The sequence below is a fragment of the Carya illinoinensis genome, chromosome 4 (assembly GCF_018687715.1).
Source record: "Carya illinoinensis cultivar Pawnee chromosome 4, C.illinoinensisPawnee_v1, whole genome shotgun sequence".
Classification (NCBI taxonomy): Eukaryota; Viridiplantae; Streptophyta; class Magnoliopsida; order Fagales; family Juglandaceae; genus Carya; species Carya illinoinensis.
Window position 1 is genome coordinate 5217199 of NC_056755.1, and position 70467 is coordinate 5287665.

At 35.8% G+C, this 70467-nt stretch overlaps 7 protein-coding genes across 16 annotated transcripts; 2 read left to right on the top strand and 5 right to left on the bottom strand.

The window, feature by feature from the left end:
• Positions 1-2728: 2728 nt before the first annotated feature.
• Positions 2729-11386, top strand: LOC122308087 (ABC transporter B family member 25-like). The gene is made up of 17 exons (XM_043121257.1): positions 2729-2985; positions 3617-3691; positions 3788-3823; positions 3910-3984; positions 5207-5331; positions 6235-6334; positions 6793-6964; positions 7041-7159; positions 7709-7819; positions 7980-8124; positions 8645-8777; positions 8869-8944; positions 9304-9369; positions 9491-9598; positions 9779-9886; positions 9981-10178; positions 10977-11386. Exons 1-17 carry the CDS (start codon positions 2923-2925, stop codon positions 11178-11180), a joined length of 1914 nt encoding a protein of 637 aa, XP_042977191.1. The 5' UTR covers positions 2729-2922; the 3' UTR covers positions 11181-11386.
• A 696-nt stretch (positions 11387-12082) lies between these two features.
• On the bottom strand, positions 12083-17393 carry LOC122307649 (eukaryotic translation initiation factor 3 subunit M-like). The gene is made up of 10 exons (XM_043120668.1): positions 17168-17393; positions 16560-16689; positions 15340-15478; positions 15048-15260; positions 14726-14864; positions 13503-13653; positions 13295-13404; positions 13123-13220; positions 12896-12965; positions 12083-12535 (listed from the first exon to the last, which is right to left on the bottom strand). Exons 1-10 carry the CDS (start codon positions 17258-17260, stop codon positions 12446-12448), a joined length of 1233 nt encoding a protein of 410 aa, XP_042976602.1. The 5' UTR covers positions 17261-17393; the 3' UTR covers positions 12083-12445.
• Positions 17394-18485: 1092 nt separating this feature from the next.
• Positions 18486-20680, bottom strand: LOC122307650 (protein SPIRAL1-like 3). The gene is made up of 3 exons (XM_043120669.1): positions 20533-20680; positions 19449-19703; positions 18486-18785 (listed from the first exon to the last, which is right to left on the bottom strand). The coding sequence occupies exons 2-3, from the start codon at positions 19695-19697 to the stop codon at positions 18699-18701; spliced, it is 336 nt and encodes a 111-aa protein (XP_042976603.1). The 5' UTR covers positions 19698-19703; positions 20533-20680; the 3' UTR covers positions 18486-18698.
• Positions 20681-22471: 1791 nt separating this feature from the next.
• On the bottom strand, positions 22472-26974 carry LOC122308474 (putative methylesterase 11, chloroplastic). Of its 2 annotated transcripts, none has more exons than XM_043121822.1 (5): positions 26431-26974; positions 24747-24935; positions 23992-24135; positions 23224-23355; positions 22472-23046 (listed from the first exon to the last, which is right to left on the bottom strand). In XM_043121822.1, exons 1-5 carry the CDS (start codon positions 26773-26775, stop codon positions 22768-22770), a joined length of 1089 nt encoding a protein of 362 aa, XP_042977756.1. In that variant the 5' UTR covers positions 26776-26974; the 3' UTR covers positions 22472-22767. The 2 variants fall into 2 exon arrangements, with proteins under 2 accessions (XP_042977756.1, XP_042977755.1); XM_043121821.1 differs by having other exon boundaries at positions 24699-24935; positions 26431-26973.
• Positions 26975-38893: 11919 nt separating this feature from the next.
• Positions 38894-44382, top strand: LOC122306824 (protein LONGIFOLIA 2-like). Of its 2 annotated transcripts, XM_043119345.1 has the most exons (7): positions 38894-39407; positions 39546-39979; positions 40524-40573; positions 40654-42618; positions 42695-42842; positions 43490-43839; positions 43970-44105. In XM_043119345.1, the coding sequence occupies exons 2-7, from the start codon at positions 39823-39825 to the stop codon at positions 44066-44068; spliced, it is 2769 nt and encodes a 922-aa protein (XP_042975279.1). In that variant the 5' UTR covers positions 38894-39407; positions 39546-39822; the 3' UTR covers positions 44069-44105. The 2 variants fall into 2 exon arrangements, with proteins under 2 accessions (XP_042975279.1, XP_042975278.1); XM_043119344.1 differs by having other exon boundaries at positions 43490-44382.
• Positions 40452-48035, bottom strand: LOC122306825 (transcription initiation factor TFIID subunit 8-like). Of its 4 annotated transcripts, none has more exons than XR_006241532.1 (4): positions 47751-48035; positions 45960-47382; positions 43340-43576; positions 40452-42812 (listed from the first exon to the last, which is right to left on the bottom strand). XR_006241532.1 is itself a non-coding variant. In XM_043119346.1 (2 exons), exon 2 carries the CDS (start codon positions 47265-47267, stop codon positions 46125-46127), a length of 1143 nt encoding a protein of 380 aa, XP_042975280.1. In that variant the 5' UTR covers positions 47268-47382; positions 47751-48035; the 3' UTR covers positions 45888-46124. The 4 variants fall into 4 exon arrangements, 1 of the variants encoding a protein (XP_042975280.1); XR_006241531.1 differs by having other exon boundaries at positions 43340-44577; XR_006241533.1 differs by lacking the exon at positions 43340-43576.
• A 6352-nt stretch (positions 48036-54387) lies between these two features.
• LOC122308141 (transcription factor TCP13-like) lies at positions 54388-57194 on the bottom strand. 5 transcript variants are annotated; one of them, XM_043121328.1, is made up of 3 exons: positions 56360-57194; positions 56072-56093; positions 54388-55958 (listed from the first exon to the last, which is right to left on the bottom strand). In XM_043121328.1, the coding sequence occupies exon 3, from the start codon at positions 55836-55838 to the stop codon at positions 54705-54707; it is 1134 nt and encodes a 377-aa protein (XP_042977262.1). In that variant the 5' UTR covers positions 55839-55958; positions 56072-56093; positions 56360-57194; the 3' UTR covers positions 54388-54704. The 5 variants fall into 5 exon arrangements, with proteins under 5 accessions (XP_042977262.1, XP_042977261.1, XP_042977263.1 ...); XM_043121327.1 differs by having other exon boundaries at positions 56267-57194; XM_043121329.1 differs by lacking the exon at positions 56072-56093 and having other exon boundaries at positions 54388-55955.
• Between the last annotated feature and the right edge of the window lie 13273 nt (positions 57195-70467).

Here is a 70467-nt window from a genome sequence, read left to right on the forward strand (position 1 = left end):
GTAGTTATAGAGTGTACAAGTATTGCACATTATTTTTTTAAAAAAATGAGTAAATAAAATATCTACATTAAAAAAATAAATAAATTTTTACTAATGGACCATATTTTTTTTCAAAAATATTATACGACATTTACACATTCCACAATTATATCTAATATTATTCATAAAATAAGTCTCAATAATTAAAGTAGTAAATTAGTACACATTAATATTTTTATTTAAAGGTAAAGATAAGTTTAATTGTTGGATGCTTAAATTCTATTACGTTTTTAAAAAAAAAATTAAAGATGGATTTGAAAGATTTTGTAAAAGTTGTTACACCCAAACATGCAGCCAGCCTCCCCAATTGAGATCATGATATAGGCCGGGGAATGGTAAGTTTTTCTGCTAATTTTGCGCTTACCTTTTTGGCCAGACCCCTTCCTCTTTAGGGCAAATATCACCCATATTTTTAAATTTTCTTGAGAATTTAGTTATGATATTACTCAAGAAAGCAAAATAAAATAAAAATGAACATAACAACAGCTTATTCCCGTCCAAGAGCAGTCTTTGGACCTCAAAACTACAACCCTTCGAATTCATTGCTATATCCAAATTAAGGGTTTAACCTAGCACAGGATGGACCTTAGTGTTTCGAGGAAATTGGACGAAAAGCCACCAGTTTAATTATTCATGTACTTTTTGGGTATTTACAAGACCTAATATCATTTTGACCCATAAATTCTGCATTTAAAAGCCTTGGCGAATTCACTCTCGCTCTCTCCTAATTATTTTGAGTAATGACACATTCCATCATGAATAATATATATCGTCATTCTTTTTGTCGTAATATTAAATAATTAAAAATTATTTATTATATTTCATATATTTGTCTATCATTTAGTATTATATCAAAAAATGTTGAAATAATGATAATAAAAAAATAATAAATAATTTTTTTGTTAAATTATTCGTGAATATTTATAGAATTTTTTCAAATACAGATGTCATATGTAAAATTTAAGGCCTTGTTTGGTTATCAAATACCAAACTATCTCTTCTTATCTTATCTAATTTAATTCTCACAATTTTTTCAAATTTTAATACAAAATATAACAAACAATTAATTTTTTTAAATTTTAAAAAAGAATTAATATTAAAAAATTATATTATAATAATATTTTATTTAATTTTAAAAAAAAATCTCATCTTATATAATCTAAACTGTATAACTAAACGAACCTGAGAGATTCCATATATTTATTTTTGAAGGTGATCTTTGACGAACGTACGACATTGTCTCGTTTTGTCTTATATTCAATATGGCGGCCGGATTACGTATAAATTATATTTGGCTTGTTTACTAGTTTGTATTGAGTTGAAGGATATGATCGATGATGTCTCATGTCTATCAAGTCTTACATTAACTAGAATTAACTATTTGGATTCGAATTTTATTACAAGCGATTATTATAAATGTGCCGATCCTTTTCGATTATATAATATAGTACAAATTAATGGAAGTGGTGTTTCCAATTCCTTCCATCAGTAAACTCGTCATCATTCATAATTTAAGACAAAATATTCACTTAATTTATAGCATGGAGTGCAATCATGATGCAATATTATTGGCCGGCTATGCATATCATTCCATCAATTGATTAATTCAAGATCGATAACTCTTTACACCATTCTTAAAATTCATTACGAAATTATGATTTAAAGATATGCAGACCTAGCCATTCAATTAAATGGATCGAGTTAAAGATTGATTTAGTACAATCCGAACTCACTACTCAGCTCATACGATTCAAATTCAACAAACGATCGGCGTGATTTAGAAGTGAAAATTTTTATTATAACTTACCAACCCAACGTACATAAACCTAAAGCTTAGGAATAAGATATTTGATCAGTTTAATTAAACTGTTGGATTAGGTATGATTTATATGCTTAGTTTTGCTGCTCATCATTTTATACACCACGCATCGTATTTATTTTATTTTTATTTTTATTTTATTCCTATTAAATTAATTAAATTTTTCTATTTATCATTCCTACACCACATATTTATTGAGGAAAAAAAATGTTATATAAAAATGATAAGTAGAATTTTTCATGCTTTATTTATCAAACTCTTACCATCCTATAGAGCAGTCTCATTAGATTATCTATATCCAAAAGCAGGTGTACTTTTTAATTATGGGATAGGAAATTCACTTGCAACCGATTAGCCATTAGCAAATTTTGTAACTTTTAGCTATAATATTTGTAAAAAAAAATATCAAATTTAATATTAACTGTACAAAGAGCAAATTGTTATTTTATTATTTATCTGCAACTCTACCTCTCTTCTCTTTCAATGCAACCGTCACTATTTCTTTCCCTCAAATTCTTTTTCTTATTTTTTTCATGATAAAATAAAATAAATTAATTTTTTAATTATTAATTACTCATTATTATATAATGAATATATAGATAATCCAATATATATATTTGATGTAAATAGTTAAAATCAAATTTATTTCATATTATTTTATTATTATATAATAAAAAAATAGCTATTCCAATATAAAAACTTATATAAATAGAATAATCAAAATCTAAATTCATCAAAAATATTCTTTACATGTACATAATCTATTACCAATGTTCTAACACCCCTTCATTTTGTCGAACTTAAACTACACGAAAAGATAGAAAAATGCATGAATATATATATGCGTGCATTATAAAGTCAACTTTGAGAGTTTGGTGGCAGTTGATGTCATCGTGGACGGTGCGATTCTCCAAAAACATTGGTTAATACTTCCCCGGTTCTGAGCTGAGAGGTTAAATAAGACAGCTTATGGTGATGTCTGTCCGAGGCTCCGAGTTTTGACGCATTCGTTGCCAACGACTATCTGACCCACCTCCATTTCCCGCATTACAGAGTTTCCTCTAATGGGCAGGAAGCAGCAATTGGATTCCTCCGGAAGTGAGAGAGCCTCTCTTTTGAATAAGGAGGTTTGTTTTCTTCCTTCTGGCTTTAAACTTTCTTTCTTTCTGTCATTTCTATTTTCTAATTCTCTTAGGAGTCATATGTTTGAGGATCATTTTGTTGAATTTGTTCTACCATGCCCATATCAAGAACTTGTTTACATTCGATTGCCGAATTTAGTGACGACATTCCTTGTTTTCCCCTTCATCATATGTTAAATCCCTTGAGTTTTGACTAGTGTATATATATACGCGTTTTTTTTTTTTTCCTTTTCTTGTGGGTATTTATCTTCCCCGTCATTTTTTGGCCAATGGACTGAAAATATACGTAATGTTAAATTTGGTGTCTCCCGCTTTTTGGGTTGGATGTGATTGATAGCTACTATGCTCAATATCGTTTTGTTAGGTTTAGTTACGTAGGGTTTCCGGTTTTCTCAGTTACCGTTTCATGAAAAATGCGGCACCTTTTCAGTTTTCAATTCCATATTTTTGTGTGCTTGTTTACCTTACCTTTTCTTGGAAGGCCTGGATAGCATATGCACTTTATTTTGAGAAGGACGATGATAGATCTTTAATTGGAAGACGACTATTAAGTTCCTTTTCAATAGTCCAGAAGAAAGGGAAAATTATTTTTTTCTTAAAAAAAAAAATCATGTAGGAAAAGAAGAAGGCATATGAAGACCAATCCACAGATGGACTTTTGACAGACCTTGAGCATGGCGATGCAGTAGAGGTGATGGCTACTCATATTTTTCAGCCCTACAATTCTATTTATATCTGATTTAGAGCCTTTTTTCACAAGAAAGTTATTGTGTTTTGTAAAATGCAGGCAGCGAATGTTGGATTTTGTAGAGTATTGTCACTGGTAAATGGGAAATTTGCAATGTCTTCTGTTAACGTAATGGTGATGCAGAAGTATTTTAAATTTTGTAGATCCTTCTGTTTTGACAGGCAAAACCTGATGCAGGGAAGCTAGTTGTTGGCACCATTGCACTATTGTTGGCATCCACATCAAATATTCTGCTTGTATGTTGATTTACCCATGGGTGGCCATGCTCTCTCTCGTTTTTATGTTATTGCCTTAATTAGAATTTAACACTGATATAGTGAACAGATTGTTAATTTAACTGCCAAATACCTCTGGATTATTCCTGCCTCGCAGTCATTGACCAATGCATAAAATTGGAACTTCATCTCTATATCCCGCATAAGTTGGAGGTTTAAGTAAAATGTAGTTTTTTATGAGGAAAAATACTATGGATTATATACAAGTTTTAATTGAAATTTTTTTTACTATTGATCAGACTGTATAAAATAACATTTGGTGTATCATTGTCGCCAGTATATCTAACATTATACTACTCCATCCAGAAGAAGCTTTCTAGCCAAAATCGTTTTCTTTCTGTTTTCACATAGGATTGTATGTCATCTTTGAAGATATTCCTCCAATGTTCTTTTTCATCCATCTTTCTTACACTCTTCTGACATATTGAAGATTACAATGAAAACTACAACTCCAAGGTCATTTGATGTCTGTGAGCTCAACTTCTGCTTTCTACACAAGCCAAAGTTCCCTAAAATCCGCCTTTCTCTTGGATTTTCTCCAATTAGTATGTGAAAACTTAGTTAGCAATCCTACGATATAATTTTAGTTAAAATAATATGACAGATACGAATACAGAAGCAAAGTTGGTGAAGTTAACAAGCATGGAGATTCTCTCCATAAACTAAGGCGGATGTGCTCTAATTAGATATTGAAGCCTCCTTTGATCTTCACTGGTGTTTGAAAGATGAGCACCAAGAAGCCTAGACAACAATGTGTTTCTATGGACATAGTTAACTTTGGCAAACAGTAGTCTTGTGCATGGACCTCTCTGTCTGAATGTTTTTCGTTGATGCGGTTTGAGGGATCTTGCTTCTTTCCTGGGACTGCTCTAGTTCTTCACTACTGACATATTGTTTTCAACAACATTACTTCCTATGTGAGCTTAGCTTGTTTTAAACATGCTTCAGTTACCAAATGATGAATATCTTGCTGTTCCCATTGTTATTCCTTTTGCAAGCGGGTAGTTGCATGTCCTAGCGAAAGATTTTCTCTGACTCAGGTTTTCTGATATGCTGAAAGATATGAGTCCACATAGGGTCACAATACAGATCAAAAGTTTGAAAGTAAATGTTAGCATGTAACTTGGTTGGTTCTTTGAGTTCTTTGCCTTTCTAAAGATGTATCATGATTATTGTTGTGCAGCCAAAGTATGGTGGTATGATAATAGACATTGTATCAAAGGAAATCAGAACTCCTGAACAGCAGTCGGAAGCACTGGATGCGATAAAGGACACCATATTGTATATTGTGCTCATAGTTGTCATTGGGTATGATATACTCTTATCAAATTTACCAATAGAATGAATATTGTTTCTAGTGGCAGTAATTTGAAGGAATGCTGGCTGCAGTCAATCATCTCTAGACTTTGAAGAAAACAGGGTGTGTGTGCTTGACTAGTTAGGGGAAAAAACCAATTGAATCGATTGACATCACAAAAACTACCAAAAAAAGATCCAATTAGGGTGCAATTGACAAGGAAACCTAAATGATTAAATAAACCACTGTGAAAGTATAGAAATAAAAAACATAAAAATCCAATAGGACCAACAATGTCTTTTTATTCACTTTTCATCAAAATTTCCAGTACTGGTTTACGTATGGAGGACAGATTTGCGGAAGTACTTATTATGTACAATGTCCAATAAACTGAAGCATGCTTTGGGCAACACAGTAGAAATAAGATCTCTATAGTTTCTATCTTTTTCTCCTTGGCTAGGTAAAACCATAAGTTTCACGATGTGATAATGCCTTCACTTATTGGCTAGAAATTCAAATTTCTTCCAACTAGAAATGGGAAAAGCAAGAATTCTTACTTCTATCAAACTGGTGGTATACTTTAAAACCTCACAGCTTGCTTCACTACAAGTAAAAGTTTAACACAATATAATACAACGAACCATTTATTCTACAAGATGTCTATCAAATCTATTTCCTAAAAATAACATGCCTTATGCAAAAAAGTGGATATTATTAAACATTGCTTTATTGGTTATGTGACCTCATGAGAAGGATGATATAGTGCACTTGTTCAGTTAGAACCATCTAAGTTTAAACGTGAAGCTGAACCTGTGTTTGTGTATGTGTTGGTAGATTTTTATCCTTTTTATCATATTTCGAAGCATATATTAGCTTTGTGCTGTTTGTTGTTAATTGATGATGCTTCTTTTTAGTTCTCTGTGCACAGCACTTCGAGCATGGTTGTTTTCTTCTGCCAGTGAAAGGGTAGTAGCTCGTTTGAGAAAAGACTTATTCAGTCACCTTGTCCATCAGGTTAGAACCATTAGTTCTCAAATTTATAAAAACCTGGAACAGCTATTTGTGATATACAAAACTAATCAGAAACACACATATTGAACACCGATTTCTAAACTACTCTACTGATTGTTATATTGGGGTTTATCAGGGTATAAGTTTTTCATCTAGCATACGTGTTCAAACTGTGAATAACTTCTTTAGCATGAGTTCCAAATGTGCCGGGTTGACCTATATTACAAACAATGAAATTCAATTTTAGAAAATATTTATGAACCCTGTTGTCACTTCTTTTTTTTTTTTCCTTAATAAATGAAAACCTGTTGTTATCTTACTAGTATTGATGGGCCAGGGGCCCAGGAGGGTTATCCTAATGCCTTCTTTCTTCTCATCGGATTTATTTCACAAAGACTTGCCATGGTAAGGAAGAATGGCTGAATACCCTTTGACATGGTTGATCCTACATTGTGCTACAGGAAATAGCATTCTTTGATGTCACTCGAACGGGAGAACTCCTAAGCAGGCTATCTGAAGACACGCAGATCATAAAGAATGCTGCAACTACCAATCTTTCTGAGGCACTCCGAAATTTGACAACTGCATTAATTGGCATTGCCTTCATGTTCTCATCTTCATGGAAGTTAACATGTAATTGTTTTGTTTACTTGCACCAATGCTTGCTAGTCTAGTATCTATGCTTCTTATTGGATGTTTTTCTGCTTAGTGTTGGCTTTGGCCGTGGTGCCAGTCATTTCGGTTGCTGTTCGGAAATTTGGGCGCTATCTTCGCGAACTTTCACATGCAACTCAAGCTGCAGCTGCAGTGGCTGCCTCAATTGCAGAGGTGTGTAAGCTAAGCAAAATATTACATTTTATATGCTATTTAATTATTTTTTAATTGCTCATTGCATACTACTGGAGACCATGTGGTATGATTTTTTGCGTATTTAATATTTTCAAAGTCAAAGTGGAATAAAAAGGAATTCTAGAAGGTAATTTGAGAGTTTCAAGTTATGGCGACCTGTATAGTAAGGGTGGTACAAAAGATGGGGAAAGGATATTTAAAAACTGGCTTAGATATGGGAAGGAAAAATTTAAAGATTTGATTAAGTCAAAAGCATCAAAGCTGAGCTTCAAAGAGTTCTATTAAGGGAAGGCCATAGCAAGGAAAAATGGAAGAGCTACTTTTAGAGAAATAAAATCCATCCGTGCAATTGGGAAGAATTAGTATCCCCATTAGAATAACTGAGGTAATGGATTTGTCAAAGAAGATTTGCTTGGATTCCTATGCTTCTGTTATCGTATGTCCACCCACTTAGTCATTATTAGGAAGTTTTTGGCCAATTTTTTTAATTTAAAAGTGATCTTTTTCATGAGCAATATTGACTCTTAGGAATCTTTTGGGGCCATTCGAACGGTCAGATCATTTGCTCAAGAAGCTTACACGATTTCAAAGTACTCAGAAAAGGTTGATGATACATTGAAGCTTGGTCTCAGACAAGCTGTGAGTTTCTTGACTAATCTATGCCTCAGCTCTCTCTCTCTCTCTCTCTCTCTCTCTCTCTCTCTCACACACACACACACACACACATGTTTGGAAGCTGTGACTGCACATATGTTGGGCAAATTTTCTGGGTGTTTAAAGTTTGCTTTTTCTGCTACAGAGAGTAGTTGGTCTATTTTCTGGAGGACTAAATGCGGCGTCCACATTATCTGTCATTGTAGTGGTGGTTTATGGAGCTTACTTGACAATAACAGGCTTTATGACTGCAGGCTCTCTTACATCCTTCATTCTTTACAGCCTTACAGGTACTTCCCTTCATTGTCCTTAACCTGCAAAATTGTATCTCAAGGGGCAAATCCTGTTCAACTTCAGTTTTTATCTTAGTTGAGATCATAAAAAACTTTCAAAATTTCTAGGAGCTGTGGCCAAAATTCTAGATCTTATACTGTAAAAGAATATTGTGGGCATTCAAAATGCCTAGGTGGTAGGTTCCCTGTTCAGGATTATTGAAGGTGGGGAACATTTTTAAAATGCAAGCCTCTTAATAGGCTATTTAATTTGATAAGTGTTGTCAGTTACGTGATTTCTGTTATTGTTCTGCTTGGAATTGGTTTGAATCACCTTATCTGATTGTTTGAGTTCATGTTAAATCAGTCTTCTAAAGCCAAAGGTAGCATGTTGTTAATATTATTGCTTGGTTGCTTTTAACTGCCTTTTCTCTTTTCTTTTTTCTTTTTTTTTTTTCTTTTTTTTTTTTCAATCAATTCTCTACAAAAGCTATATAGCTGCTATAAATTTATAACATTGCTAAATTTGTTCCCGCAGTTGGGTCCTCAGTATCCGCTTTATCGGGATTATATACCACAACGATGAAAGCTGCAGGAGCAAGCAGGAGAGTTTTTCAGCTCCTGGATCGTATCTCAGCCATGCCCAAACCAGGAGATCAGTGCCCTGTGGGGTCAGTTAAATCACAACACCTCTTGTGTTCATCTTCTAATTGAGATTTTTAAGTTTTATTCTTCTCAATAATTTTGTGGCATTGATTGCAGAAATCCAGATGGAGATGTGGAATTAGATGATGTCTGGTTTGCTTACCCTTCTCGCCCAAGTCATATGATACTGAAGGTAATATTTTTCTTTGATCAGATTACATTGTGAACTTTGAATATGACTTGCATCAATGCTATGATTGCCGTCAATTTACATGTATACTTTGACATTGGAATTGGCTCTATTGGTCTAACCCTTTTAGGATTTAGGGTTAAGACGCTTTGTTGTCCTGAAGTCCTATCTTATTTTGAATTATTTAATGAATCCAAATTTAATTTATCTTCTTATTTCTCTGCCACCTTACCCAATGTAAGAACATGCTTAAGCATGTGGTTTTATGATTTTATTTGTGTTGACATTGGAATACTAAGCATGCAGGACTTCTAACAATGCTGACCTTGTGATTCTTTCTGCACCAACTGATTTGAGTGCAGGGTATAACTTTAAGACTGAGGCCTAGTTCAAAAGTTGCTCTTGTTGGTCCAAGTGGTGGTGGGAAGGTAATATTATTATGTTTTACTTTTCATTTTCATTTTTATCTCTTGCATCATTTTTGCCTTCATGTCAAATGAGGAAGCAAATTATACATTTTCTGAACATTAGAATTATTCTCTATTGCAGACCACAATAGCAAACTTAATTGAGAGGTTCTACGACCCTCTCAAGGGAAAGATTTTGCTTAATGGGGTTCCACTAGTGGAAATATCACACGAATATCTTCATAGAAAGGTGATTTTAGTTCTATTTTCCGTCCATGCATGCAATTAGTAGAATTTAATAGCATATCTGCTCCTCTATTATCCGACAAAGATTTTGTGTTGTATCTTCCATTAATTATGCTCTCTTCACTTATTGTGTCTTACAATGTTTCTTTGACACACTCATTTTCTGCATTTTGTCAATTTACAGATCAGCATCGTGAGTCAGGAGCCTGTTCTTTTTAATTGTTCTATTGAAGAAAACATTGCCTACGGGGTCAATGGAAGCACAAGCTGTACTGATATAGAAACTGTAGCTGTGAGTTAATCTTTTCTCCTTTCTTTTGGACAATTGGATGTACTTAAATTTTATTTTCTCCCTTTTATATCTGATAAAATGATAAATATTACAGAAAATGGCTAACGCCCATGAATTCATAGAAAAGTTTCCGGAAAAGTATCAAACTGTCGTTGGAGAACGTGGAGTAAGGCTGTCAGGTGGTCAGAAACAAAGAGTTGCAATTGCGAGAGCACTATTAATGAACCCAAGAGTTCTGCTGCTGGATGAAGCCACTAGTGCTCTGGATGCTGAGAGTGAATACCTTGTTCAGGTGAGAATGGCAGATTTTGTTTTTCTTTTTGGGTGGGGGGGAGGATAAGCTTTGGGTAACCTAGAGAAGACCAAAATGGGGCAGCAGGGAGTGAAAAGCATTCACAGAAGAATGTTGAGCAGCTCCAGTGTGTTCAATCACCACACTAAATTAGATGGTTTTATTATCTATTAGCATGAATAAGAACAGCAACAATGATAAATAGTTGGGCAGGGAGAAACTGGAGGATCTCTAGGTGGGATGAAAAGAAATAGGACCCTTTTAAAATTGAAAGGAATGCGACAGTTGAGGTAGAAACTTTGGTTTACATCACAGTTTAGATGCACAACAAAGCTTGTACTTTCCAAATCCATGAATTACTAATATTATGTGTCCTCATGCGACCAACTTATCCAACGCTGTCTCGACAAGTGGCTTATAATTGTTGCATTTCATAAGCAACTTATTGATACTGTTAGATTCCATAAAATACGCTGACAGACAGAACTGCCTCTGGCAATGACATGCAGCAAGAATGATTAGATTGAGAATTTTATTCATTCCAAATAATTCCAGAAGTTGCATATTCAACGTTGATCCTTTCCACAGACCTTTCATTTCTCTATATATAGAGCTGCTTGAAGAGAGCAATTATAGATAGCTAACCACTTTTTATTTCTCGCAAGAGAAAATTAGTAGAAAACAAAACACAGAGATACAAGTTGTTCCTGGTTTCATCTTTACCTATAATTAGAAGAAATCTTATCTCATTCATTTATCAGACGCAAGAATTTACCCCACTTCTCATGCTATGTGTAGGATGCAATGGATTCTCTGATGAAGGGCAGGACCGTTCTGGTAATAGCACACAGGCTTTCAACTGTCCAAAGTGCAGACAGTGTTGCAGTTATATCAGATGGCCAGATTGCAGAAAGCGGTACCCACGAAGAGCTCCTCAGCCAGGATGGGATTTACACAGCTTTAGTGAGGAGACAATTACAAGCCCCAAGGACTGCACTGTAGTCCAAAATACTTGATAAAACTCCAGTCAGTTAAAATACTTGTTAATAAGTGAGGTTAGTTAATTGAAATACGCATCTAACTTCTTCTACATTTGTTAATGTTTAGATCGAGTTCGATTATCATGAAGACCTTTCCCTACTTAAATCTTTATAAGATGTATAGGAACATTATGATAGGAGTAAATAAATTGTCAGGTTACCCAAGAAGCATGCTTGGTACAAAATCTTATTTTCTTGGATGAATTTCTTTTACATTGTCACTCTCTCTTCCGAATCACTCTCTCTTCCGAAACTTTTAACTCGGTACGCATGCCAACGGCGGGTGTGATATATTTGATTGAACTTATCTGTAGAGCTCTATAGATATGGATTGATTGTTGTCTTGTTATGAAAGAAAAATGCATTAGTCTACTTTGAAATGTAGTATCATTATTGGATACACCGCCACAAATTAAAAATTAAGAAACTTCTCGTGTTAGCATAATCATACCACTAGGGGTGAAATTTCGATCTATCATTTTTTCCGAACTGAACCAGACCAAGCATCTCTAAGGACTGAACCAGACCAATAGCCATCAATCCGGTCTAATTCATTCGGTCCAACCTTTTTTTTAACTGATTAATAAAAATAAAAATTTAAAATACTTAATTAAAATTAAGTGACTTATTAAATAAAAATTACATACTAAATTGTATAATTATTAATATATACTAATACTATATATTATAGTTATACATTAAAGAATATAATGCTTATATAATAGTGTGATATATTAATAATTACTTATATATAATTATTTATATAAATAATAAAATATATATTTTTATTTTCATTCGGTCAGACCCCGACCGGCCAAATCTCACCCCTTGCATCAAGGCTTGAGAAAATACTGAAAGAACTCATTTGATCGAGACAAATCAACCCATCCACTTGTAGCCATTGCAGCACTAATAATACACTGTTGAGGATTTCTAATTTTCTAAATGTACCACAAAGTCTAAAATGCGTGTCTCACTTTTCGGAGACAAATCCCGATTTAAATATTTCATGCTGATTTGTAAAGAAAGAAAGCAAACGCAGCAGGTAAGTTTTGTTAATAGACCTTGAATCAACAATGAACGAAACTGACATCTCTTAAGAAAAATCTAGTTAAATTTTGGGCTAGGTTCCAAAATTGGGGGAAAAAATTGGAACCACGAGCTCATGATTCACCACCACATCAGCCTATCTGAATGATCTTTTAAACAGTTGATCGAAAAAGATTTTTATCTAATCATCAAGCCCTGCACTGCCTGTGTATTATCTTCAACGACCCTGTTAGCTTGAATGGTGCTGATAACATTTGCAATATTAGCCTGGAAATGGAAACAAGTAATGATATTAATTTTCATATGCATTTAAAAGAGAAAATTATTGAACCTATCATTTTCCCACAAACAAAGGACAGAATGACCAGCTAGTCAACATGAAAACCAAGTGTCTCACACGATTCACTCCAGCAGAGCAAACACAATACCTTCAAAATTGTTCCCACTTAATGACAAATTACAAAATTTCTCCAAGATAGATATGATTTTTCTTTATTAAACAGACATCAAATTGACATGTACTAGAGAACAGCTAAACAGCAGCCGCAAACTTCTTTCCCTTATACAGTAATTAAATATCAGGGCGCATATATCTATTTGAAAGAAAGCAGGGGGAGATATTTTTACCCGCCATGTTCCAAGCTTTGTTTGAATTGTTTCCCACTGATGCTGCCCAAACACACGCTCAGTATAACGGCTGCACATCAGACTCACTCGGTAAGAAACAAGAAATTGACAAGCGTTATTGGCTGACCGTCAACAATAAATCACAGCCAACTAGCCAGAGTACAGAAATCAGATCTTGCTACAATCAAAGCCAAATCAATCACACACAGACACAGCTGAGAACACACCTCACAAGCACAACTTGATTCATCTGGTCCATTTTACAGTCAATTAACTTAACAGTGATTGCCTTAACCACCCACAATTCCACCTCATCATCATTAATCTGCAATGCACACAAACATGGTTAACCAGGATGCAAAAGCAAAACCAGAAAGAGTAAAAGTCAGAGAAATTTACTCTGAGTGTATCTCTGATAACAGAATAACGAATCTGGCCAGATTCATCAGAGGCGAGATCCACAAGTGACATTAACCGCATCTTCGTGATACAATCTTCATGAACAAGACCTAAACCATTGCAAGGAGCATTTTCCAGGCTAGATTTTAAGTTCTGTAAAGTTTAATAAAGCTAAGATCATCAAATTTACAGAGTACTGATAATTTACCACAGCTTTTGAGCAAAGTAGAATTTGCAGCATGAAAATCCAAGTAGGCATCCAGCCTCCGAGTCAGAAAGATTTTGAGAAGCTGATATACCAATGCATTTTTAGCATCCTTCTCCAACAGCCCTACAGCAGGCATATCTAGCAAGTCACACTGCAATGTTGAAAATAGAGTCAATTCCTGAGCTATCAAAAATCTTTGATAGAAAATATGAAAGAAATGTATATGCTGATGCATTTAGAGGGGAAAAAACTACTGTGATGACCAAGAAACATACAAACAGTGAATGTACCAAGACCAAATTTTGGTTAGATTCACCCACAAAAAAGGCATATCACAAAAACCTTGTTTCTCCATGGAGAAGTTATAAAAAATAAATAAATGATACAGACCAACTCCATTCCAGAACTTGAAAAATCAGAATCCAAGATCTAGGAAAAACCTAGGCACCACAAGGCCAAATATTTCTTCATTTGGTTCCATTTTCAAAAAGTGTCAGTAACACTTAAAAAACATCCAAGCCCAAACAAGTAGGGAGTTTGTGTTAAGCTGGACAAGTTAAAATGTTTAAAGTACTTGAGGCTAGTTTGGCCTTTTGTAACATGACTAAATCACGTACGTAATGTTTTCATATTGGCACATCAAGGTAGCTACTTATAAAAAAAAACATTAAGCGAGCTATTTTTTGGGCATGACTGCATTCTCACCAGGCTTTTAATAAACAATTACTTCCTTAAAAAAAGAGAAGGGGGGAAGGTTTTATACCCAACTTGCTAGTACAGCTATGTACCACCCACTCCAGTATAAGCCATCAACCCAAGCATTAAGTGAAGAAAATGAACACATTTACCACAAACTGCAAAAGTGTTACAAACATTATTTGTTTGAGAGGTCACGGCACAAAAACACTAAAATATTTTTTTTCAATTATACAAAATAAATGTTTCACATTGGTCAAATTGACAACAAAACCAAACAAAATTTTCCTTTTTCCTTGAAATCTGACAGAAATAGAGAGGGCCAAGCAGCATGGTAAAGTTGAAAGAACTATATTAAATTACCTGTCTACCAGGAAGAAAGTCTTTTCATACCGGTAAGTAAACTTATCAACCATGCAATTCTATGTTGATGAAGCATATAAACGTACAATACAAAGAGTACATGAAAACAGTAACCAGCACATTTAATCTCATAATAAAGCGAGTTCATTAAGAGTGTAAGATACCTGAAACATGTCAGGTGCCCTCACAAACTCCACAATTGCACGCACGGCTTCCTCCTTGGCCTCACTCATTGTATTTGCATCTTCGCCAGAAAAAGTTGCCAAGTATTTTGTCAGGAATTTGAAAGAGTCCTTTGCCGAGCTGGAATTATGAGAAACACAAAAGTTAAATCAGGAAAAAAGATTGGTGATGATACAGTTAGAAAGTAAGAACCATTTTTTTAAAAATGGATTGTGGTAAATTTGAATGGCAAGGCTCATTCCCATCCGACGTAAATAAAGAAACTAGTCTCACTTTTGTGCAAGAGAAACCCTTCCCCTATACCTTTTATTTTCTTTCAAAACATTAGAGATGGTAAGAAAGAGCTCTCGCTGATCTGATATCCCGATATTCCACTCTTTGAGGAAGCCATCCATCTTTTTGAATGAAGGAACGATGTGTTCAGTAACTTTCCCATTGAATGCCAAATTTAGGGCCTTCATGTAGACATGGAACTGGCTGTATGGGTTCTCCAGTAGGTTGTATAAATTGAACAAGCTAGAGGGAGAAAGGAACAACTATAAGGGAGTGCCTTAAAAAACTTTACAAGCCAATTATAGTAATAATGTATCATTACATTTTTAACCGCAACACAGGTTTATCATTTGGTTGTTGAGTAATTTTCCCAGATATAAGTTTTGCCATCTCAAGCTCTCCATCTGAACTTTCAGACTTGGTAACGAGATTACAGATAACAGTGAAGATGCACTCGAGATCTGAGGAAGAAATCAAAAGAAAGTAATTCTTGTTAATATGAATGATAATGTAATATTTTTGGTAGCTTAACTCACTAAATGTTAGATAATGAATTTGAATGAAATCACACCGTCCAACACATAGTTCACAACATTCAATGTAAATCATCTTATCTGTGCTACAAGGCTTGCCTCAAAATTATGGCAGGCTTATTCAAAATAATTCATCCAAGAAACTACAAAGAAACACGCCATCCCAAAGTAAAGTGATCAGAAGCTGGTGCATATAATCCTAAACCAACCCCCCCCCCCCCCCCCCCCCCCCCAAAAAAAAAAAAACAAAAAAAAAAGGAGAGAGAGAGAGAGAGAGAGAGAGAGAGAGAGAGAGAATAAAATTCTGCACATCTGATCATTATTGAAGACTCCAAAGTATTTTGCTAGTAATCAGGGTAAAAAAGATTAAATACTAGTAAATAAATTCGAAAAAAAAAAAGGGAGCAGCAATAAGCTCTATTTATATTCTTTACTCTTTCTTGCATAAACAATTTTTAAAACTTTATAATGGTGATATATGGTATATAATTTTTAATGGACATGGAATTGTATGAATATAAGCCCCTACACCCATTAACACGTACCTAAAATCAATAACCGGAACTGACCATGACATAAATATATAACCAAATTGGCAGGCAATATATCCATGTTTCCTGTAAATTTATTGATTAAATAATCTTGCTTCATGTCCATATATTTGAGGACTTCATACCAATCTGATTTTTTTTTTTTTTTTGAATGGTGAGGACTCCATGCCAATCTTATAAAGCCTATGCAAAATTGTCAAGTCAACCAAGTTATGCATAGCCCACAAACAAAAAAAAAAAAAAAAAAAAAAACCTGATCAACACTATTTTACTCTCCCTAATTACATATATTAAGTGTTTCAAAATAAGCTCCAGAAAATCAAGTTACCCACAGAAAACTCATCAGCACATATTACTCACTAAATCAGCTATGGTGCTTCACACTATTTTTCAGACACATAACACTTCCAAAACATCATTTGCAATAATATATATCATTGAAAAGAGAACACTTGCACCTTTCTCAGACACGTTCGAGAATATCAAGTCCGCAGAAGTGAGCATCAGTGAAGCCAACTCCAGCCATTTGTTCATTACCATGCATTCTTGAGCTTCCAAGCAAAGTCTGGTAACTTGCGGCTCAGAAACCTGACGAATTACCGAGACAGGCCATCTTTTTATAGGTAAATGAAAATTATATTGATAGAAAACGTGTCATTTTAAGAACACTAATTTTCCCAACGTGCAACAATCTTAACAAACATAAACAGGTTAAAACGCAGGCATGCCACAAATCCATACAAGCCCAGTGAAATTATACGAGAACCTTGTCTTTCTATATCACAATTTCCTTTTATCTTCCACATCCTCTCGGTAACCAAATGCATGATTATCGAATTAATGAGTATAGGAAGAAAAAACAACTTCCACAACCCCAAAGCGAAGTCAGATGTACACAAATATCTTCAATCTAAATGAATAAATTCTTCCTTCATTGAAATCGCCTAAAACCGAGGAGCAAATCTAAATCACATGATGCATAATCTTTGGGATACACACATGTAGATTTGTATGCACATGGATATGTATACTATAAGTATGGGAAAGAAAGAAGAGAGGTCGATACCTCAAGGCCGGCGTCGGCCCAGGCGAGCTCGGAAGTGAATCGGACAACGGCGAGCGCAGGATCTTCCTCGGAAGTCGGAACCACAGTCGTCATTGTTCACTCAATCTGCAGCGGCAAAGAGTTTAAAACCCTAGACTGTGCAACTGCCAACAGAGCGGAGAGGGAGAAAGAGAAACCCTGACGACAGTGGGCGTGGGCTTTTTGTCTGTGTTTTTAGTATTTTTGTATGCCGTAGTACCCTTTTTGTTTGTGGCTGAATTATGATCGATGAAGGCGCAACGTAACAACATCAACGGTGTTCGATACGTGTTATTTATGCAATGATATCAAAATGTACAAAATTATAAAAAATAAATATAAAATAAAACATAAAAAAATATTTATAATGTTTTTATCATCGTTCTCTCAATATTTTTTAATTAAAAATTTTATGTGTAGTCATTTTTGTACACTCCAGTGATGTGATTGATTATGTATTAAAAAAAATTGATGCAGCCAATCACATCAGTAGAGTACACAGAAAATACGTAAAAGTGACTATATATAACATTACTCTTCATCAATTGTAATTAACTTATAACAATGGAATCAATCAAAGGAGCATATAAAAGAATAAAGTGCAGAATCAGAAGAATAAAGTGTCATTACATAACAAAAGGAGAAGGATGTCTCAATAAAGAAAAAGTTCTGTCTGAAGAGGAGTTCATTTTTTTAAAAAAGAAAACGTTCATTTCCAAACGAAATTCTGCATGTCTTTGTAACAATGATATAAAGGAATCGCAAACAATGTTTAGTCTGTGGTGCAATGGGGAGTAGAGACATGTAGCAAAGACTAACATCTCCAAAACAACTGTTCTTTATATTTGTTGGTTCATCCTATTTGAAATTCGTTCGTTGGCTTTGAAATGAAATGGTTTTGATACCTCGAATAAGCTTAAAATTCTTTTAATCGACACTCTTATGGGTTATATTCTTCAGGACGAAACATGTACACTGGACTTGATTGCGCTGTGCTTAGCAACACAAACACACAAGATTCAACTTCTTCAATTTCTCGGAATCGTGTGTTTGTGTCGAGTTTTATGGGATTTTCGCTGTGTTTGGTTCAGAATCTGGTTAGAATATGTTGACAACCTGAAGTGCATAGCAGTCTGCTGCATTAACACGGTGCTTCTTGGCTTGGTCATGGGCTACACTTGAAGTGCTTCTATCTGTGTAGTTGCCTGAAGAGGCCATGGTGCTGAGTGGGAAACAATAATCCTATCATCTGCATGCAGATTATGGGGATGACATAGAAAAGTGTTACAGTTGACAAGAATGCCAAGAAAGATAAACAGATCAAATACCGAATTTGGGCGATCATTTGACATAACATCCATGACCAAGTATGTCCAACCACATGAATTCCAGCATACATTACAGTGCAGAAGGACAGTTTTTTTCACCTTCTGATACAATAGATACTAAATTTCACAATAATAAATGGTTTCTGGTCATAGTGCAACCTCTGCATTCTTGAGGATTAAAGATATCAGTTTCCACCACCACCACCACCGAAGAGGTACCCCAGAGAAGATCCACCACCAGGGGCAGAGTGAACTTTGGTAGAAGGCCAATCCTGCACTCACATTTGCAAACCATTTTGAGTTGATCATAGTATTACCATGGAGGGACTTAGAAGAGATACTCAACAATCACATAGCCAAATCAAGGGCAGATAACTTCAAGGCATTTCAACAGAGCTATCACTATTCTTCGGGGAAAGGGAGGAAACATAAACATAAACAATTTTGAAAAGAAGCAAATAGTTACAATCACAATCTCCCTCCGCAATATAATGAATAGGATACCCTCCTTTTTCTAAGCAGTAAAACATTAGCATCATCCGGTGAAGTGTACGAGTTACATGAATCTAATTCTAAGCATAACGTGATTGAAAATTATGATCTTGAACCTATGATGCAGCCAAACCAATTTCTTACACCTTTTCCATTCTCAAAGAGAGCATAATTGTGCATACAGCAGTCCATTAAACCGGATCAGAGTCAGTGCAGATACCTCTCGATCAGGCCTTCCCTATATTATTCAGATCTAATGGATTTACTTTATCTAAGACGGCAAATGCAAAGGATGGGATTCTGATTCCTGATCTGTTCAAATACCCAAAAGAAGTCGATGTATCTATGGATTTAGGCAAATTTCATAAGAAAATAAAATGTTACAGAAAGATGAACACCAACTATAGTCTAAATCACCTTGACATGCTTGAAAAGGATCATACCGTAATAAAGTTGCCACAGTTCTGACCATCTGCCCGAAAGTAATTGTTTGTAAGATGACCCTGAACGCCTGCTGGAATCTGCTTTTCAATTGGTTGTGAAGCAGCAGCAGGCTTTTGAGACGGAGAAGGCCCGTTGTTTGTTGCTGGCTCCTGTTTCTGGGCAACTTGGGCATTGTTAGTGGTCTCTCCAGTTCCAAACAGGTAACCCAATGAACTCTGTCCACCACCAGCGCTGACGCCACGACCCATTTCGTCCTTTTTTTACAATCAGATTAATTGATAAGAACGTTGAAACTTCACCATTTCTTCTGGCACGTACAGAAGTGAATGAAAATGCACATATAACATACAGAATGTTGATCTAATAATTCTCTATATATCTTACAATATTGGTCCATACCAGAATTTTGAGTGAATGAAGCTACATTGGTAGGTGGCCACCAAAACTAGATGAGAAAACTAAATTGTTTTAGCACTTGCTACAGTAGAGCCACATAGACTGGTCTGTAATTCTGCATGACCTTTGCCCTCTTCTCTCTATGCAATTATTTAAGAACTACAACCCAATTTCATGTGCTGAACACACAAATTCAGGATGTTCTTAAAAATTTGACAGATGAGGGTAACTATCTCCATCCTTCTTCAAAATTACGAAATCTCCACTCAAATTCACATAACCAACTAGCTATACAGCAAAATAATGCACATTCAAACCCCCTTTATATATTCCAACACAAGGTGGGGAAAAAAAGGAAACCCAATTGAAATAATGCATAAATCCATTAGCCTTGTACCAGATCCAACACGCACAACAAAATTTCATTACACAACAATGCATGTATACTCTTGGAATAAAAAAAATCAGATATAGAAAAAAAGGAAAGTCTGACGAAATAATGCATAAATCCTTACACCAGATCCAACACACACAACAGAAATTCATTTACACAGTAATGCATGCATACTTTTGGAATAAAAAAAAAATCAGATAAAGAAATTCAACAGAAAACGTGGAAGATGTAGTCATGAAATGGGATCTATGCTTTGAAGCTTAAACGGAGTAATTGTGGATTGAATTTCGTACCGTTCGTTTTGGGACCCCGAATTGGAAGCAAGAGAATGCAGAGAGGAGTGAGAAGCCAAATGCAATGCAACCCAAGCAATTTGTATATATACAGCCAATCAGCTCTCCTCGTCCTTTTTGTTCCTGTTAAATTCTAAAAATATGTGGTTTATTCATTTTTTTTTTAAATAAAAAATAAAAAATCTCATTTTTTTAAGATTGTCCTTTTATGGATAAATTACTATTAGTATGGAGGATTAGGATTTTATATATTTTTTAATTTAAATACTTTTATATTTAGAAGAGAGGTGACCACAAATCTGATACTATTTTAATAGCTATTTTTCGTTTCAATATCACTTAAAACAAATATTTTTAAATTTTAAATTTCAATTTTTCTTTTAATTATTATCTAATCATTATAATTTTTTTAAACTTTTAAATAAGACATAAAAAATAATTTCATTTTTTTAAATTTTAAAATAAAAATAATATTTTAATAATATTTTAACTCTATAATATTTTTATTTAATTTTTTATTTATCATTTTACATAATCTCATACCACATTTCAATTTAAAATATTTTATCACGAGAAATATTCTAATCATAAAAAAGTTATTCTTATAAATTTATGTAATTTCACGTCATTTATAAGATTATAAAATTATGTAAATCTAAGAAATTATATAAAGTTGTGTCAATTTAATATATTATTTTTATGTAATTTATAATACTTATCTTTTATTATTATTTATAAATTATTTTATTACCGTTTACGAATTTTTCATTCGCCTAAAAAACAAAAAAAATAAAAAAAAGAGAGGTGGGGTGGGGTGGGGTAGGTGCCAGGTGCTAGCTAGCTTATGCTTTATCCACATAAGGTGGCCGAATGTGGCCACCGATTGTACTTTTTAATTTTTTTAATATATATTTTTTAACTTAGTGATTAAGGAAGTGTTTTTAAATGATATTGTGATTTTTATTTATTTTTAAAAAATATTTAAATATATTAAAAAAATACATATAAAAAATGAAAAACAAAAAAAAAAAATTGTTTTGCCTTTTCGGTGGCCACCTTCGGTGGCGTTTTTCTGTGGACGTAGCAGCGTCCTTACTGTTTTGGGTTTGGTTAAAGGTGTCGGCCCTATCTTTGGCAAAGTAATGGACTGCACGTGGTTTTGCAACGAGTAATGATAGGATGCTGCGCGCCCGCAAAAGCGATGCAATGCTGATTGCGTAACAGTCCCCGCTAGATCTGAATTACAACAAAGTGAAGAAGGTAATCTCACCCAAACGGTCAAACCCACATCAGCTCACAGAAAAGTTGGGGGGAGGGGACCATGGCGGTGCACTTTGCTTCTAAGTTTATGCTTACTTGTTGCTGTGGCAAAGGGAAGCCAAAGGTGAGTGAAGACTTTAGCTGAAAAATGGCAGGCCATAAAAACCAACATTCTGAAGCAACAAGTATGCGGACAATTGGATTGAAGCGTCTGCTTTGTGTATGTCTCAAGGAACAGTGTTAAGTGCACCTACTCTGCTACTACTTGTGTCTTTCGCTTAAAGCTTTGCTGCATTTCAGACGGGTCGGGTGTCATGATGCCATCTGCATCAGTGCTTGAGAACAGAACAACATCCCGTTTGTTAACAACCCAAAATTATGAACAATGCGATCATTCTCTCCTCTCATTATTAATCTAAGTTTGTAGGATAAGAATTTCTCTTTGATTCAGATTTTCCAAGCACTACGATAGAGTTTTATATATTTTTACAAAAGAATTACATATATTACCAACGATTTTATCTCCCTGAAACAGATTTGAAGGGCTTATGTTCTTTTATCGCTGCGTCTAATTGCATTTAAGTTATTCATGGTTGCACCTCCCAAAACGAGAAAGCCCTTCAAAAGGAGCATAAACAGCATGACAAGCATACCTAGCTTTGTAATGCATACAAGGTAGTAAGAACGTAAAAATTGCCTCAAAACAAGTTGCAGTTCCCAGAATTAATATGTTCGGTATCCATGACCATGATTCCATGAACATTCTTGCTTGGAATAAAACCCAAAAAGAAAAACGGGAAAATTATTTATCTCCTAATGGAATCACTACACAGAATGTTTCAATGTTATGAGCATTTACATGATCACTCGCAGCTTGGATATGTTCGCAACTGCATGCATTAGTTTTCCTATATCATGTCAGTGGAGCCTCGGCAGGGAGAAATCTCTGGACACCATCTAGCTATGAGACTGATTTTAAATCAAGGAGATCTTCGAGATCTCTACCAATAATTTGTGTAAGGCTTGAGGCTTTGAGAAAAAAGGTGAGTGGTCTGCGCCTTTTACCCGAAAGACTTGTTCCGGGGGGCTTGAGTTTATCATGCTCTCTTGGAGGGCGATGGGTATGGCATTGTCTTCAGGAGTTTCTATATAAAACCGCCTCACAGATCCATACTTCATGTCAGTCAGAGAGAGCCTTTCCCAAACTGGTGCAAAGGGCATTGGCCTCATTGAAACAGATGCCAAAGCAACATCCTGGAATGTGAGAAACGGAAAATAATCAGTAACCGTGATAGACAAAAAAACAAAACAAAACAAAAAAAAAGAAATTACATGTAGACAAATGTGAGTGTGCTCGTACACATTCAGACACTTCTCTGCAATTGCATATATGGGCATGTCAAATATCGAGTTTCATGAGATAAAATATACCTTGGCTGGACTTTGGTTGAATAACAAATCCCTCAACAAAGATTTGTCTAGATCAATAGAAGTTGGAGGGTGCTCATTCCCATTTGTGTACAAAAATATCTGAGCCCGTCGCATTAGATCGTTAGTACCTGCCTGCAATTTACTTGCATATAGTCAATGTCAACCCAGACGCTTCATATGCCTTTTTTTTTAATTTAAAAAAACCTATCCCTTTCTATAGCCAAGCTTATTATAAGAGGAATGCAAAGGTCAGACATTGGTTAAAGTTCCTTAGAATCTGCAGCTCTGGACTCACCAAGCTCTCCCCTCATGCTGTCAGGCTTATAAGGTACACATCATATCACGGCGCCAAAACTAGTTCTAAACCCAAATCTTCTTGTTGGTCTTGAGTTCAGCCAGATTAAGGCTTTAGAACTATCTTGAAGCAAATGCACTATTGTCATCTCTCTTTTCTTTTGGTGTGGCCGGGGGGATACCTCATAAAATAAAAATGAAAAGGAGACCAGGAAGAAACACTCGGCATCCTTAGGGCCATGAAAAGAAATTCAAGTGCGGCAGCAGAACACTACTTCTGAACAGGGAAATGGTTAACCAAAGAAATATTGGGAATCAATTCAACCAAAATTATTTCTCTCTCCTTTTATTTGTTGGTGGGTGGGGAGGGGGTGACCTGTAATGGGGACACTGCTCACAATCTCAGATATGAAAATATTTTTATAAAAGTTTTTCATTGCCAAAAACACAGATATATTAGAATGAAGGGAAAACCTGTTTGGAGAACAAATCAAGAGCACTTTGTCCATTAGTCAACATAGCCGCGCCAATAAAAACAGCCTTCGAAATTTTGAAAGGAAATGATTCCATTGCATATGATATACATGCACCACCAAAATCATGTCCCACCAAAATCACCTGCTTAAATTTCAAAACAATAAGATGAAGTGAACAAGAAAGAGATATGTTCAAGAAAAAGAAAAGCGACTTGTATATCAATTAACGTCAGATCACAAAACAACTAATGTAGCACTCTATCTCCTCTCCTTTCTTCTTGTTCTCTCTCCCTCCCTCCCTCCCTTCTCTTCTCTGCTAGTTTTTCTTTTTCTTTCCTTTTTTTATTTATTTTTTGTTCATAACTCCTAATTCAGATGCTTATTTTCCTGCTTTGGCCCTTTAAGCTCCCCAGGGTCATTCTCTCCTTTTTTTTTTTTGGTTGCAAAAAGTAACAAAAAGCATGCTAAAAGGAAATTTATGCTTAAACCAACAGCCTATTTGTGATTACAAAAAAACTCTGCACATAGGTTCAAACTATGTGTAATTACCAACAGCCTATGTGTGATTACATTTATGCTCAAACTTTGCACCTAGAAGAGCTCAACGCTTAACTGTGCCTGGTTCTTTTAAAAACTCTGGTGGACATATTTAAAAAAAAAAACAAAAGAAAGAAAGATAGAAATTAATAATAAATGAGAAAGAACCTTCTCGCCATCAGCAAGATTTTCAAGCAAATCGGTAAGTGGCTTTACATATTGTGAAAGACCTGTAATGGTGTTCGGATCATATGCATGAATCCCAGAACCAGTTAAGTCTATGGCAGATACACTGAAACCACCTTCTTCTAGAAGTGCTATTGTTTTATACCAACACCACGCTCCAAAGCCACCTCCGTGGACAAGAACAAAACGGTTGGTTTCTAGGTCATCAAGCTTTATATCCTGGCAAAGAGAGACATAGTTAGGCATCAAAAGCAATTCAAAATAATAAAAGCTGAATTTTAAATAGAAAAAGAAAAAAAGTCTAGCTAGATATGAAGTAATACCGGAAAGTGATTAAATGCAATACTTTAAACTTGCTGTAAAGTGTAAACACTACCTGTATACATAAATAGAACTAGATACCCTAATTTATGTGCTGTAAAATACTAATAATAAACAGAAGAAAATTCTCGTGGAGAAAGTAAAGATAACAAAAAACAAAATTACTTATGCAAACTACCATGTATTTGTGCATTCAACTGATTCTGCACCATATCATCCAGCTAAACCTCACATTCTGAAACTAAACACAATAAGCTCAATCCCAATCAATTGGTTTACACCATGATTCTGCACGAAGGCTACCATGTCTGGAGGTGCTTAACTGAGATTGAATGACCACTTATCATTTATTTTTTCACGAAAGGGTAACCCTTCCAATATGCAGCCATTCATTGCATTTGGTTTTATCAGTTCGTGCATATACCTTGCACCTCATTGTGAGTATGTAATTATTTTTTATCACAAATAAGAAAGTAACATTTTCAATTGCCCTCACCCTTCGATCTCTCCATAGTAAAGATTTTTTTTTTTGCTGGGTATCAAAGAAAATACAACAAAAATGCATCCCCCCAACTACTGTAGAAAGGGGCAGACTTACATAATATTCTACTAATCATATTTAAATAAAAGCAATGGGCTGTACTAAGTGGCGCACATTAAATAGAATAGAGACATAATTCTGCACCCATTTGGAATGACCTCCAATTTTCTTTTTCTTCTTTCTTTTTTTTTAAAAAAATAAAAAGAAAAAAAAAGAAAGAAAGATAATGACCTCCAATTTCTATTTGAAACTCCTCTTCAATGATCGTTAATTCGTTAAAAGAGAATCCAACGCACAAAAAGATGAGAGAATTGAATGCCTCCAATAAAATATATCCAAAGGAGGCTTAAATCCGAGCATCTCGTACAATCCAACCGTAAGAATATACTCAAAAATAGTAAATTCATATGCTAGAAGTCTTACGACCTATGGGTAAGAAAATTCATGAACTTGACGACCGCATCTCTCGAATCATATGGTGATTATCACTAATTAAGATAGCACAGTACATTATGTACAAAATACGCCGAGGCACATACGGTCATATAAACAATATACGCAAAAAACTACTGAAGCTAATCGTAGAACTTCAAGTAATCGTTATTTGTTCCCATTCCGGCAAAAGAACTAATAGATGTATTAACAATCCTATTATTGACTAAACCACCATACAAACAAAATTGTAGTACACCATCAATTCAATAACTAACACTTCCACAGCGAGAGCCCCAAACACCCAAATAACCCAGAAACAAAAATCACACAATGAAAATTTAAATACTCCGAACTCCAACCATACAATCCAATTTAACTTTCAGGAAAGGAAGGAAAAAATATCCCACAAACCCGAACCTGATTAACAAGCTGGTGAGGCTGGAGCAGGGGGTCAGTGAGTGAACGAGTCCTTGAGCTTGAACTCCGAGGCAGCTGGTTCTTCTTGGACCCAGAATTCGGGTACCGGAGCGAAGCGCACCGATCGAACGGCAGAGAACCGTTGTGCTGTTGTAAGATGATGGTGGCAGCGGCAATAGCTTGTTCTTGAATTAAAGCGTCGTCGAGTTTTTCCTTGCGCGAGGATCGAATACGGGTCCAGCGGTTACTGGAAATGGAAGAGACCGCCTGCGGGTTTGCAAGCCGCTTTGCTGGTCTCTTTTTGTTTACTGGCTTGGGTAAGAGGCAGGCGCAGAGGTTGCCCATTGTTGGCGCATGTAGAGCTACACAAAGACACACGAACACGCACAGAGATACAGAGAAAAGGGTTTTTCAGGGGGAAGAAGATGGTGGCGAAGTCAGGGGCCACGGGAACAGAGTGAAGTTGGAAGAGGAGGACGGTTTCGGAATGCTGATGAGACCCGCGGGAGCGTCATATTATATACTACGAGTGAGTCAGTGTAAAGCGGACGACAAAGATAGACATGGCTTTTGCCTTTCGCCATCGATCTACTTGCACGAATATTTTTACTTTTTAATTTTCTTTTTGTACAAACCCTAAGCAAAAACAAAATTCATATTCCGTTGAGTTCAATTTTATTTGTCTATAATTTAGTAAAAGAATAAAAATAATTTTTTAAAAAAAAATAAAAATAAGAATATCCTAAAAAATTATATTTTAAATAATTTTTCAATTATTCCTAGCTAGATTTTTTCAAGAATTGTAGTACAAAACATCTTTTGAAAATATTTTAGAAATTTTTGGTTTTTATCGATATTTGAAAAATAAATTATGAATTTTTTTTTATATACGTTTATTTTCCAATCAGCCATTATTTTAAGATTTAAAATATGGCCTTCTTAAGCAAATAATTAATGTCTATATTTTGATAAAACATAATGCTACATACAGTCGTGAAATGTGTAAGTACCGTGTAATCGTTATGTGATTAATAATGTCTATGCTTTGGTGAATAATGTACTACTCTCATTTTCATTTTGTTTTTCTCTAAAAAAAAAAATTATTTTTTTAGTCCTTATGTGATTAATACATTGTTTGATTTTTGTTTTTTTTTTTAAGTATTTCTTCCATTTTATTTATATATTTTAAAAAAAATATTTTATATATATATATATATATATATATATCTCTCTTTATTTTGAACAAATTACTTGGTACTACTTAATTATCTTTAGCTCACTTAAAATCGCCGAAATATTAGGAGGGCCGATTTTAGCGACTCCGGCGTTGATTACTTGAGTTAATTAATCCGTGGTCTACTTTTTCTCGCACTTCTCGAATTAACTTGTAATATCATTATTTGCTACTTTAGCTATTTGGCGTGATAATCTAAATGATAATATATTAAGTAATGTTTGATATAATCGTGAATAATATCATGTAATATTTTGTAAAAGAGTGATTTATTATTAAGAAAATTAATTTTCTATCATATAAATTTAATATTTATTTATTTTTTTAAATAATTATATGACATTTATATATTTTACAATTACAAATATCATTTTTCTAATATATATATTTGTAGGCCGAAAAATCAAAGAAACATAGACTTATTTTGATTAAGTACTTCTACTCGTGAGCAGTTATATATAAAAGACGCCATAGTGTATATACTATTCACGTTACACGATTAATAAGATTTAAATTATTAGGATTTTATTAAAATTAATTATGAAAAGATTGTACGACATTATTAATGTTGTTGGTGGAGGTTCAGAGGCCTCCTCGTTTAATCTCAGTGGGAATTACGAGGAGTTACGTAGACTTAATGAATCTTGCATGCAAAGCAGTGGATGGTAGATTATATATTCTTGTCATTGAATATATATATATATATTTGTACCAAAATTATGTACGAAGTAATTTTTAGCTAGAGTGAATGCAGTAGTACTATTAATGTTCAGTTATTCATGTTAGCTAGCTAGGCTCAGATATTGTTCCTGGATATTGAATTATATATATAAGTTTCAAGATAGAATATCGTTATCTCTAAGGATGTTGATCGATAATTAATGAAACATTCTCAAATTTAATTAATTGTTTGGTTCATATATAGCATAAATTAAGATATTAAGGTTACTGATCCAATCCATGCAATAATTTGATCATCAGCTTGTACGTGAAGATACTATATATAAATGCTAGGTAGCTGCTGCTTCAATCGTTGCTAGCTGCATGTTGGTATGTTTCTAATTTAATTGCTTACGGCTCTTTCTGCTTCTTTATTTAAGCAGTACAGGGATGGGGTGGTGGAAAGAAGTGGTTGTGAATTATACACTTTAATTGCATGCCACCCACCTTGCACCATTTCCCCAGCTGTACATGCAAATCTACTTAATTAATTCAACTCTCTCTCTCTCTCTCTCTCTCTCTCTCTCTCTCTCTCTCTCTCTCTCTCTCTCTCTCTCTCTCTCTCTCTCTCTCTCTCTCGTGTCAATTGCTTATAGCTAGCATGATTATATGAGCATACAGATGGGCAACTTGGTCCACTCCTAGCTATTGATTCAATAATCTAAGCTTTGGTAACTGCAGGGGAAAGCAGTCGGCATCATAACAAAGCAGATCGGTTTGTACTTGTATCATGAGTTGGGCATCATTGATGGAGATTTATATATACTTAAAGAGCATGCATGTGGGTGTATAATCATGGGATGCATGATGTGCGTCTGATCCCAGTACTGATCCTCTCCCAAAGTAACATGTGGATCAGTAGAGTTTTGGCATGCATGCTTGCTCCACTTTGAGGATTTGAGCACATGAAAAACTGACAAAAATGTGATCATCTGATCTAGTTCAAGCCACGGTGCTCGTTGAAGTAAAAAAATGAGAAACTGTTGAAGTACGATCTCTTATTTCAAGCAGATGATCTTTGTCAATGTCATGATATCAATCACTTTTTTGTTGTATATTCTTAACCATATATCCTGCACTGTACAGTCTATCCTACATGTGCCTCCCCACAACATATGCTTGTGCTGCATGTTTCATTTGTGGTCCAAATCTTCCATGGATCCTTTAATTTCAAGGGAAGAACTAGGACCACTATTCATCAATCAATTTCGATTGAGATGTATTATACGTACGTTTATGCATCTGCTGCAATCATGATCATCTGTCGTGCTTCTTAGGTATGAACTAATTAATGGGTAATCGATAGGGATGTTAAAAAATGGGTAAACCGAACTGAACCGAACAAATAGGTTTGGTTAGGTCTTTTACTGGTTTCTTTTGTTTTCAAAACTGATTAAAATGATCTGGTTCTGATTTTTCATTTTCTAACACTGGATCGGATTGGTTCATATGTATATAATTTAATTTTTTATATTGTATAAAATATTTTTATATGATTTTTTATATTACATATAATTTTTATATAATATATATAATTATATATAAAATAATTTTTATTATATAATAAATTACTAATTAATATAATATTAAATTTTAAAATCCTATATCACTGTAGTCGATTTATTGTATTAATATTTATACTAATACTATATAACTATATATTATAATATACTATAAAATATCATTATATTATATATTATAATCTATCACTATCAATATAATACAATTATAATATACTATAATATATTATCATTATATTATTATATACTATAATATATATACTATATAATATACTGAAAAAATCGGGCCGAAGCCAAGAAAATCGAAATTACTGGTTTAGGGTTGTAATTGATGTGATATTGGTTATTCAAATTTCAAAATCGGTATATATTAGTTTAATTCTAAAATATATTCAAAACCAGATCGAACGAGACCAGTTACATCCCTAGTCATCGACCAAATGTTGTTCATTTTACTTGTGGGGGCAACATGGAGCTGTAAAATATAAGGCACCCTTGTTTGTTTTTGCAAATGAGATCAGATGAGATAAAAATTAAAATTTGAATAAAATATTATTAAAATATATTTTTTTAATATTATTATTATTTTGAGATTTGAAAATTTTAAATTTTTTATTTTATTTTGTTTGAAAGTTGAAAAAAATTATAATGATTAGATTAGATATATTGTAAAAATTAACAAACTAGACCTTAACGATGACTTAGAAATTGCACGTCTTGGGTTTATTAATGGTTGTTAAAAATCTTGAGGCGGTCAAGACCCAAAGTGATCAATTGGGGCCAGCTTAGGTTTCACAAAAAAAAAAAAAAAAAAGATTAATCTATTGTGGCGCCCTTCAAGATGATATTAGAGATTACGAAATAGCTAGCCCAACTCAACCCAGGCTGATACTATCTTTTACCAATATATATATTGGACTGGGCTATGGGCTTCGGAAGGTCAGAACTCTCTCTCTCTCTCTCTCTCTCTCTCTCTAGACCTGGTTGAAAGGTTTATGATTGGGAACAACTGTCACATTCAATAAAAACTTAAAAAAAAAAAAAAAATCCAAATTAATCCACACCTATAAGGGAACAATTGCAATATATATAATATATAAACAACCCACAGAGGAACACCTACGAGGATCCGACATTTAAGAAATATTTTACGTAGAAGCTACTATTTCAGTGCATCCATTGCACACACGACGTGGCTTAGTAAAATGACTAATTTCTCCCTGCAGCTGCACGTTCCCTCTCACCCATTTGAAACAGAGTTCTGTCTGCACTTTCCCCCCACCCCCTCGTCTCGCCTATCCTCTCCCCCACCGCGGCACCTAGCCCTCAATCCGCCGAATCTCTTCATAGCTTCATCTTCCGATTTACCCGCACCTCGTCCGATTTCCCACCTCATCTATATTTTCCTCTCTGCCTAGAATCTCATCATAGGTAAATTTCTAGATCTTCTTTTCTTCTTTTTAGGATTTCTGGTTGGGTACGACCATGTGAAAGGGAGGCTTGGGGTTTTGTGATTCTGTGAGGTGGGTTTTGAAGATATTGGGGCTTAGGGTTGTCTGCTGTGTTGTGTGTTGATGCTTAAGTCTGCTTTGGGTATTGTTGTAGTTTTTAAATAAATAAATAAAACTGCAAAAAATTAATTGAAAAGGATATGATCGTGGATGCAACCAAAGAATCGATTACGAGATTGCATGAGATATGATCGATACCATCAATAAATCCGTTTACTTGTTGAACCTATTTTGTTGGTTGTAAATATCTGTCAATTCTTTAACAAAGAATGGTGGGTTCTATCTTTGTAGTGCTGAGAAAATCTTTCAATCAAATTTCTAAGAAACTTTGTAGAGCAAAGAAAATTTGTGTTTTGGCACAATAGGATTATCAGTGTTATGGTTCCAGCTTGGGTCAGGACATGTAATAGAGCCTAGAGGCATAACATGATCTTATTGCCTGAGCAAGAACTGATTTCTCAAGTTTTCTTATTGCCCACCTTCTTAAATTTTTATACAATGCTTCTCCAACATTTTTGGCATTCATCCTGAAGTTGATACCTAGATAAAATAAATGCTTACCACTCCCCAGTTGAGATTGAAATGTCTCATGTATGGTATCGATACTAAACTTTGGGGGAATAAATGCTCAACAATCAAATTCATGATCACGGTATGCAACTTTTTCCAGCCTCATGTCCAGTATGTGTTATTGAAGTAAGTCTGTTGATAAGAATATTTAATTTCTTCAGGTTGGGCCTTCCACCTTCTTCAGTTCAAAACAGTTTGAAGTTTTTGATGTGGAGCTGCTTAGCGTTCAAGACTGTCAAAAGAGGACCATCAGTTTTTACTCCGATGTTGTGTGCAATTAAGTGAAATTAAGTGATGGGACTATATTGTTCCTATATAAGTATCCCTTTATTTTCTAAAATAGATAGGTCATCTTCATTGTAATGCATTTGAGTGAAGAAATGGCATCTTTATTGTAAGGTAGATTTCTTTGGAAGTGAAGTATTTATCATGTATTGAACAAAGAATAAATAAAGTGTTTGTTGATAAAGGTGTGACCTTGTATGTATATGATTGACCCAAGCAGGGGAAAATATTGATTTTATATTAATTCTCAAATGACATTCAAGAAGGTTATGCCATTTTTAATTGGCATTTTTCTGCCCCAAATTTAAGGGGCTTTTCATTTATGGGATTTTCCAATAAAACCATGTCAAATAACAGTATGGTTTGCTAAATTTATACTGTGTTGTATTTACAGTTTTGTTGGATGTAATGTCATTGGCAGTACCCCAACAAAGAATCAATAAGTCTAAATATCTGCAAACTGCCATTATAATCATAACCTATTCGAGTTCAAGGACTTGGTTTTCCAGAGTCTAAAACAGAGCACGTTCATGTGCTAAACCAGCCAACAATACTAACAATCACAGCAAAACAGTTGACTAGCATAAGTGAATCTTTACAAATTAGAATGATCCAGACATGTCTGTGCTGAAGCTCTACATAAACATTTGGCAAAAACATTAGTTCCTATTGTACTTTAACTCTAGGAAAATAAGCTAAGCACAACAGCTACCGAGCAGGGCTAACACCTTCTTTGAAAATCATATTGGCCACTTTTGGAGGGGTCCACAAAGAATTGGTAACATTTTGGCCATCCATGCCACTTCTATTTGTATTGAACTGGCCTCGTGCTTCTGTACTTTTGCTCTCCTCATTTTCTTTCCAATAAAGATTCCTAGCTTCATGGCTGTAATTAAGCCTAATGTAATCAGAAGTGGTCTCACTGCCAGGTGAAAATCCTTCAGGTGTTGATTCTTCCTCACCATACTTTGTATATTATTTCTCTCACATAACCAAAGATATCCATTCATTCCACCACTGCAAAAGGACAACAACAGGTACAATTAAGGTTTGAAACTAGAGAAGGTTAGGTGAAAAGGGTCCATCATATGCAAGCAATTTTGTATTACCTGGTTCTGATTCTTTTGTATTACCTGGTTCTGATTCCTTTGTAACATAAAGCTCATTGATTATATGCTGGATTATGTCATGCACATGCTCATTAAATGAACGTATAACATTTGAACAGCTTTGTAAAAGCAACTCTGATAGATCATACATACATTGATCATTGTCTGAGCAATGTGACCATCTATTTTAGGAGGTGCAGACAAAGACTTAAGATACATTCTGATGTATTTCAATAAGATTGGTAAGAAGACTAATTGCAAAAGACGAAGCACATAGGACATGTTCCTTTTAAAGGATAGTAATCAACACAACATGCAACAGAAATGATGTATTTTTTACTGTTTAGAAAAAAAAAATTTCCACATTAAATGAACATACATAGTCCCAAAAAAAAATACTTTTTAAGCAAAAATTGAAAATCTGATAATATTATAAAAGAAAAAAATAATTAAAGAACTGAAACTTGAATTTTCTGCATAACAATTGAGAATTCGATTGATGACATCCCTAAAGTTCTTCCCAAAAGTTTGTGATACATTAAAATACAAATAAGATCAAACAATGGGCCATACAAATAAGCTCCAACAAATAAACATCACAGAAAAATTATGAGATTAGAAGATAATCAGCAAAAAACCAAAATGATATCAAATGAAACTGCGCACTCATCAAATTATGTTTAAAATAATTTAAGTTAGACAGTATGTAGTTTGATTTTTTTCTTACCCTAATGTGTTAAGTTTTCGCATCAACCAACAAGACTCCAAAAAAAGTGAATACAATTGAAATACCCAAAAAGAATTGAGTGTAACTCAAGAGATCCACAAAGAGGGAGGAAAATGGGGGGCCGACGACAAATGACTACTTCGAAGGCTAGCCTAAAATAGAGACATAAATAAAATTAAAACAAAGAAACAAATATTTTCAAAAAAGAGGGTTCCAACCTCAGTATATTTCTTGAAAAACAGGACGGTGATGGCTGAAATTTACAAAAAGGAATCAACCAAGAGAACAGACCCTGATTTCAAGCTAAACGAAGCTTAGCATCGAGCATATAATCGACTAAAATACATTATGAATAAAAGAATGAAAACTGAAGACTCAAAGGATGTACCTGAGCTTTTCTTTCGTGGATCGGACAAAGAAGAGAAGGCAAATGAACACTTTAGGAATGAGCAAGAAAATGCAGAGAAATCAAAGTAGAGAGAGAGAGAGAGAGAGAGAGAGAGAGCTCAAGGACCTTCCATGAAAGCAACGAAAACTTTAGGCCGTGTTAAACGAGAAATCCGAAGCTTAGGAGTGGCGGCGCTGGGGCAGACAGAGGAGCGTCGCTTGGTGTCGTTGGACAGAGAGTCGGCGTCGCCGGCTAGCGCTGGGCAGGGGAAGGTAGGCGACGCGAGCGAGGGAGGAAGTATTTCGCGAGGCAAATTCGAATGAGGGAAAATTTGAATGGGGGAGGAGAAAATCAACGGAAAATGAAAAATGAAAACACATGTTTTGTTTTACGAAAAAAAAGAAGCCACGTAGTGTGTGCATTGTGTGCACTGCTACAGTAGCTTCTCCGTAGAAGAACTCGACATTTAAAGTACTGCCGACTAACATCTTGAGCATACACATGTACATGAGTAACACACACTCATGACTTTGGCTTTCCATCCATCATGTTCTCTCCTCCCCACTGAAGCATTAATTGTTGACCCTAAGCCGTTTGTGTCCGACCGCCCATAATTCCCATCCAACCACAACTTTCATACTCTTTCTGCAATAAAACCACAAGGTTCAAAACAGCAATCACGCACAGACAAGATCACATGTATCCTACCAAATTTCAAAGGGGTTGGTATCATGTTGCATGGTTTTCAAAGATAGTATGCTGCATATATGTCAGGTTTCTCTAGGGACTAGGGAGGGGCTTATTTCGAATACTTGTGCAACAACCAACCAAATGATGGAGAAGCGTGCTATATATCTTCAACTCTGGGCCCATGCAGTGCCATGAGTGTTTTGTTTTTTTCCCCGTTTATTGGGTGCTATTCATGTTTAGATCAGCCCATGCAGGATCATCTGTTCTAGTTAAGTTTAAAGAAGATAAGATCTAGGACATGGGAGTCATACTATTCTAGCTAGACAGCAAAACTTGGCATGTTGAGAATAGATAACTTTGAGACTACTTTAATTACCTGGCAAATTTATCAAGTTACGATTTGTACGACTTTTCCCAGTTGAGTTGTCAATCTTTGCGTAGCGAAGCAACGTACATTTCTGGTCATGTACTTAAGTACTACTGCTTTAATAACCACAAGTTTCAGCAATCAGTAGATAAATTCTTCATGGATACCTGACCATGATTAATTTTTGTTGTTATTTGAATTCCATAATGTATTTTTGTGGTCGATAATAATAGAAGGGTTTCCTGGCATGCATGCCCATCAATGCCAGGCCACGCAATAATGCTGATCATGAATAGCGTGCTGAATTATTTATGTGTTCCTTCTTTATGAAGTTGTGATCCATATAACAGTCCAGCATTAATCAACATTTTCTTCAAGTGATACGTTAGCCCAGCTATATTCAACACGTTAGTAGTAATTAAACTCACAAATTCATGACGTAGTTTCATGTCATATATATAATACGTTAGATGATCTAGTACTTTACAACAAAAATATTAATTTTATAATCTGATATATAATATCAAATCACATTAATTGTTGTAAATTTACTTTTACGAAATCTCTTTGTGATTAATTAAAATATTTATCTTTCTTCAATTATCATGGAGAAGGCAAACTAAAAGCTAGCTAGATATGTTATAAGTATTTTGTGTTTGTTGGTAAATATGGAAAACTAGAAATTAGGAGTACTGTTTACAGCTTCACTTTTTTTTCTTTTTCCTTACGCCTCAAGCAGCTTAGATCATAAGATGGGATCTTGGCTTTCGTATACCCCATACATATATTATATTCAATTATATAATTGAATATAGAAATCTCTAAGATCGTAGTGGCAATCGCTTGCTAACTTGTTTGATGGTCACACAATCTAGGCTCCTTTATGTAAACTCTTTAGAATGTTGATTAATATAATGGCCATCATACATAGTTTATTTGACTTTATAAGATACTAGCTACCTTTCATGTTGACTTAAAAGCCCCCATTGTTGAGTGTCCTGATCAAGGGGGATGAGTGGGGGACATCATGTGCCAATCATGGCGCGCAGTACTACTGATAGGGTAATGCATACTTCATGGAGCCTAAAGCTAGTTTAATTTAGTACGTAGGTCCCTTCATGCCTAATGAAGTTAAGGCATCCCTCATGTGCCATCTTCACTTTTTGCATGTGATTGTGGAGTACTATATATACACATCCCATAATTCTACAATCTTATCTATTTCAAGCTTCATCGATCATAATTAAACCCCTCGATCTAGCTAGTACTTCTTTGATCGTTTCTCGTGATCTCTTTCCCAGTACTTGTAATCACATATATAGATATCATGGGATGTCTAAGATCATGACTAAATAGCGATTATTAATCAATATATAATATCCAATTAATTAGAATTAGCATGACCAGCTGGCCGCCAGTTGATAAATGCTCCAAAAAAATTACTTGGTTAATCTGCTATATTATAAAAAGATAATCACGTCTCCAAATGCACGCACTCAAATGCTGCATGTATTACTAATTGCCTGCCTGCCTAGGATGCTTTGCACATATATATATAGAAACGGACAGAGCAAAAAGACAAGGGAGAAGAAGATTGTCTTGCAATAATGTAATCCTTAATGCGAGAAGATGATCATGATACAATGACACATGAAATCTTGTTCACATACGTACAATAATATCAACTACTACTCTCATTCGGTAAACCGAAATTCGGACAACTTGCAAATATCGGCCTTCCGTACGCATGCAGTGAGTCCTCATTCTAATTGGCATGAATTATTTTGATTTAATTTATATATATATATATATAATTTAATTTATTTTGGGGGGAGGGGGCAAAGAAAAGTTAGTGTTTTTGGCTGACAACTCATGACAAAAACAAAAAGCAACAACAAGCTGCATTCTTAAATTGCAGATCACAGGGAACTAAACGAAAACCAGGAAAGAGCATGATGCATATATATGAGAATTAAGCTGGAACGCAAGTTACGTACACAAACAGTACTACAGCTGCGAGCCCTACCTGTATGAAAAGAGGAACTTGTTCAAAGAATTATTGAATCATAGTACGTAGTACTTGACGTAAAACGCACAGTTCTAAAATATCTGTTCCTTTTCCATGGCAAAAAACCTATAGATATATATATATATATATTGTTTTATTAGGCGGCTCTGACAGTACTCGTGGTCGATCGTCATGAGCTCTTGTTTCATTCAATGATTTCCAAGAAATTCAGGAAGGAATCATGTACTCGACATAACATCCCACTGCATAAAATTAGCTGCACCGGCATTGGGATTTCATCTCCAAAATGAGACTCCAGCGGCCAATATATAAACATCATTATAAACACAATATGACACAGTAACAGTACGTACGAGATGAGACTTTCAAAAATCATAAAAGAAAAATATTTTAATCACAAGAAATTATATTCTGCTCAATTTCGGAAATTAACCTTAGAGGCTAGTCGATCCACCGATATTAATCACATTGTAGAAAGGCCTATATATATACGCGGGGTCATGATGTCTTCACATAAAAATAAAGAGAGTAAAAAATATTAGGACAATATTAATTATGCACCGTGCGTTAATATACTTAATGCCATAATTAATTACGAACTTAAAGCAGACTAAAGCTAGACGTACGTGACATGGATGCATGACGATCGAAGACGAATATATCCAGATGAAAAATGCATGCACGCAGGGTACGTACTAGATCAGTAAAATGAGAAGAAAATAATATTTGGAAGTCACTGTGAGAAAGACTAGCTTGTAATCATGTGCCACGTAAATACATCGATCGATGGGTTTTGTGCATGCAGATCATCATAAAAGAATTTGCTACATATGCATGAAGTTTTCAAATCTCTCTCTCTCTCTCTCTCATGTGCTATATATATAGAATATCTGCATATATATATAGATACAAACACAAGAAACAATACTAGTACTGGCGAAATTAAATGTGGCAAAGCATGGAATATTACTTCAGAAATATTAGTACTGATCATTATCACCAAAAGATAGAGAATCTATTGGAGGGCGTTTTGGCAAAATGGATAGATAGAGGAATGGTTTAGACGCTGCAGGCTTTCCAGTACATAGATCCACATGCTCCTCATCATCTAGAGAGGTCCACGCTCCTGACCCCCCCACATTATTCTGTCCTCAATATGCATGGAAGTGGGAGAAATATGATCAGTACTCCACAGTTGGTCCACTCATGATTCACAACCCTCCCCCCCTCCCTAACCTACCCCCCCCCCCCTTCTCTCTCTCTCTCTCTCTCTCTCTCTCTCTCTCTCTCTCTCTCTCTCTCTCTCTCTCTCTCTCTCTCTCTCTCTCTCTCTCTCTCTCTCTCTCTCAGAGTTTCATAAAAAAAAAATTAGTCATCACAGTTACTACTTCTCAGTCTGATTTTCAGCATCGCTACCATGTAATACTCCACATACCCCCACATATTCTCTAGGCTCTTGCCTCCATATGATACTTCCCAGACCGCCACATATGATCTATCCTCTAGGCTCTAGTTTCCTTTCCTTGAGAGAGCAAAATTAATGAAAAAGTATTCTTTTGTTCTGTGAGGAAAACCAAAAAGAACAATATACATATATACTTCTGGGGTTTGGAGAATTTCCCCTGCTTATATATTTATAGAGAGTCCTTCGAAGGTGGGGGAGCTGGTACTGGTATTCTTTGGGTCTTGCGTCCCTACCATTTCTGTAGGTTACATTTAATTATGCACAAGATATTGGCTGCCTGCATACCTTGTTCAGTAAAACCAGGTCCCCATTGATCACTAGAACAACTTAATTACTCTTCATGGATAGGGATACTATTTGAGGTTATGTACTTTCTTTTCGTGATCTCTTTAAAACTGTTCCTATCCACTACTTTCTCTTTTTCCTGAAAATTCTCTGAAACTCCAAAAGAAAATTAGCAACTCTAAAAGAAAAAAAACACTCATGAACTTTCTTTGCAGAGCGGAACTTTGAATGAAGAAGCTAGCCTTAGTGCAGTACTGTTTCTGACGGCCTCCAAGTAGCTGGAGAAAAACAACTTCAACCAAGCTAGAAATCCTCTTGCGGGTCGATGCTAGACTTCTGTCGGTATATATATATGATAATACCATCGATTCGAGTACTCTTAGATTCTGAAAGTCGATACACCAGGAATCTTGCTGCATTCTCGGAGATGGAATCTTAAGTAGGGTCGACGCTGGGTAAGTGTGACTTGCGTAGGTAGAAGAGGAGGTGCAAATGTCTGCAAATCTTTTGTATACCAGCTCAAAGGATGAAAATCAAGAGCTGCAGAAGCAGGTTGGGTGCATGAATGGAATTTTTCAGTTCTTTGACCGCCACCATTTCCTCACCGGCCGACGTAGTAACAGCCACGGCCACAAGAGATTTCTTCCAGGTAATTTAAATTTGTCTAGGTTTATGGTTTGTTTACATCCTGAGATTTTAGCGAGGTCCTTCAAGATAATTTGGGACAACACCTCACCGCACTATTTTATAATTTTTTATTGGCATGAATGAATGCATTGGGCTGTTCTTTTTACATAAATTGTTAATAGTAATAAAAAATCTCAGCAAAATAATCTGTGTTCAGGTTTATGTCTGCTTTAGAAACTTAATATTAGAGAGATTCAGATGACTATTCTTCATTACCATAGCTTTGTCATGGGTAATCACATTTCCATATCCTAGTCTCAATCGGCTCAGAAACCGCATCTTATGGCCTTTATGTTTGCACCAAAAGCATTTTGAGAGAGTTGTTTGATCTGCATCATGACACTGTATTAGCTTCTTCCACGTTTATCATGCCCTGTCCTTGTAAACTGATTACACCTCTCTTCCTCCCCTTTTTTACGCTTTTGCAAGCTTGATAATGTTAAAAGTTAATACCATTGATCATTCTATCGGTTTATTCAACATCTCACTTCTAGTTGTTACAATAGGTCAAAATAGGAACTCCGCAACAGAAACTCGTGCATTACAGAGAGTTACGGTAAGAATTTGACTTTAATCGCTACTACAATGCTCGTTTCAAGCAGATGCAATTTGATATATTTTGGCTTACAATTGTAGGAAAGAAACCCAAAGAAGTTTGTGAAAGAGAAACAGAGAGTCTCGACAGAATCATCCCAAACCTCTCTTTCATCCTCCACATGTTCATCTAGCTTCTCCTCTCTCAACTGTAAAACAGCTCAATTCGAGCCATCTTTGTTTAACCAACCCAGTTTCCCTGGAAACCCCACTCTGCCTATGAACAAACCATATGCGTCTTTGCAGTCAAGCCAGCAATCTCTTGATCTTCGAGATGTTGTTAAAGAACCCATCTACAGAGAGGGCCGTGCATTATCGGTGAAGACTTATAGAAAAGAGGTAGCAGTAGGCACTACCTTGAAATACATAGGCTCCCCGAGACCTTTGTCGCCACCCAAATGCGTCAAGTCCAGAGCTTCTGGTGTCAATGATTCAGTTCGCAGTCTTGCTAAGCTCCAGGAAGTACCAAGGAATTACAAGGAACAGAAACAAAGAATCGTGCTCTCCTCACTGAAGGATGTTCCCCGGCTCTCTTATGATGGAAGGGTATCACAAGATGCATGCAAGTCCAGAATAAAGCTCAAGGAACTCCCAAGGCTTTCATTGGACAGCAGAGAAGGCTCCATAAGGGGTCCTGCCTCTGAAACAAAATCAAATTTTCTTTTGAAGGATCTGAAAAGAAGGAATGACGACTCCAGTGAGAAGCTTAACCAGAAGCAAGAACCAGAAAGTTCCGATCGACCATCAAACCTTATAGTGAAGTTGATGGGATTGGAAGCTTTCCAACAGTCAACATCCACCAGTGAGAATCCATTAGGGTTTATTAGTAGCTGCCAAACTGATAAATCTGATCCCCTCTCAAAATCATCAAGAACAACTGATGGAAACAAGAAAAATCAAATTTCTACTTCCCCAAGGAAATCGTACAAGGACCCCATGTCATCCAGGTCAAAAGATGCTGATTCAGTTATGAGGCCTACCTCAGGATCAAGATTCCCTACAGAACCAACTCCGTGGAGGCAGCCAGATGGCAGGCAAAGTTCTCAACAAATACCTTTCAAGTACAGGGAAGCTACCACAAAAGCCTCAAACTCCTACCCCTCTGTTTATGGTGAAATCGAAAAACGGTTAGCCAAACTTGAGTTCAAAAAATCTGGTAAAAATCTCAGAGCTCCTAAACAGATGCTTGAAGCAATGCAGAAGACCAACACAGCATTAGATTACAAAAGAGAGCAAGCTTCAAAATTTGCATCACAAACATGCAACTATGGCAGTTATCACCAAAGCTCAAATTTAGCAAGCCCAAGAAAGGTACAAAATAAGGACTCAGTTTCCACCACAACCAAGGGGCTGCATTCTTCAGAGAGTTCTATATTCCCAATGGTCAAAATCAGAAAAACAATGGATTGTGCTTCCACCATAATTCCGACCGAATGTATGTCAGGTCTCAACAAGCCTGGTTTTTCTGCAAATGGGAGAATGGCTAAAATGCAAACAGCTAAAGATCTATCGCCAAGAAGCAATCATCTAAAAGACCATTTCAGTCCACTGTCTTGCTCCACGGATAAGAAAACCAATGTGAGAACTTCAAAATCAACATCAGCCTTAAAGGTGCCTAGACACATCATTGGAGAAAACAACACAAGCTCAGTAACTGTGAGCCCGAGGTTGCAACAAAGGAAGATCAGTTTGCAGAAGCAGTCACCTCCCACCATCCCATCTTCGGATACAACCAAAGCCATTAGGCAACGTACTAGACAACCAGTGGGACCAATCTCCCCGGGTAGAAAACTCAGACTAATATCTCCCAGTTTGCAGCAATGCAATGACCAGTTGAGTGAGACCAGCAGCGGCATGAGAAATTTAACTCACCAAGGTGACACCTTTTCTCTGACATCAGAAAGCAACATTAGCTTGTGTTCTCATACTGATACAGAATTCACAAGCACCAATCACTCTGATAAGATCAATGCCACCTTCTTCAAGCAGGATGGCAAGAAACATAAGGTAATTTGTGCATGCTCTTATTTACCCACACAAGTAATTTATTATCTGGTTAACAGGTTTTGTTTCTCTCATTTAGACTGCACCAGGGTCCAGCGAAGACAGGATCATGGTTAAACCTGCAATAGCTGCCTTAGAACAACCAAGCCCCGTGTCTGTTCTTGATGCTACCTTTAACAGAGACGAGTCAACATCTCCTGTGAAGAAGATATCAAAAGCCTTTAAAGGTGCAGTTCTTGTGGACAATTGCCTCATCTAGAACATTGACTAGTGCATTCATAATGATGATTAAAAAAATGATAACATAAGCATGATAGTTATAAAAAGAAAAACAGCATCAATGCAACAAAGGCGGGCAGATTAGGATTACTGTTGGCATGGTTTAGTGGCAAATAACACAGTTTCGAATATGGAAAATACTTTAGCTACAAAGGGATTATACAAAAGTAAACCCACAAACTGACTTGGCTTGATGTGATACGTCAGATTGTAAAATTACTTTTACTGCAAAGTAGATCTAACGGATTAAATGAAACCACATCTGTTTGTGACTTTATTTTGTGTAATCTCTTAGTGCATGTAGCAGTTCTCTGAGTTTATATTGCTATGCAAACAGGGCAAAAATATAACATGGTTTCCAGTATAAACAAAAATTATGGCTTGGTTTCCATATTTTATTTCATAATCCACAAGTGCAAAATGTAAAGCAAAATAAAACAATTACCATTTTAGGAGTGCCAACACAGTCCACTCCTACTTACAATAAGAAATGAGAGGGGCAGAGAGAGTGTCAGTGAGACAGACGGAGAGACTGCTTTATTATAGGATGCAAGACTCTTAATATACCGAATTCTCCTCGAAATTCTTGCTACAGATTATGAGGCCCGAGATCCTGAAGAAGGGGAATGGATTCCAGTAGATCGAGCTCAATTGCCGACGAGAACAAAGCCCTGTTTCAGTGCTGATGTTGATGATAAAAAATCAGAAAGCATCCAGCATTTAGTTCAGAATATTCAACAAGAAAACACTACTGAAGAGGAAACCATCACTGCTTACACTGCAGCACTCCATGAGAGCATGAATTCAAACTACAGACACATTTCAGAAATATCGTTATCATCGGGCCTCCTTAGAGATCTTGACTCTGGCTCAACAACCATTCAGCTCCAAGCATCGGGCCACCAAATCAATTTTAACTCGTTCCTTGCATTGGAACAAACAAAGGCAAGTGCTGGGCTCTTGAATGATAAGCAAAGTGATGAAAGAATTTTTAATTTAGAACCCTCTGAGAAAATTCAAAGAGTACTCGTATTTGATACTGTTAATGAAATTCTTGTTCGAAAGTTGCTTTTAGGATGTCCTACTCCCCCACAGAAATGGTTATCACCAAAAAAGCAAGCAGCAGGAAATCCAAAAGGGCAGCACCTTCTGGAAGAAATTTGTTCAGAGGTAGATCTGCTAAAGAATAATAACTTGAACAGAAGCCTAGTTGGCGAGTATGACAGCTTGAGGAGCATCATATCAGAAGATTTAACACATCGATCAATGAAATGGATAGATTGCCACAGCGAAATTCCTGGGTTAGTGTTGGATATTGAGCGGTTGATCTTTAAAGACTTAATAACTGAAATTGTAAACAGTCAGGGAGTTGGTCTGCAAGGCCAGTCTGGTGGGCCTTTCAGGAAGCCACTCTCAAGATAGAACTTCTTTTTTTTAAGTATTCTCCATGTAGGAGTTTTGGTAACATTGAACAGATTCTCTCTCTCACTCTCTTTCTTTCTCACATTTTATATTTATCTGGGTGGGGGTCTTGCTCTATATAAAATCTCAATAATTCTTTATTATCAGCCTAGCTCTTTGCTAGCCAGTAAATCTCCACCTTAAATTGGGTCCAATACATAGATTTTCTCTCTCCTTTCATATTTTTGGCTTCGGCTAAGCTCCCATTCAATGTGGCTGACCCTGAAATAATCCACTTCCTTCAGCGAAAGAAAATAAAAGCAATCTCTACAAACATATTGACATATGCTACTCTCTCCCTCCCTCTCCTCCCTCCCCCACCCCCAACCCCCTTGCAAAAAAAAAAAAACAACAATAACACAGATAATTAAAGTTAAAGACAGGGTTCCTCACCACTACAAGTAGAAATTCAGCAAGAAGGCTCCTAGCTATATGGGATAAATTCTAGTATCCATGAAGTGCCTATGAGTCCATTTTCCAAAGGAATTGTTGCTTTTGATATGCTAAAGGAAAATTTTGTTGTTACTGTTTTGTCTGATGACTTAATTTATTATTTATCTGTTTGGGGTTAAAATGTGTTCTCAGGTACAAACATCATCTCAGAAAACATTTCTGAAAAGACAGCTGCATAAATACTTTCCAAAACACAATCTAATAAAAACAAGCACAATCATGCATGAGAATGCAGGAACAAATTAGGCTATTTAGAACTTTATGACAAGGTTTGAATCCTTTGGAATGTTTATAAAATTCTGTATCTCCTATGCAATTATATAAAGCAATTTCAAACACAATTTTGATGTGCTTCGCTAACAAATTCAAAAGTGAAGGGCACCCAGATTTTTCTACTCACCAGTTTCATTGTTGAATATGAATGCAGAGAATTTGAAATGCTAACATTGTAAGGATAAATCCATAACTAGATCAATTCAATAAAATATAAAACTGGTCTTGCTTGTAGTGATTAAATTAGATGCTTTTAGATCAATTCCCTAAGACCCAATTATTCCATTTTCTTTCTTCCTGGCAGGTACTTTGTTGAAATTAAAAGAAAACAAAAGAAATGGTCTTGTTTTAGTGATTAAATTAGATGCTCAATATAACAAAAAAATAGTAAATTACAGTGTTAATGTATATCTTTTAGAACTTTTCTCCAGTCATTGGAACTCATGGATGAAAGCATCAAATCCCAAGCCCCCACCCCCACACCTGCATGCCAACTACAGTTGAATTTATGATGCATAAGGTGTAAATCACATAATTCTATTTCTTGTTAATCAAGGAAAGCATTAAATCAATTACAAAAGCAATCCAATCAAAGCTGAACAAGTAGAGATACCCATTATCGATCTTAGTCTCATTTAAAAGCACAGAAGAACATGATATTTCCTTTTTTCTGATCTCCAGAATAATAACTATAGTTAAAAGAATATTCTAGAGTCAATTTATCGGGCCTGGTACAAACATGCACTGCACTGCTAAATCCAGGCCAGCTTACGATAAAATATGTACCATTTGGTATTGGATCATAATAAGAGAAGAAAAAGAATTTCATTTAGAAAGAATCATTCATTGGGCCTACCATGGCTACAACATACACATACCTCAAAAACTTTTTAATGTGGGAACATTTCTGCATGCGGTTTGTTGTATCCAATCTATAATGCCCTATGCAGAAAACATTATGCCCTTCACTACAATTACCCTGGAACCATCATCTGTCACGAGTCTCATAAACAAGTATAAAATTCTAATGAAACAAACCTAATTTACAAATGACCCAGTTCCTGTGTGTGTCCCATAGACTCTTTCAGAATTTTCTCGGCCCTCATCTTCTTGTCATCCTTCTCATTTTCCCTCCCAAACCATGGTGAAGTTACCTCAAAACTCTTTTTCTGAAGGCTTAAATCTTGCATTGTCCCTAAGGACTTCCTTCCAATACCGATCTTAAATTGTACAGCTGGCCTGCTGTTCAAAAGAACCTTTTTTTCTTTTTCTTCAGAATCAAGCAATCTGCTCTCCATTGCTTCAATATCTGGAGCCAATGCCTCTAACACTGAGATATGATTATCCCTGCCATGATTTTCCATACTAGGATTTCTCATGATTGCTTCATTTAAAAGCTTCACTTTCGCTGGAAGAAGAACAGGAGATACCTCCTTTTCTCCGAATTGCAGAGGTGCAGCAAGAAACGGATTACTCCCAACTGCTTGTTTTGCCTTAGTAGCATCCCCATGGTTGACTAAGGAGGGTCCTTCCAGTCCACTACAAGCTAACCGTTGATGTAAGTTCAACAAAGACCTTTCTACCTTTCTGTTGTGGCTTTCCTGGTCAATCTTAGACGTGGGAGGTTCTATACTTCTCTCAATCCTAGAAGATGATGGAGCATAAGTGCTGGGATCAGGAAAAGCAGGCAACCAAGCGGGTATATGCTCACCTGGAGGCTCTTCCCCAATTTGTAAAAAACTTGGAGTTAGCTTCCGGTCTTTAGCAACTGGAAACTGCGGAAGAGAATATGCAAATGGGATCTTTTCAGCTTCATCAACATACTGAACAAGTTCCTTAACTGTGCCTGAATTTGCGAGGCAATGCTCAATATCTGAAGCACCCAAAAACCCCTGTACCAAGCCCAAATCTTCCAACCCTTGAATTATATCAAAAACATTGCACTCCGTTCTACCTGAAAGATTGGCATAGAAATTTGCAGTCTTGCCGATTTCATAAATGTACCGAACAGCAACGTCAGACAGTGTTTCAAGAGCAGAGTGCTGAAAAGTCTGAAACCCCTGACTCTCAGATATCTGTGCTACAGCAAGCCTTGCAGCCGCTCGGGCCAATTCATCTCCACCGGCTCTCTTCTGACGAGCTGGTTTTTCAGGTTCTCTTTCACTCTCCCGACCTCCATCGCTCATATTCAACACCACATATCACTTCATTCGATGTTGCAAATCTAAATGCACCATTCGCTGTAATAATTTCCTCCAAAATCCGCCTTATTCACCCACAAATCGTCATTTCATCGATGACCTTTCATTGGGTAGCAAATAAAATGTTGGAAAAAAACCAGTAATCAAAATTTTGAAAAAAACCCGTCGAAAAAAAAAAATTTGAAAGGGAAATATAATCTTAGGGAAATGAGCTTAATTTACTGTTATTCCATGAGCAACCAATTGGATTTTTAAAACGTTTCGAGACACGCACACGAACGCACAGTTTAAAAACATGAAATTACTCTTCATGGAAAAAAAGTATTCTACATTTTCTGAGAAACCAAACAGAGACGTGCTAATATTAAAAGTACGGCCAGCAAACCCTAGAGATCGGCGTTGGCGAATTACACGAAAATAGGAAAAGAATACAGAAAACAAACGGAGTTTCAGCTCAGCAACACTCACCGGTCAGTTCTAGGGTTTGGATCTACTTTGAGCATCGAAGAAGATGAGCTCAGAAGACAGTGCTCCAAAGACGACCAGCTTCAGCTTGAATTAGCCTTAGCCCCTCTACCCGGAAAAGCAAGAAAATTGCTTGATTTAAATTATAGCTTATGGAGGTAGAGGTAGAGGTAGAGAAGGTGGGCTTAAACCCCAGTTAAACCCTCTGGATCGAACGGTAAACTGAGAGAGGAGAGAGAAAAGAGAAAGAATTAGACCTTCGGGGGGGTGCGATACTTATAGAAGGGAAGAAGAAGAAGAAGTGGGATTATTTAAGTAGAGGAAGGATAGAGACACATGGGTGAGGGAAGAGAGGCAGAGAACTGCCTTCACTGGTTGACAGCTGTCCTGATTGGGTTTGAGAAATTTTGCGGGGTTATTGTGAAAATTTTGGACCACAAAATTCCTAAACCACGAAATTTTAAAGAAATATCTATAAAAATTGAAAAATGATATTAATAGTTATAGAGTCATGTACAAGTATTGTATAATCTTTTTGTAAAAATGAGTATTGTAAAAAAGTGAGGGGGTAAAAATGGATATTTATGGGACTCCATAGAGGATGAGGCGTGGCTTTGGATGGAGGGTGAGGCTTGGGAGTAGTGGAGGTAGACAGTGGAGTAATGAGCGTAAAATTCTAGATTTTGTCATACTTGGTCATGTAAATAGTAGTCTTTCTTCTCATAATTTCTTCAAGATCAGGTGCTGCAATGAGTCTAAATATAGGTGTAGAGCTGCCTTGGTTCAGAAATTAAAACAAAAATAAAAACAAATTTCTAAGATGAGATCATGCTAGTCAACGAGTTTGAATCTTCCTATGCTAACCAGTTTTTGTTCACCTATTTGTCTCATCTTTGTGGCTTTGTTTTGCCTGTATAATGACTTCATTTGGTAGCTTTTCAAGTGAGGAGGGGAGGGTTGATTGGGTGCCATGTGATCATACATGAGTAGATAAATGAAAAGGAAGCAAAGTGATGGTAGTTCAATCGAGTGACATAGCTTTACCTCTCCTATTGCCAATTGGTTGGGCTTTCTTTGGGAGGTAATTCGATAACCTTTTCAATTGAGTGCTTTGAAGCACTTCAAGCAACAAAATGACACGGGTGGTGGCATGGAGAAGTGAGGCAAATAGGTACAGAAATTCTTTAAAGAATCGAGGTGTGGCCAGTTTGAATTCAACTAGCTTCCTACGTGAATAGTTAGTTTTTTGTTTTTGCTTCTAGGAACTCTTTTGCACGCTTGCTATGTTTGAAACTAGGGTGACATTACGAGGATCTAAGGGTTAGAAATCCTTTGGAAAATGGGTTGAATGGTTGTTGGTTTTGGGTGGTTTGAAGAGGGGTATTCAATTTGCACCAAGGGTGCCGATTGGTGGTTGTGTTGGCATTAATATGGCTTGGTTCTAATTGACATGGGTTGGATTAAGTCTAACATTTTAGAGTTGTCTAAAAGTGATGCAAAACGATCATAAAATTCAAAAATTTTAGATCATAATTATGAATAAAGTAAATTTAAAAAAAACTATGCAAAATCATGATGCTTAGGTTACTATTTATAATATGTGAGACGAATAGCGTTTTGTAACTCAAGTTAAATCATAGTTGTAGAGGTGTCTGGTCGGCTTGGGTTTAAAGGAAACTAATAGTATGGTGTATGTAGGTTGCATTCGTAGAATGAAATAAAAAACAAGACTTTGGGTTTCATGAATTAGGCTTTTATTTCGTCATATGAGCAAACTTTTGGAATAGGCTACTTTATGGATCTTATGTCATATTTATAAGGCCTACCTTTGGCCTCAATGCCCACTAAATTTGGGTCATAATGTTGGGTCTTTCTTAGATTGGGCTTCACTCTTACCAATTTAGGCCCAATAGCTTTATGTCCACAATATTGGGATTAATTTCTAGTGTCCATTAAGAATGGCCTAAGCTCTTAATTCTCCCAAGTCAAGCTTAAGGCTTTTAAATCTATCCATAACCCATCACATCCTTAGCAAACTAGGCCTTAAACAAAACATTCTTAGGTTTCTTCAAATCCATCCAACACTTAGCCCATTAATATGCCATGTGTCATACTATTATTGGCCTCTTGGCATTTATCCTTAAAATTAAAAACACTAAAATATTCTAATAATTCTAACTAAACCTATTGTGTGAATACTTATGCCAATTAAGCTCTAAAATCTTCTTAATAATAATAATAATAATAAAATCTAAACTTAGACTACCTAGCATTTTAGGTGCTAAGTCCAAGTCCTAAGGTAATTTTTATAAGTGGGGTGTTACATTAATTTACTTTTAAGATTTGATAGTACTACGTACTTGTGTTAGCTATAAATTGGGGCAGTAAGAATTTGAAGTATTAATTATACAAAAATTATATGGACAGTCACTTTTACGTACTTTTTTATGCACTAGGTGGGAGCAACGTGCAAAGCACGTTTGTCTAATTTTATGAAATGATTATTTGTAAAAAATAATATATATTTTATAAAAATTATTGATGTCACTTAATAATTTAAGGTATATTGGAGAAGATAAAAAAATTAGTTCAAAATATCATATAATCTAATACATATTTATAACATCCATAATTTTAGCAAAGATGTATACGAAAAATTTAATAAAAGTCTAACACAAACGGTAGTTCAAAATATGTGTCGTTTGATGTTTGTATTATAATTCATCAATTTATGTAATCCTGTAGACGATCAATAGAGACAACATTGAAATTCTTATTTTGCTGTTGGTTGAATCGATCAAGATCAACATAAAGTTAAAACATAATCTTTTTATAAAATTTGTGGTATAATGTTTTTTATATATAGCATATATATAAATCCTAAAATATATTTTGAAGTTGTTGGCCGAATTTACTCTTTCTTGATTAGCTCAAGGATCACGACCTTTGTCACGTGCCCATCATAGCAAGCCTACGTGTGGAATATGACTTAGTGGAAGCTACGTCCTACAACCATGGGAAAAAAAAAACACTTTGATCAAACACACTTGTATTATATATTATATGAGATTTTTAAATTTAGAATACTCAATAATCTGATTTAATGAAACGTATAATACACATGTATTATACTTAGGAATTCACGTTTTATGCACCTAATACACGTGTATATGTTAAGGAGAAAGAGAAAAATATAATAACTAATCTTTAATTACTTATTATTATATAAACTATTAAGTATTGTAATTATTGTGATTAATAAATCATATAATAACATTGAATGTTATCTCTCTCAACATTTATGTCTTCATTCTATATGTCCATTACATTCACACGTATTTAAACAAACGGTGTTAACTTTAACGGAAATACAAGAAAAACCGTTAAAACAAGATTTTCCGTTTCATACACACTTTTTATATATAGAAGATTCCATTAATATAATTAGTTGTGTATTAAAAAAAATTGATCTAACCAATCACATCAGTGAGAGAGTGCACAGAGAGTATACAAAAATAATTGTATATAGCATTCCTCTTAATTATATGCAAAGTATTTTCTACGTAGAGCCTAGCTACTTGGGGTTGCTTTTGAGTGTAGGACAAAAAATAAAAATAAAAAATCTTTTAATGCGATATATTAATTACAATTTACGACCGTCTGGCTAGTTTTAAAATGAGCTAATTTATAGAGCATTAATTAATTAATTAATTGCAAAAACCACAATTTGAAGCATATATATAATGTTTTTGGACAGCATATATACTAAATGTGTAGCCTGGGAGAAGCTGGAATTAAGTAATTCATTGATCTCCATCTCTCTTTATTTTTTAATTTTAGTTTTTTTTTAAAGGATTTTATTTTTTTAGTTGAAGTTTTGCAAGAGAGCTCTCATTTTTCATGCCATGAGCTAACTATTATTTCCAATAATCATTTACCACATAAATCTCCCTTTACTAGTGATCTTTAATATGTCAAATTTAATACGAGGATAATATATAGATGTACTGATGATCTCACAAAATTCTTCTAATTGAAAGCCAGTCATGTGCTAGCTATGATCCTCCATTTTATTGACATACTAAGACTTGATTTGTAAGAAATTTTAATTGTAATTTTTTCTAACAAATCAAATTTTGCCATGTCAATGACATGAAGAATGCCTTTTGCATACCGGCTTCTAAATAAAATTATATATATATAGGAAAATATTTTGGACATAAAGGAATTACATAAAAGTAAATTTACAAATTGATATGGCTTGATATGGTACGTCAGATTGTAAAGTTACTTTTATTGTAAAGTAGATCTAACGGATTTCATGAAATCACATCAGTTTATAGGTTTATTTCTATTTAATCTCTTTGTGTACGTAGTAGTTTTCATATATATATATATATATATTACTAATATTATAAAAGTTGCAGTGTACGTTGAACACTGATCTACGATTATTGTGATTAATTATAAAAAACAAATCACATGGACGTGTAGTCTAATCGATCAAATTATCTTTACAAATGGTATCATTTTATATTTTTAGTAGTTTAAGGATAAAACCAATTACTCCTCTGAGAAGGAGCGGAAGGTGCCCCTCAGCTCTTCCTCTGATCCTCCACAGCTTCTCTATTACCATTCTATAAATATAGCTTGTTTTTTCATGATTTATTTCTATCTTTTCCAACTTTTCTTTATATGTGAAAAATGTTAGATCTATCGTTTTCGGCAATCCAAGTGATGCATGTGCTCCACTAGTAGATTTAAAGGCGGTCGATCTACAACTTCTAGGAGTGACATTCCAAATGGAGCAACGTGTGAGCTACACTCTCCGGCAAAAGCCGTGCATGTAATTGTTCACAAGCCACCGCACATCGGCGCATGTAAACAGTATACGCATCGTATCGCTCGATTCACCAACCTCAGATCTTTCTGAAAATAACCTTCGCCCCCTTCCTCTGCCGGTGCGTAAGCCTCAAGTGCCGGTACATTGTCATGCAATACCAATAAACAGCCAGTTACTAAGTTGTTTTGACTCTAGACGTCTAACTATATATATGTTCCTGCTTGCCCTTAGGACATAGGACATAAAGATCGATAACAGACGTGATCAGAATCTTCATCAACACATATTTCGAAATGATCGATGGTCGTGAGGACCTTTGACCTCAACCATTCTATCCACTAATCAGACCTTAACAAACCACTTAACTTCCTCATCGGCAAATTAAACCAAAGAACATTAACGTCGCTCCAGAACATTGGTCTATTCGATCTTTTGACTGTTTCAAACACATTAATAGTACTGTATTGCTACGTTTATTTACTAGAAAGTCTAGAATACCTCAATCCCCGGTATCTCTATTTCAATTTAATGTAATTTGCTTACTAAGAAAAATTGATTATGGTGAAGAAACAGTACGGCAAACATCAAACAATGGGATCCTATAAAAACAAATTAAAGCGTGTGGGCATTTCTCTCACTCAAACATCGAACCACAGTACTATTGAGAAGTCCCATACGGTTTAAGAACAAACTCATCCTAGATTTTATAAAGAGTTACCCTACTCTTCTTATTAGATATTTTAAAGAGAGAAATTGGTGTTTCTATATGGTATCAGAGTAGGTTAACCTATGATCGATGATGAGCTCCTGCGACTTACCCACAATGATGATACCAAAGATACTGGCCCACACATAAAGGTGCATATTGAGAAGTCTCACATAGTTTAAGAACAAACTCAATTTGAATTTTATAAGGAGTTAACCTACTCTTCCTATTAGGCCTTTTAAGAAAAGAAATTGGTATTTCTATAAATACTACTCATTACCTATCCCTAAAACCCTAATTAGCTTGCAGTTTTCTTTTTTGTCTCTTTTTCTCTCATTTTCTCGTCGTTGTACTTATACTACTTTATCTCATATCTTGCTGATCAGGACAAAAGCGCAGGTCCTCCTTTACCGCATGCCATTCATTCGATGTTATCTTCTTGGATCTTGTGCAATGTTAAAGACTCCAGCTTTTCAATTTTACTCAGTACTAAAGCATGCATGTCTCTCTTCTTCCTTTTCCTTCTCAGAAGCTTTCAAACTTCTCGGGGGTTAATTAATCATCTTCTTCCGCGCGCGCGTTTCTGAGTATTGGGTATTGCAGCAAACCTTTTGATCAAGACAATGCAACGCTCCCACAATCCACATTATACTGTCCCCCCCCCCCCCCCCCCCCCCCCCCCCGGGGCGCCCCGCCTCCCTACCTAACTAGCTAGGGTTTTAGATTTTAAATACTGCTTCGGAGAGAGAGAGAGAGAGAGAGAGAGAGAGAGGAAATCATGCATTACACTGGGGTATTCTACATGACATTGCAGACATGAAAATTAGAAGTACTCAAAGTACAATGATAAGCCTCGTACGTATTACTATCTAATTGAATTGAGATGGAAAGAATCTTGTTTGTTTCGTCTAAGTAGTCTTGATTTAACACAATATAGAGTGATCTATCACGCAAGAGAGTCTATATTATCAAATTCAACTTCAGATTTTTTAATTTTGGCTGTATTTTTTTTTCCTCTGTACAGCACTTCACCTTCTCCTTGTGGTTCAAACACACACAAACAAAAAAGACCTTCTCTGTGGTCATGGAACTAAAAGTAGAACCATTACCAGTCTATATATGGTGGGGTGTCCACCAATAAAAACCTTCTCGTACAGCAGCAAATACTTAATTCCAAGTTTTTTCCTAACACTTAAATTGAAGGTAATTGCATATGTGAAAATTAATAATCGAAACTATGAAGCAAGCTAACAAGGAATTTAAACATGCAATCAAAACTAAGAAAGATCGATGTCCGCACCAGACAGTAGAATCTCTTCTAATGCACCTTGCTTCCTTTGTGTTATTAAATAAGATCTGAGCCATGCCTGTTTCTTGAAACGAATTAAGAGCAATCTTTCATTATGCATCATTTAGAAGGAAACTGATCTTGGTCTTCATTTGCCTGACTTCCACTGTTGTTTGTAGAGTGAAGAAGCTTATTAGGAGTACTCATACTGAAATAGAAGGGTCTTATGGATTGGCTTATAGGGAAAACAGGTGGTGTGAGAGAATTTTGCAAAAGGTTATGATCAGAATTTGAGCTCAACATTTGAAAATGGTTAACTTGTCTCGGACCAATCTCCCCAGACGCCATAGAATGCGAAGGGAAAAAAGGTTGTGTTGTTCCCGGAGGACATACCAAAATTTGAGACCCAGTTGATAAAGACGACGAGGAAGGCAATGACATGACATTGATATTGTGTGTGTCTTCTGTTCGGGACCTGTATCCATGGCTTCCTGAATTAGATGGAGGAAAACTTGAGGGATCCCAATTATGATAATTGTAAGGCATGGAACTATTCAGGAAACCAGCTGGTAAGGGAGATGAATTAACTCTCGGCAAGAAGTTATTTGATGGAAATTGTGCAGCATGACCTTCATTGCCTCGTAGTTTATCTTCTTCATTCCCTTTTGTCCAATTTTCTTTTGGATTGATTGTTTGATCTCTTGCAGATTCTTCTGATTGAGCCCCCGAAAGAGCATGCAAACTCCAAATGTTTGGTTTTGGTAATCGGCTAGAACCTTCCCACTGAATTCCACTATTCATTTTAAACCCTTCATCAGAATGAGAAGCACCAACTTCATTATTACAAGTTAACATTTGTGGATGGTTTAGGCCAATGTTCCCTGGTGGTATTCGCAGTGGCGGGAGTTCATCAATTTCATCTTTAGCGGCATTGAGCAACCAATCGATAACTTTGCTAGGCTGATTAAGCCCAAGCCTCTCTTGAAGATCATACAATTGAATAGCTGTAGGTACTGAAAGCCTCACCCGCCTGTCTCTCAATCCTCTTATGGTGCAAACTTTGCTATGCCTGTCTTTTCCTCCAAAAGCACGAGACACCCGCACAATCCTTGGATCCTTCAATCTTAACCATGGTACTGTTGAACTTGATGAAGCCTTGGTGATTTTGTCATCACTTGAACTGCCTTCCTGCTTCTGTGGAAAATCCGCTTCTTTTGGACTTGTTATCATCTTATGTCTCCCATCATTGATCATTCAGCATATATAGATACTGGCCGCATGGTTAATCAATAGATCTAGGTTACAGATCGACTTCTTTTCTATTCCCCTATATGAGCGATTCCACTTTGAATTTCGTGTTCTTTTTGTGACCTTCTGTGACAGGATCCATAAAAGAAGAATTAATAGATGAATCAAGAGGATCAAGATAAAAGGAAATGATTTCTAGCATGAAATACGATTCTTCTAAACTAGTCCACAAGGCAGACCTGATCCTACTCGGATCAACATCTGCAAAATAGACAAGTATAAATAAAATCATTATCAAGAAATTAAAGCAACTATCTCATCGATGAATTAGCTAGCTTATCATGGTTAGATCTACATAGAAGAAAGATATCAAATATATTCTTGTTAATTGGAAAGATTCAAAATAAACTAGGTTTAGTATCAAGTGAACTCACACGAACACGGAGTTTCTGCTTCTTGTAGCAGATCGATTCTGAAGGTAATTGATTGCATATATAAAGGTATGGGATTAATATGTAGTACTGTACCTATGAACTTGTGCCTTCTCAAGTTGATAGCGAACTCAACCAAACTGGGTATACCTTTCAAGCTAGGTTAGAATTTGCTTTAATTGCAGAGAATAAACTGCTGAAGAAATTGAGCCAGATGAGAAAAAGAAGATGCCGGAATTCAACCGACCATGCTCCACGGAAGATAAAGCAAAGGCGCATATGAAACCACGTGGCACATCTCGCCATCGGTGAAATAAATGTGCTAGTTGATATATATCTAATGTCTTATCACTTTCTTGATCATCGTCATGGATATATGATTGTCTCAACCAATTAGGGTTAGGGCTGATTCTCCTCTGCAACATATATGTCACTATAGGACATGTTAAATTTTAAGCAAATAGATATCTTTTAGCATGTTAATATCGCTTGTACACGAGTCATGGGTTAATATTTTTTACCGGGGACCAGGCTACACATTTTGTAAAGTGGTGTGTCGTGCTTTATCGACAACTACAAAAGGTTTTGTGTCTGAATTCCTGTCACATGGGGCAATGAATGCACGCGGCCTGCTGTACCAAAGGAAGAGGAGTCCATGTGAGCGCGCAAAGTCTTGGTAGCTGAAGTTTGCATTCCAATAGGTGTTATATATATGGCCTAATTTTCCTCTAATTATATGTTGTGCCAATAGAAATAACTGTAGCATTGAATTTACATGCCCCGGCATATATACTAATATATAGAAGCAGTGATCATCATCACAGCTTGTTTAGACGTCATGATCATAAAGAAAAGGCATCCCATTATTTTTCAAAATGCATGGAAAGTAGTACTTGCACATAACACTTGTTGAAAAACTATACGTTTGCATGATATGGAAATAGTTAAGAGGGGAGGAGATGGCAATTGTTATAAAAGTACTACATGCAGCATGCGGTCTATAGTCTTATAGAAAGGATAATATACATATATATATATATATATATATATATGCAGTTTAGGTTTCGCATGGGAGAAGGTTTTAGAGACAAAAAGAAATCCACTATGACAAGTCATTTCATGGCTTGGAAAAGTTGTGGTCTATACTGTAAGAGCATTGTCATCTTGATGTGTATGAAAGCTACTTCAGACAAGTAGAAGCTATCTTATAGGTGCGAGGGACCAATATATTTCTTTCCAAAGAGTACCCACTGAATAGAAAGAGGACCACACAGCTTTCCTACAGAGAGATATGCAGGGAGCTGCAAGACTGAAGTCAGAACCTAGCTAGCTAATAGCTTTAACCCCGCAAAGGATTATTCACTACATTCTTCTCTCTGAGAAATTAGTCGCTAAACCATTTAAGATCTAGATCATCACACATTATCTAGACGAACGTACGCATGAGTTTCTTCCTCATCTTTGGAAAAACGCATATATGTTTTCACCAATGCAAACGATTAAGCTTTCGAGGTTTAGGAGGTACGTGTGGATCCCGGCTTCAAAACCCTGCAGGCATTTCTCCAAATAGGCCTTTGAGAAACGAGTGCAGATATCCATCAGTTCAAATTCCATACCTTGCTTTCTAAATTCTGGTTGATGCATGTTTCTAAATGGATCCTGCAAAGCGAACAAGTATATATTAAGATCACCTTGTTATATATGGGCAACAAAAGGAGGCTAGAAACCATGACCTAATCATTCATATTCAGTAAATACGGAGAATTATTTCAAACCAAAACGTGAAATGAATAGCACGGAATTAAATGTATTTTCTTATGAGAAAACCCCCAACTCCAAGTACTGCTTTACCTCTTAAATTTGGCCTGTAACATTAACCGCGCGCAAGATGTATAAAGGGATACTTCCCTAGCTAGCGGTTTACACAAAGAAAGATCAATTTATGCCTCCATACATACATCTTAAGGGCTTTAAAAATGGACAAAATGTTCTGGAATATTTCTCCGCCAGCATTTTATACCCAGACACAAACACTTTAAAGAGAAGAACATAAAGCAAATGGAAAACCCTAAAACATTTTATTTTATGTTTCTTCGACAAGCAAGAAAGTTAACTTAATTTCTTATGAACATCATGTCCAGTTGCACCAACCTATATATATATATATATATATATCCGATTATAACTATATATATGCAACATCTTACATCTTTTTCGAATGAAACCAATAATTAATTAAGAATTGCATGTGATACTTAAACCTTTATTTTTCTAAAGCCAAACGAAATTAGTAATTAGTTTACAAAATAGTGTGATATACCTATAGTACTTTTTTGACGAAGCAAAACGAAAGGCACTGCAGATAAATTTACCGGAAAATTAAGGACTACATGAAGATAACAGAACTTTAAAAAACAAAAAAAAAAACAAAAAAACAAACAAACAAACAAAAAGGTAATTCATTCAAATATTTTTTATTCCCTACTTTTTAAGGGAAAGCAAAAAAGAAAGAGAAGAAGAGGAAGAAGGAGAAAATGATGAAAACTGCCAATGACCTTTATCACTTGTTTCTGCAAGTGGCTGAGAAAGAAGCTTCATGCAACTATCAGATCAGAGGTTCTTCGGCATCTTCAATATTGATCCCTCCTACTTGATTCACACACACAAACACACACAGCGAGAGAGAGAGAGAGAGAAGGCCATTCACTGCTTTAAATTAATTATTAGGAGGAAGAACAAATATGAGGAAAATCCTTAGGGCTTCATCTCTGTCGTCTAAAGACTCCGAACAAGCAGTGGTGGGCACCCCGAGAAGGCGTCAGTGAGCTTTGCACAGTCTGAGAGACTGACGACTATAAAGGGGGTGCCATTATTGCCGGTAAAAATGGTCCCTGGATATCAGACAGAAGCCTTTGATCAGCATAAGATTAATCTCTCTCACCTTTCTGAATGGTAGCAGGAGCAGGGGCAGGTCAATATTACTCCTCATGGATCAACCATTCTGGTATAGAAATATATTTACATATATATATATATATATGAATATATTTTGGAATATTGTTAACACCGGCCTTCGTTTAAATTGAGGCTTCACCGTTTTCAACTGTCTACTGATTAATATATATGTACTCTCGGTTCTTCTTATGGACAACTTCTATGCACATGTTATCCATGTTGTTTGACTCTGAATTGAATCTACCAAACTCGACACCTGAATGTGATCTTAAAAATAGAAACAAGATCAAGCGTGAACAGAAGATCATCGTATATATGCAAAAAACACGACAACGATATATTACCTCACATGTAAGGGAAAAATTAATATTGTTGGTTCTAAAATTAATGTTCACTTGCTTTTCCCTCAGGCACTCTCTTCGATACACCTTTAAAACTCGCTGCCCTAATAACAATCCTTGGCCAGGGAGCCTGATGATAAATTTTCTAGAAATTCATGGAAATATTTAGACTGTATAGTAAAGGACTTCTGGTTCCATCTGCCAATTAATTGGAAAGATATATGATCCCACACACTAATCTCCTAATCCCAAGATTTAATTAGGACTAAAAATGGGGAAAGGAGGCGTATATCCTTGTGTTCCCTATCAGCTCAGCATTAATTAGTCTTCTTTCCTTCTATACATGTATGATGTATGTGTGTGTGTGTGTGTGTATATATATATATCACGTATGTATAATGTATAGAACTCTGCTGCTTCTTTAAATGGAACACATAGAGGCATTCAAAAATAAGAAAAATTCTATACACCATACTATCATCTTATTTGCATCTCACTAATTAGTAAGATGTGACACATTTACCACCATTAAATGATCATTTATTGCATACTTCCTTATCATCAAATGGTGATAAATGCTTCACATCATATATATATATATATGTATGATATAAGTGAAATGATAGTGTGATATATAGCATTACTCATTACAACTTTTTTAAATTTCTATGCAAAATATAATAAACAATTTAACTTTTTTAAATCTGAAAACAATAATTATATTAAAAAATAATATTCTGTTAATATTTTATTCAACTTTTAACTTTCATTTAAAATCATTTCATCTCACTATCCAAACAACTTCTAATTATAATCCTCACAGTACTGAAGAACAAATTAAAGCCCATAAAAAGAGAAGCACCTTTGCGCTGAGCTAGCAAATGCACTTACTGATGCAAGCAGTTCACTTTCTCTGGCATTGTTGCATTAGCCACTGTGTATTGCGATCTCTGCTCTGCTCTCCTCTGTCGCTTTCGACTTTCTTCTGTTTACAAGGGCCTCTCCATGCTTTACACAAAGTCAAATGTATGGGCATGTCACCGGAACAGCCCAGGTCTTCGGAAGGCCCAAACAAGATAGTTAAGACAGCGGACTCGCGACCCACAATACTAGGTCATTTCAGCCTACACATGAAGTGGTATTTTTATCCAGTAATTATTATTTTATTTTTTTAAGATAACTTCAAATCCCGTACTTAATTTGATTAATAAATCCCCACTTACCAGTTTCAAAAATTATTCTTTTTCATAATTTTTACATAGAGACAACTCTTATAAAACAAACTTCTCACCTCCCCCAGCTTTAATCTAATTATTTCTATGGGGAGGAGATGATTAATTACACATAATTTGCAAGTTTTATGAACAATTTCAATATTCTAATTATTTCAATAGGGAGCAGATAATGGTTACACATGATAAACGGGTCATATATCGATAGTGATCCTTCTCTCTTTATTTCTGGTTTTATAGCATGTGATCATGATGAAGAAGATTTTATTGAATAAAAAATTCTACTTATCATCCTTTACACCGTACACTAATATATGATTTGTCATTTTTATCATTCTATTTAAATATAAGAAAATTGATGCGTAAATATATGTATTTAAATAAAAAATAAAATAAAAAATTATATATATATTTAATATGCAGCGTGAAGATAACAAGTAGCATTAATTTCTAATAATGAATTGATTAAAGTGATAGAGACGATGACAACAAAATCTTTGCGAAGATCCGGTGATCCACCGTGACCATCTATCGATCAGTGAGGATAGGGCTGTTTAAAAAAAAAAATTGAAAATCAGTGAACTGGATCGGGTCCCATTTTGAACTAGTGATCAGTCTACTCTGATTTGGTGTCGGTTCTGAATTATTTAGCAAAACCGGTTCAAATTTTAATTTTTAAAATATCAGATCTAAACCGGATCGGAACAAAAATATATTATTTCTTGAATTTTTATATTATATATAAAACATTTCTTATATAATTTTTTATATTATATATGATTTTTTTATCTTATATATATAATATGTTAAATTGTTAATTAATATAACATAAAATTAATATTATAAATTTTAATATAACATTTGATATAACATAAATTTTAATTATATAATATAAAATTAATATACGTCTGTTTCAAATTAGTTGTGGCCGTAATAAGATAAAATAAGCACTAGTAAAGACGGGCAAAATATTTGCGAAGGCCATCACATCGACCAGGGAGGAAAATATAAACACTTAAAATTATTCTATATTTAGAGTTTTTCTACGTTCAAACAAATTTATATACTAATCTACGTATTAATATTGATTTTTTTCATATTCAAAATTTAAATTAACACTGTTTTAAATAAAATATACCCTTTAATTAATCACATGATATTAATGTATATATTAATATATAATTGTGTTTGTAACTAAATTTTTTTATTTATTTATGTATCAAGACTACCTTAATTTGTATATAGGGTTGGACTTTTTGGAATAGTTGAAAAATAAGAGAAATTAATGTAGTCTTTCAATTTTTCTGCTTTCATATATCATTCAAAGCAAATGATCCACACTCTTATTAAATGGAGTCAGAGGATAAATTAAAGAGAAATAATATCCTTACATTTCTTTTACTATACCTTGTTATTCAACTATTTCTTTGTTCTTTTTATTCTTTGAATCTAGACAAAAAATTTCAGAATATAATATTCTTGCATAATCTAATAGAAAATAAATTCAATCAACCAACATAATCATGTAATTTAATTAAAAAAATTATAAAAATTAACATTCTTTTGCTCTTTAAGTTAATTTTTATAAAATTAAATTTATGTTAATTAAATTTTATGATTATGTTGATTGATTGAATTTATTTTTTTTTAGATTATGCAAAAAGATCATGTTATGAGATTTTTAATCCAAATTTAAATAGCAAAATGAACAAAAAAACAAATGAGTAGTAAGAGTGTTGAGTTTGGCTTGATTTCCTACTGAAAATGTGTTTTTTGGGGCTTGGCTTGATTGTGGCTCGACCGTGGCTCGAGCTAAGACCTCCGCTCGACCTCCGCTCGAGCGAACTCATCCAGAGAGTTCCGCTCGACCTCCGCTCGAGCGAAATCTTCCAGAGAGTTTCGCTCGACCTCCGCTCGACTGTCCGCTCAAGCGAATTCATCCAGAGAGTTTCGCTCAACCTCCGCTCGACTGTCCGCTCGAGCGAGAATGCAACCCTAACGTGCGCTTGACACTTCGCTCGACGTCCGCTTGAGCGAATGTTCTGATTAGCGCCTTGTCCTATAAATACATCATTTTCTCTTCATTTTGAGGTGTGTTCAGCAGCCAAGTTAGAGAGAGTTTTGAGAATCCTTTTGTATACAATCCTAAGAGTCCATTGAGTGTATTGGGGCTTTAGGATTGAGGATTTTGTGATCAATACTCTTGTACTCCATTCTTTGTTCATAGTGAAATCATTGAAACCGACCCCGACAGTGGACGTAGGCTCACATTGAGCTGAACCACTTAAATCTTGGTGTTCTTTGTGTGATTGTTGTTTATTTTGTTGTTTTCGCTATTATTTACTTCAACTTAGCCTTTGTTTCTTCGGTCCATTCCCAACAAACTGGTATCAGAGCGTCAAGCTCTTTGCAAAATCTTGAGGAATGGCCATGGCAAAGTTTGAAGTGGAGAAATTCGACGGTCAAAATAGCTTTAGCTTATGGCGCATCAAGATGAAGGCTTTGTTACGACAACAAGGCTTGTCGAAAGCTTTGGAAGGGAAGGTATCGGAGAGTTCTCCTGCACCGTTAAGAGAAGAAGATGAGAAGGCACATAGTGTCATTTTGTTGTCACTATCGGATGGAGTTTTGAGGGAGGTTGCTGATGAGGAGACCGCTTTCGGTCTTTGGTCCAAGCTTGAGAGCTTGTATATGAAAAAGTCGCTCACCAACCGTTTGTATTTGAAGCAACTGTTATACACGCTCAAAATGAAGGAAGGTACTCCTATCTCTGAACACTTAGATGAATTTAATAAGATTATCATGGATTTGAGGAATATCGATATTAAGCTTGATGATGAGGATCAAGCATTAATTGTGCTGTGTTCGTTGCCGGTATCATTTGAAAATTTTGTAAACTCGATGTTGTATAGTAGAGACACCATCTCTTTGGTAGATGTAAAATCTGCTTTGAACTCTAAGGAGTTGAGAACAAAATTGGGTGTACAAGGCACGGATAATCAAGCCAGTGGCTTGTTTGTTAAGGGTTCATCTAGCAGGGGTAGATCACATGAGAGAAGTTCAGAGAAGAACAGGAGTAAATCCAGGGGCAGTTCACAGTCGAAATTTAACAAGAAAAATGTTAAATGTCATTACTGCCATAAATTTGGTCATTACAAAAATGAGTGTTCTAAATTGAAAAATAGAGAGGAAGGCACTAGTTCCTCTAATGCTGTTAGCGTTGCTGATGAAAAGTCTAACTGCGTAGATATTGTCCTAGCAATTAGTGGCTCAAATAGTCGCTATGGTGACAAGTGGGTCATGGACTCAGCTTGTACTTTTCATATGTGTCCCAAGAGGGACTGGTTCACTACCTATGAGTCAGTCAACGGTGGCTCCGTTTTGATGGGAAATGATATGGCGTGTAAAATTGTTGGGATTGGTTCAGTTAGGATTAAGATGTTTGATGGGATTGTCAGGACATTGTCTAATGTTCGACACATCCCAGATTTGAAGAAAAATCTTATTTCCTTGGGCACTCTTGATTCTTTAGGTTTCCGGTACACCGGTGAAGGTGGAGCTATTAAAGTCAGTAAGGGCTCCATGATTGTAATGAGAGGAGATATGACAGATGGTCTTTATTTCCTTCAAGGCAGTACATTGACAGGTACAGTTGCAGTGTCTGTTTCAGATAATCCAGACTCAGACAACACCCATCTATGGCACATGCGTTTGGGTCACATGAGTGAAAAGGGGATGTCTATCCTGAGTAAGCAGGATTTGTTGTGCAATCAGAAGATAGGAAAACTTGAATTCTGTGAACATTGTGTGTTTGGAAAACAGTGCAGGGTTCAGTTTACTACAGGAGTTCACAGAACTAAAAGTACTGTGGACTATATTCATTCTGATCTTTGGGGTCCATCTTCAGTTCCATCGAAAGGTGGAGCCCAGTATTTGCTTACCTTCATTGATGATTACTCACGGAAGGTTTGGACTTATTTTCTGAAACATAAGAGCGATGTATTTGCTAACTTTAAACAATGGAAGGTTTTGATTGAAAATTAGACAGGCAAGAAGGTTAAGCGACTCCGAACCGACAATGGTATGGAATTTTGCGGAGGTGATTTTGATGAATTCTGCAAAAATGAAGGCATAGTGAGGCACCGCACAGTGAGACATACTCCACAACAAAATGGAGTAGCTGAGCGGATGAATAGGACTCTCTTGGAGAGAGCCTGTAGTATGCTTTCAAACGCCGGCTTGTCTAAAGATTTTTGGGCTGAAGCAGTCAACACAGCTTGCTATTTGGTTAACCGCTCTCCAGCCACAGCTATTGGTTTAAAAACTCCAAATGAGGTATGGTCAGGTACTCCCTCTGATTATTCAAATTTGAAAGTTTTTGGCTGTCCTGCATATTTCCATGTTAATGATGGAAAACTTGAGCCAAGGGCAAAGAAGGGCATATTCATTGGATATGCTAGTGGGGTGAAAGGATTCAGGTTATGGTGTACTGATCCCAAATCACCTAAGTTTGTAATTAGTAGGGATGTAGTATTTAATGAACAATCCATGCTTAATCCGAGGAAGGAGTTTACTGTATCTACAGGTGAAGAGCAGAGTAATGGCAAGAAGGTGGAGTCACAGGTTGAGGCTTCAAAAGGGATGCCAGACGACACCCAAGATCATGTCACTTCAGATGAGCATGATCCTGATTTTGATGATGGCGCACAGGATGAGCAAGATTACAGTATTGCTACTGGTAGACAAAGGAGGCAGATCAGGCCACCTCAAAGATATGCTCATGCAGATATGGTGATGTATGCACTTACTACAGTAGAGGACATAGATGGTCAAGAGCCTTCCAGTTATTCAGAAGCTGTCAAAAGTAAGGAGTGTGCACAATGGTGCGCAGCAATGACTGAGGAGATTGAGTCTCTTCACAAGAACCAAACTTGAGATTTGGTTAAGTTGCCTAAGAAGACGAAGACTGTTGGTTGCAAATGGGTTTTCAAAAGGAAAGAGAGAATCCAAGATGTTGCAGATGCAAGGTACAAGGCACGCTTGGTTGCAAAAGGCTATAGTCAGAGAGAAGGCATCGACTTCAACGAAGTTTTCTCTCCAGTTGTGAAACACAGTTCGATCAGGGTGTTGCTTGCCATAGTGGCAGCACATGACTTAGAGTTTCAGCAACTTGATGTTAAAACAACGTTCCTGCATGGTGACCTGGAGGAGACCATTTACATGCATCAGCCGGAGGGGTTCATTGTTCAAGGCAAAGAAGATCATGTGTGCAGATTGAAGAAGTCATTGTATGGTTTAAAACAGTCTCCGAGGCAATGGTATAAACGCTTTGACTCTTTTATGATAGATCATGGTTATGTGAGGAGTAGCCATGATTGTTGCGTTTATTATAGGCAGTTATCTGATGGGTCTTTCATCTATTTGCTACTTTATGTTGATGATATGCTTATTGCTGCTAAAAGCATATCTGACATTAGTTTGCTGAAAACTCAACTTAGAAATGAGTTTGAAATGAAAGACTTAGGTGCTGCAAAGAAGATTTTGGGGATGGAGATCCACAGAGATAGGAAAGCTGGAAAGTTGTATTTGTCCCAAGGAAAGTACATTGAGAAAGTTCTTCGGAGGTTTGGAATGTCTGATTCCAAACCAGTAAGTACACCACTTGCTACATATTTTAAACTTTCAGCATCCCTATCTCCTCAGACAGATGAGGAGGAACGCTTCATGGCTAGTGTTCCTTATTCCAGTGCAGTTGGCAGTATTATGTATGCAATGGTTTGTACTCGTCCGGATATTTCACAGGCAGTGAGTGTTGTTAGCAGGTACATGGCTAACCCGGGTAGAGCTCATTGGCAGGCTGTGAAATGGATACTCAGGTATCTGAAAGGTACTTCGAACCTTGATTTAATATTTGATAGAGAAACTAACTACAATTCAAGGGTGGTTGATTATGTTGATTCTGATTATACTGGGGACTTGGATAAGAGAAGATCATTGACAGGGTATGTTTTCACTTTGTGTGGCTCTGCTATTAGTTGGAAAGCAACACTACAATCTACTGTTGCTTTATCAACTACAAAAGCAGAGTATATGGCAGCAGCTGAGGCTGTTAAGGAGGCCATTTGGTTGAAAGGTTTGATCAGTGATTTGGGATTACAGCAGGATGCAATTTCAGTGTTTTGTGACAGCCAGAGTGCAATACATTTGACCAAAAATCAAATGTATCATGAGAGGACAAAGCATATTGATGTCAGGTATCATTTCCTTCGGGAAGTTGTTACAGAGGGCGTGTTAGAAATTCAGAAGATTGCTACTACTGAGAATCCAGCAGATATGATGACAAAGCCAGTTCCAGTATACAAGTTTAAACTTTGCTTGGACTTGATTGGTGTTCGGGGTATGTGGTTCCCTTAGGGGACTTGGTGGAGGGGTTTCGGTTTCTTGGTTAATGGTTTTTTGTTTAGGCTTGACGGAATTCAAGCCAAGGTGGAGATTTGTTGAGTTTGGCTTGATTTCCTACTGAAAATGTGTTTTTTGGGGCTTGGCTTGACTGTGGCTCGACGGTGGCTCGAGCTAAGACCTCCGCTCGAGCGAACTCATCCAGAGAGTTCCGCTCGACCTCCGCTCGACAGTCCACTCGAGCAAAATCTTCCAGAGAGTTTCGCTCGACCTCCGCTCGACTGTCCGCTCGAGCGAATTCATCCAGAGAGTTTCGCTCGACCTCCGCTCGACTGTTCGCTCGAGCGAGAATGCAACCCTAACGTGCGCTCGACACTTCGCTTGACGTCCACTCGAGCGAATGTTCTGATTAGCGCCTTGTCCTATAAATACATCATTTTCTCTTCATTTTGAGGTGTGTTCAGCAGCCAAGTTAGAGAGAGTTTTGAGAATCCTTTTGTATACAATCCTAAGAGTCCATTGAGTGTATTGGGGCTTTAGGATTGAGGATTTTGTGATCAATACTCTTGTACTCCATTCTTTGTTCATCGTGAAATCATTGAAACCGACCCCAACAGTGGACGTAGGCTCACATTGAGCTGAACTACTTAAATCTTGGTGTTCTTTGTGTGATTGTTGTTTATTTTGTTGCTTCCACTATTATTTACTTCAACTTAGCCTTTGTTTCTTCGGTCCATTCCCAACAAAGAGCACTCGAAAGCCAAATGATATATACCAAATTGCAACTCCGACCATTGACATCTATCATGTTCAGATAGAAGCTATGTGTCAATAATGAATCAGGTAATTTTCTTCTGTACATTTTTTTTTATGGATATCTCATTATCTATTTAGTTGGATTGTACGCCAAACTTGTAAGATCTTTGGTTAATTTCTTCTATTGTTAGCTTTCTTCATTTCTGATTATTGATATTTGTGCCGATCCATGATACCTACGCTTGCTTAGAATATATTCCTAAATCTTATATGTCATGAGGAAGAGATAGTTTTCATAAAATTAATTCCCACTCATTTTATAAAAATCTCAAAAGGAATGGTATAAATGGAGACATTGAACTCCTATTTCCATCCGATTAATATAATGAAGAAATTTCAAGTCATAATATAGGCCTGAATTTTTCAAATTTATTAATTGCTGGGAGGCGATCGAGACCATCATATTTATGAGGTTGAAAGGTAGAATAAATCAAAAATAAAATATTCTTACAATTTGTCTCATTGGCTTCATCATTCACAGAAATTATGAGATGAGTGGGTTTACTTTTCTATGAGTTGGGTTTTCAGAGAAACATGCATCGCTTTAAGATTTCCTGATTCTCTCATCCTCAATCTGTCTTGCTGCTAGCACAACCCTGCCTTGTTTGACCTTAGCAAATTTTAATTTACAATCTGTTTGATATGTGTTTCACTGCTAACTGATCTTAAATGCCAACCTGTAATTAAAAAAAAAAAAAGGTGGTTCAGTGTACCTGGTGCACCTACAATACTTGAATTAGAGATATATCTGTATTGTCTTACAATGAGGGGTTCAAATATATTTCCTTGGGCTGCTAACTTGGTCCTATATGTAGAGGTGGATTGCCACTGATAACGATGGTTCAACCCATTCCAAATCTCAGGATCTTGATTGTCAAACTCTCGAGATATGCTTTCAAAAGGAAAGGATAAACATCTCAAGGATAAACGTCTCGCCGTTTCCTTAGGGATAAATATCTTTGATTGGGGAGAATTACCATATTACTCCTATTGGATGGTATGATCTCATGGTAGCAAGTGTACAATGAACCTGCAGTTTTCTAACTCGTTGGGCCTATCATATGGGCCTCTTACTTGATACAGTTGGGCCCATCTAGTGGAGATGAAAGAGCCTTCCTAGTTACCAGTTAAATTCTGGCTACGCTAGCGTGGCGGGAATTTAAAGATTAGTAACTCTTCTTGCCCGTCGCATCATTGATTTTGATTGGTTGTTCGTGCTTTTATCCCGAGGGAAGTTGTAACGGCTTTGCGTCTAAACCTAGTCACATCATCATATCGTGGGATCTATACGTAGTGATTACACTGCCAGACTGCACGCATTCTCCCTATGGCATTTCAACCGTGGCATTTCAAGTTATAAGTAGCATTCTTCTCCTTTATGTTGCCTCTTTCACTCATTCTTACTCCTCTTTTTCCTTGTCCATACTTTTTGTCAAAACCCAATGTCTTTTCCCTATAACTCCTTCTTTCCCTCAATGGCTCGTCAGAACACTTCTAGATTTTCTTCTTGTGGTTCTCCTCCTCCCCCTCCGATGGGATCTTTGTTGGCACCAGAGTCCTCATATGCCTGCTCTGTACCTTATTACAAATGTTATAACTGGTTGTCTGTTCTTATCACGGCCAATCTTAGGAAGTTGAGGGACTTGCATGGAATCCTTGACTCAATGATTCTTAAGGTTCCTCCCCAAGGAGCCATCAACGTCAAGTGTTTTGCTAAGAAGGTGGCCCTCACAACCTATTCCCTCTTCCATGGGTTACAGCTTCATTTTTGTCGACTGGTGCACGACGTTCTTGACTATTTGACGCCAACGTTGGCTCAACTTCGCTCTAATGCATAGAGAATCCTTATATATTGTTGTGCCGTGTGGAGAATGGTTTTAGAACCTATCAGAGAGGGACATTCTAACTTGACCGCCCGCGAGTTTCTTACTACCCATGTGATCAAGGTGTTTTAAGGTAACATTTGCAGCTTTCGCCCCCGCCATCAATATTGCCTTACTCAATTTGAGTCATTCAAATGCGAAAATGTGCCAAAAAATAAATTATTTCTAGTTTCTTCCCAAGGATGGGAGTTCCCTTGTAAGGAAGCCAATAAGGCTGGGTTTCCATTACATGCCATTTGAGAAAAAGTCCCCGATGACAAAGACATAACTGTTACTCTCCCTCAACGAGAGCAAGCCCATGTTGCTTATGAAAATGCCAACTTTTCATTTTTGTGTGGAGATTGTTTATATATATATATATATATTACAATCTTTTTTATTAATACATTCAATTTATATAATACATATACAGAAGATTTTTTGCATCAATATTTTTTATTTTTTTAAAATTATTAATGAATTACATAATAATTTATATGGGAGTATCCACGAGTACCTAATTCATGATACATATCCTATTGAATGTAAATCAAATTCTTAATCAGTACATATACAAAGAGGCATTCGGAGATTTTCAT

Bases quoted from the DNA above. Each gene is read 5' to 3' on its own strand.
- LOC122308087 (XM_043121257.1), top strand. From the start codon at position 2,923: ATGGGCAGGAAGCAGCAATTGGATTCCTCCGGAAGTGAGAGAGCCTCT. The intron at 3,985-5,206 runs GTATGTTGATTT...ATTGTTGTGCAG, and splicing joins CCACATCAAATATTCTGCTT to CCAAAGTATGGTGGTATGAT. The intron at 6,965-7,040 runs GTAATTGTTTTG...TTTTCTGCTTAG, and splicing joins ATCTTCATGGAAGTTAACAT to TGTTGGCTTTGGCCGTGGTG.
- LOC122307649 (XM_043120668.1), bottom strand. From the start codon at position 17,260: ATGACGACTGTGGTTCCGACTTCCGAGGAAGATCCTGCGCTCGCCGTT. The intron at 15,261-15,339 runs GTAATGATACAT...TTCTCCCTCTAG, and splicing joins CCTGTGTTGCGGTTAAAAAT to CTTGTTCAATTTATACAACC. The intron at 13,221-13,294 runs GTAAATTTCTCT...TGTGCATTGCAG, and splicing joins TTATCAGAGATACACTCAGA to ATTAATGATGATGAGGTGGA.
- LOC122307650 (XM_043120669.1), bottom strand. From the start codon at position 19,697: ATGGGTCGTGGCGTCAGCGCTGGTGGTGGACAGAGTTCATTGGGTTAC. The intron at 18,786-19,448 runs GTATGATCCTTT...ATGTGAGTGCAG, and splicing joins ACTGTGGCAACTTTATTACG to GATTGGCCTTCTACCAAAGT.
- LOC122308474 (XM_043121821.1), bottom strand. From the start codon at position 26,775: ATGGGCAACCTCTGCGCCTGCCTCTTACCCAAGCCAGTAAACAAAAAG. The intron at 24,936-26,430 runs GTTCGGGTTTGT...TCTCTTTGCCAG, and splicing joins CTCACCAGCTTGTTAATCAG to GATATAAAGCTTGATGACCT. The intron at 24,136-24,698 runs GTTCTTTCTCAT...AAATTTAAGCAG, and splicing joins ATCTTGCTGATGGCGAGAAG to GTGATTTTGGTGGGACATGA.
- LOC122306824 (XM_043119344.1), top strand. From the start codon at position 39,823: ATGTCTGCAAATCTTTTGTATACCAGCTCAAAGGATGAAAATCAAGAG. The intron at 39,980-40,523 runs GTAATTTAAATT...TTGTTACAATAG, and splicing joins CCACAAGAGATTTCTTCCAG to GTCAAAATAGGAACTCCGCA. The intron at 40,574-40,653 runs GTAAGAATTTGA...TTACAATTGTAG, and splicing joins GTGCATTACAGAGAGTTACG to GAAAGAAACCCAAAGAAGTT.
- LOC122306825 (XM_043119346.1), bottom strand. From the start codon at position 47,267: ATGAGCGATGGAGGTCGGGAGAGTGAAAGAGAACCTGAAAAACCAGCT.
- LOC122308141 (XM_043121329.1), bottom strand. From the start codon at position 55,838: ATGATCAATGATGGGAGACATAAGATGATAACAAGTCCAAAAGAAGCG.